This window comes from Streptopelia decaocto (assembly GCF_964273445.1).
Source record: "Streptopelia decaocto genome assembly, chromosome: 6".
NCBI lineage: Eukaryota > Metazoa > Chordata > Aves > Columbiformes > Columbidae > Streptopelia > Streptopelia decaocto.
In genome coordinates this window covers 32,542,584-32,612,162 of record NC_138660.1, presented here as the reverse complement: position 1 = coordinate 32,612,162, position 69,579 = coordinate 32,542,584, and the positions used below count along the sequence as shown (strand labels likewise).

At 50.0% G+C, this 69,579-nt stretch overlaps 3 protein-coding genes across 4 annotated transcripts in view; 2 read left to right on the top strand and 1 right to left on the bottom strand.

The window, feature by feature from the left end:
• COL6A1 (collagen type VI alpha 1 chain) overlaps positions 1-4,248 on the top strand; it is a 24,591-nt gene extending 20,343 nt beyond the window's left edge. The window contains exons 30-34 of the mRNA XM_082056640.1: positions 91-200; positions 486-669; positions 858-1,032; positions 1,432-1,461; positions 2,230-4,248. Of these exons, the coding sequence (XP_081912766.1) occupies positions 91-200; positions 486-669; positions 858-1,032; positions 1,432-1,461; positions 2,230-2,840 (1,110 nt within the window). The 3' untranslated portion in view covers positions 2,841-4,248. The remainder of the gene's footprint in view (positions 1-90; positions 201-485; positions 670-857; positions 1,033-1,431; positions 1,462-2,229) is intronic.
• A 21,377-nt stretch (positions 4,249-25,625) lies between these two features.
• On the top strand, positions 25,626-54,239 carry COL6A2 (collagen type VI alpha 2 chain). Of its 2 annotated transcripts, none has more exons than XM_082056550.1 (28): positions 25,626-25,842; positions 30,173-30,307; positions 31,258-31,856; positions 32,433-32,453; positions 33,164-33,229; positions 33,765-33,818; positions 33,930-33,974; positions 34,160-34,186; positions 34,458-34,484; positions 34,583-34,627; positions 35,866-35,919; positions 36,304-36,366; positions 36,618-36,680; positions 37,729-37,818; positions 38,669-38,731; positions 39,116-39,178; positions 39,315-39,377; positions 39,931-39,993; positions 40,404-40,454; positions 41,399-41,434; positions 41,813-41,875; positions 42,112-42,174; positions 42,466-42,501; positions 42,719-42,764; positions 43,325-43,477; positions 43,732-44,184; positions 44,521-44,559; positions 47,462-48,802. In XM_082056550.1, the coding sequence occupies exons 2-28, from the start codon at positions 30,202-30,204 to the stop codon at positions 47,755-47,757; spliced, it is 2,748 nt and encodes a 915-aa protein (XP_081912676.1). In that variant the 5' UTR covers positions 25,626-25,842; positions 30,173-30,201; the 3' UTR covers positions 47,758-48,802. The 2 variants fall into 2 exon arrangements, with proteins under 2 accessions (XP_081912676.1, XP_081912675.1); XM_082056549.1 differs by lacking the exon at positions 47,462-48,802 and adding an exon at positions 52,668-54,239 and having other exon boundaries at positions 25,637-25,842.
• Positions 54,240-59,521: 5,282 nt separating this feature from the next.
• FTCD (formimidoyltransferase cyclodeaminase) lies at positions 59,522-65,801 on the bottom strand (the record flags this gene model as incomplete). The annotated part of the gene is made up of 14 exons (XM_082055890.1): positions 59,522-59,608; positions 59,799-59,894; positions 60,282-60,420; positions 60,500-60,543; positions 60,985-61,146; positions 61,258-61,387; positions 62,117-62,178; positions 62,838-62,969; positions 63,349-63,486; positions 63,575-63,754; positions 64,005-64,093; positions 64,278-64,406; positions 64,788-64,971; positions 65,748-65,801. The coding sequence occupies 14 exons, from the start codon at positions 65,799-65,801 to the stop codon at positions 59,522-59,524; spliced, it is 1,626 nt and encodes a 541-aa protein (XP_081912016.1).
• Positions 65,802-69,579: the final 3,778 nt, after the last annotated feature.

Below are 69,579 nucleotides of genomic sequence, written 5' to 3'. Positions count from 1 at the left end.
TGTTCGGTATGAAACCATCAGCAGGATTTCTGAGTTCTCCAGGACCCCTGAAGGTATCTTGCCCTAACTGGCTTCTGCTTTTTCCAACAGTTTGAACCTGGGGAGTCCCGTGTGGGCGTTGTGCAGTACAGCCATGACAACACGCAGGAGCTGGTGGCCATGGGAGATGCCAACATAGACAACATTGGTGCACTCAAACAGTGAGTCTGTGGGGTCTTGGCACGTTGTGCAGAGACCTGACCCAGGGACACCTACTCACCTCCCATCCTCTATCTCCAGACCAGCAGCTCCTGCAACTGCAAGGATGCTCAGTGTTCTTTAGTGGGAAGTAGCAGTTGGTGGCATTGTAGGTGGTGCTGAGGCCAAAGCCCCATGCAGGGACGTTATACTGCCTCACAAGCGTGTCAGTGAGATACAGGTTCCCAAGGACTCCTTCAGCATTCCTGAGGCAGGGCTTGTGGGCTAACTGGTGTCTGTGCTTGCAGGGCAGTCAAGAACCTGAAATGGATTGCTGGGGGCACCTACACTGGAGAAGCCTTGCAGTTCACCAGGGACAACCTGCTGCGGAGATTCACCTCTGACAAGCGCGTTGCCATCGTCATCACGGACGGACGCTCTGACACGCTGCGGGACCCTACCCCACTCAGCTCCCTGTGCGACGTCACCCCGGTGAGGGCATCCTGCCTGCAGGGAACCCCCACACAGCAGCTGTGCATCAGAGTAGTGCAGGGTCTCTGGGGGTCTCCATGGCTTTGTTACCCAAGGCTAGGGCAGGGGGGAGACAGGTCACTAGAAGCACTCTCACAAAGTGACAGACATGGATGAACAGACAGTGATGAACCTTAACTTTCTTGTAGGTGGTTTCTCTTGGAATAGGCGACATTTTCCGGAACCCCCCAAATCCAGATCATCTGAATGACATTGCTTGTTTAAGCAGACCTACCAGGCCAGGACTGTCTATTCAAAGGGACAACTATGCTGAGCTCCTGGATGACACCTTCCTGCAGAACATCACCTCTTATGTCTGCCAAGGTGGGTGAGAGGTTGTGGTTGGAGGCAATAAGGAAGGTAGGGAGGATTGCCTCAGCCAAAGGGTGAGGGAGGGGTGCCATTGCCTTCCCACAGTCATGCTCTTAAGGCATTGAGGGAAGAGAACAGCATTCAAGGTATAGTTAAATAAGGGACAAAGACACCTTATGTCTCAGAACACTTTGCACCTGGTGCAGTTCCTCTCCTGCTGCAGGACATCTCTGTCCACAGTATTATTCAAGCATGCACCTCTGTTTTCTGGTGCACATTTATAGCCTTTGCACAGCACCTTGTATGATATGGCTGTGACTCAGGTGAGTGTTTGTCCCTTCTGTGGCAAGGTATAGAAATGGTTTTCCTCGTTCAGATGGTGATGTTATTCTTTCTGATTTTCTTATACAGAGAAGAAATGTCCGGACTACACCTGCCCAAGTGAGTATTGACTCGTCCTGCCACATGAAGGGGTTGTGGGTGCTGTGGTGGAGGAAATAGGAGTTTGTGGGAATGCATAGCTTGGAGACCTCTTGCAACAGGGAGGCTCCTGGGCTGGAGAATGGAGGAAGCCTTGTCAGAAATTTGTAGGGTCTCTCACACATACACCAGCCCAAGGCATCTTGGAGGAGGCCTAGACAGTTTTTTCCCTGGCATCTCAAACCTAGAGAGGAGACTGTGCCAGATTTTAGCCCTCACAGGCTTTAGCTGAGGGACGTAATGAGATCAACTGCTATTTGGTGGTGGAAGCATGAGAAAAATCAGCACCATGGCAGGGATATTTGAGAAAGGTGCTTGAAAAGTGAGTACAGGGGGGAATTTATTGGGGTACACCTCCAAGTCAGAAGTGTGTGCAGCCCTCAGACTCCTCATGGAAAGAAGCCAGCCTTGGGAGACAAAGTGTTTCCCCAGACATGCGAGGGGACAGTGTTGTATTTAAGCAACAAGAGTCACAAGATTACCTAAGCCAGATAAGTACCTGTAATGCAGCCTGTCCTAAACCAAATAAAAGATGGAATGAAAGGGTAAAAGGACAAGTGTAGGACAACACTGGGGTAGGGGAAACCAAGCTAATACCCAGAGACTGGAGATTTCCCAAGTCTGACAAGGCAGGAAGCCAGTGAGACAGCCAGTGACTTCACTGTCTTTCCATGGAGGAGGCAGGAGGAGAAATGCAGAATAACTAGCCCTGGGCCTTTCCCCTTGCAGTCACCTTCACTGGGCTGGCGGACATCACGCTACTGGTGGACAGTTCCACCAGTGTGGGAAGCAAGAACTTTGAGACCACCAAGAAGTTCGTGAAGCGGCTGGCAGAGCGGTTCCTGGAGGCCGGCAAGCCTGCTGACGACTCTGTGCGCGTCTCAGTTGTCCAGTACAGCGGCAGGAACCAGCAGAAGGTGGAAGCTCAGTTCCAGCACAACTACACAGTCATCGCCAAAGCCATCGACAACATGGAGTACATTAACGACGCCACGGATGTCAACGCTGCTCTGCGGTACGTCACGGGCCTGTACCAGCGATCTTCCCGTGCTGGGGCGAAGAAGAGGGTGCTGCTGTTTTCTGATGGCAATTCTCAAGGGATTACAGCGAGGGCCATTGAGAGGGCTGTGCAGGAAGCTCAGCAGGCTGGCATCGAGATCTATGTGCTGGCAGTGGGCAGCCAAGCCAATGAGCCCAACATCCGTGTCCTGGTCACGGGCAAGAGTGCAGATTACGATGTGGTCTACGGGGAGCGTCACCTCTTCCGTGTGCCTGACTATACGTCTCTGCTGCGTGGTGTCTTCTACCAAACTGTCTCCAGGAAGATAGCTGTTGACTGAGTGTCTGGGTGGGTTTCTGCCAAGGCCATGCCTTCTTCTGTCTTGCCTAAAAATGAAAACCAACAAAACAGAAAATTAACAGTATTCTTGACCAATCTGAGGAATTTACATCTGTGCAGATAGCCTGGCTGGGTATAGTTCCCTTCCTTCTCCCCCTGCTTCATCACCTGCATCTCTACTCTGTTAGCCTCAAACTTCCCTCCCTGCCCATGACTGCCTCTCCACCCCCACAGCAGGCAAACACAAGCACACCCAGCAGCAGGCCACCAGAACACCAGTAACAATCTCATCCCACTGGTTTTTGCCAAAAAAGAATCAGAATGAGGAATTGTGTACCACTAAGAACTAGCCTGGTCTCACAAGGCTGATTTTTGCTCGTTTCAGATTTATTGTTTATTGTTCATTTGCTTCTTTCTTTCATACATCATGATGATCCTAACCCAATGCTGTGCTTCAAATGAAAAGTTCAACACTTCAACAAGCTTTGAGAAGGGATCATTGTCATGGCTGGCAAGTTTGGCTCATACCTCTTGTGCCTGGGGAGGGGAGGGCTGGGCTACATTACTCGAGCTTGGTAGAAGCACGTCTGGCCTCCAGTGTCATGGGATGGGGCACTGACTGGGCTGGGGTGGAGGTGGGAGGTGGGTGGCAGAGCATCCCTTAGGGCTGATGCTCCCATTCGGGCAGGGAGGCTGGGCGCTGCTGACCAAATAAAAGATGGACAGCAGCCATTGGGAAGGGAAGAAACCCTAGAAAAAAGTACATAACTGCACTCCTTCACTAAACGGCCTTCATGGCCCTACAGTGAAACCAGGAACCTCATTAATAACCTGATGACTTGTGTTATGGTCCAAGCCCCATTCCAGAAAAATCTCTCTGAGCCCAGTTAGTGGGATTTTTATTTTTTTTTTTAAGTGCCAAGCTGTCTAATTCCTGGTGAGCTCTCTGGGAGTACTGTTTCTATAGGACTATCTAGGAGTTAGGCACCTGGGCACTAGGGGAACCCACTAACTGCACTATATATTGAATTAGGGCCTCATCCACAGCCCAGCAAAGTCAATGGAAAGGCTGTCATTATCTGCCAGGGTCTTTGACTCACACCCTATGGATATACTGACAAAGGTGCTATCACTACATGGGTGATGCAGGCCCTTGGTGTTTACACAGTTGTTTCCAGGACCACACTGAAAATGTGGTTTGTCTGGGTGAGATCTTGTTTTAGTGCTTCCATTGGTGCTCTTGCTATGAATTTATGCGCTTCTGAGAAAGCAACAGTGATTGCCAGGTATTGGCATCCCAATCTCTTTACTTTGTATTCAAAACCCCATTGTACAAGTTAGTTTTATGCCTATGTTTTACTGAATTTGTCCACTTTGGAAATTTGTCAAATAAATTGTTTTCCACAGTCTTGTTGGAAGTTTGTCTGACTTGAATTTCAGGGGCTCCAAATGTTTAAAAAGTCCCTTAGTAAGATAGAGATTGCTGGGATCTGGGAAGACTACAGCAGAACTTCTCACATAAAACTGTAAGGGATAGAAGAAGAGAGATCTATTGCTCTTGCATTGGAAATCTGACTATAACTGAATGCCATGGATTTGAGAAATGCTGTGAATTCTCTTCATCTATTAAATAGTGCATAAAAATTTATGAGAAGGGCACCAAGTTCTGAAAGGATAGGAAATGCTTATGCAGCTTCTGTTTGCCTTCTGGTTGAAAAAGAAAAAAAAAATCCAAACTACATAGGTAGTTACTGGGTTTTTTTTCCAGAAGACCAGGTGTAGCAGGACGGTGATCATGGCAAAGGTGTGGATGGTGATCATGGTGAAAAGGTAAGCTATGTTTACTTTCTGCTTATGTTCAGTATTTCCCCTTAGCACCTCATTTCCCAGGCACGTGGGGGTGCTGCTTTGCAGACAGGGACAGTGGTGAAGGTGTCAAACATCTCACTCAGCTTTGCCAGGCTCAGTGTTCCCCAAATATTTGATTTGCATCCTAAGGGTGCCTGTCTTTGGGGAAGCTCCCAGGCCATACCTATTTGTCCCAGGGACTTGTTGCAGCTTTTCACCATGGGTGCATGCAGTCACTCCCCACACAGATGACCACATCCATGTCCTGTTTCTGGCACAGAGAGAGACACTGCCTTGCTTCCCCCTTGTCTTATGTCCTCCTATTAGTCACGCTCTCTCCTGGCCAAGCACCTCCATGGAGATGCTTGTTGGGTTCCCTGGCTGTCCTGAGGCACTGGGGACACCTCACCCACAGCTGGAAATTCTGAGCAGCATCTCCGGTGAGGCTCTGTGGGTGACTGCACTTTGTATCAAATGTCCCGCTCTCCCCTCCGCAGAAAGTTAGGAAAAAATGCCCTCACGTCTGCCCTAATAAAGGCAGTTATTGTAACAGCTGAAGAAATATTTCTTAATGGTCTGCTCTAGTCCTCAGCATGAATCATCCATGAAGGAAGGGAACATGATAGGGACAAGCCCCTGTGTTACACACCTACTGTTTGGGCTGCCTGGCTGGTGGGATGTGCTGCTGCCAGCAAGGCGGGTGGGAAAAGGGTGTTGACCCCCCTGTGCAACTCCTGCACCTTTCTGGGATTATGTCCCACTCACCTCCCAGCTGGGCCATACCAAATGGAGGGACTTCTGGGCACTTTTCCTCCCCCTAAACACGCCCTTACTTTTTCCCTTTACTGAAAGGGGAAGAAAATCCCAAACCGACAGAAACTGTTGATTTCCAAGCCTCGGTTCTAAAAGTGTTTGTCAGTTTTCCCAAAAAGAAATATCTAAACATTCCCTTTAAATTCCAGCTTGCCCAGAAGAAACACAGTTTTAATTAGAGCCTGGTGAAGAGCTGGCATCCCCAGAAGACAGGGACCAGCAGAGATTTTTCAGCAGATTTTTCAGCTTAATGCCTTGTTTTCAGGCGTGATGCCTTGTCTGTCCCCACGCTTGTGCACTGTCCAGACAGGATTGCGGGAGCCCTTGTCGAGTGTTTGGGCCAAAGTTGGCCCTGATATGCTAGACCCATTTTGTCTTCCATTTCTGGTTGTATTTACTCTCCTCTTTTCAGTCTTGGTTTTTGTGCTTCCATTACACGGAAGGTCAAAAATGCCTCTGCCTGCGGGCCTGCTTTGTTGAACTTCAGATGTTCTCCAGATGTTCAGCGAGGGGGTTTATGTAACAACGGCAGAATTTGGGCCACATTTCTGTTTTTCTCTGACTAAATTCTCCTCATTTGAGGCAGTGCTGATTCACAGCCCTTCATGGGAAGGTGATGGCCACAGAAGAAGGGGATCACTGAGGGCACTTTACCAATGTGGTAGGACTCGTAGAATACATACCCTATGAGCAATGCAAAAAAAACCCCACCAAAACCTAGCAATGCAACAGGCTGGGATAGTACTGTGGGACTGTGATCCAGAGGGACAGAGCAAAAGGTGATGTAAGAGAGGTAAACTGGTGAGAGAGAAATATCCTGCCCAGTTAGCTCCTGTCGATGCTTGGTCCCACCATCCTTGGGAAGGCACAATAGCATCATGATCACCACCTCCGCACCCCTGGGCAGCCCCATTCCCCAGAGACACTGCCCTGGACAACATGGGGCTGCTGGAGACCACAGGGCTGTCCGGGCAGCTCTTTCCCCAGCTTGCAGCCCTGTAGCTCAACCAAATTGCTGTTGGCGTTGCTAGCCCTAGACCTCAAGCTGTATAACAACAAACAGCTGCCCTAGGATGATTTTTGAATTGCATTTTCAAAATTATTTAAGAGCCTTTCCTGCGCCTATGATTTTTCCCGAGGAGCAGAGGTCCCCTGCCTAGCCTCTCCTAGATGTAACAGCAGAATGTTGTTCAAATGCCTCTTGCTATCCTGTGGTTTGGGGTTTGTTTTAACTCTATTGGAACCAAATATGTTTTAGTTTAAGTTTTGCATTGGTTTGTCTAATTGCAAGGATTTCCCCTTAAAAGCAATCATACTGTATAAAGAGAAAGAATCATGATGTAAGCTTGTGGCAAAGAGCAAAGACTGTAACCCATTAAGAAATACAGGCTTGATGCACAGAAGTAATTCTGAGCAAACTCACAACCACAGAGGAAGATCGGTCCTCGCAATACACTTTATTGTCATCATACTTCTCCAGGTAAAGGATTCGAGAAGCTGATTGTAACATTGCACAGGGTGAGGGAACACCACCAAGGCATAGTGCAAGTCTGGGAGACATGTATTCTATATAATAATTTTAGGTTTTGCTAATTCCCTTCCTTATAAGCACCTATATAATAACCAGACAAAATAAGCTGTTGTATCCTGGTTAGGCTGAGAAGATGTTAATTGGACAACCAAGGAATTTTTAGATCTGCAATTAACAGTGTCTTCCTTAGTTGCCTGTGGCTAAGCTCACAGACAGCAAGCGTGCTCTTCCACAACCCTTCCCCTCAAAATTTGTTCTCTCTGTCTGTTGGGAGATTGGGCTGGACTGACAGTGTCTGACTTCCATGCTTTTCTGCAAAAAAGCGTCTGGTCATCCCTGTCAGACATGGAAACTATAGAGATGCTCACAGGAGGACCTTTAGACAATGACACAGCCCTTCCAGCAATGACCGAGAATGTGTGGAGTCACTTATGACCATGAAATATCGCTGCAGCCCTTCCACTTGCCCACTACCTCAGCAGAGCAGCACTCCCAGTCCCGTCCATTTCTGCAGACACCCGCAGGAAATGCTTCTCAGCTTTGTCATCCCTGTGAAAATGTTAGAGGTTTAACATTCAAGCCACTGAACCAAATAGAAGCGCAGCTGGGGTATCTCTTCTTGATGGTAATATATTGCAAGGGAAAATAGAACGAAGTTGCAGAAGCTGGAGGCAATGCAGATGCATGCTGCCCCCCTTACGTCCTGTTTCTGGAGAAAACTTTTAGTACTTTTCCCTTCACTTTTGGTTATGGAACTTTGGTTTTGGTGACTTCGAAGGTCTTGGGAGATAAGCTGTCTCTTGGAATGAGATGGGTTTTCTAGTGGGGAAAAACTATGCAAGAAATTTTGGGGTCTTCTATTTTTACATCATCTGACTTGACTGCACAAAGCATATGGTGGAGCAGCCCTGGAATACCCATGTGCTTAAGCCTCTGTCTAAAAACTTTATTTTTTTCACAATGTTGGCCAAGTAAAAGCTGCTGCCTCATCAAACTTTAGTCACTGAAGCACCGAGAAATAAGGCATGAAGTGGCCTTTAAGCTCATTTTCTACATTAAAGGTATGTTTCACTTCACAGGCTGTTCCCCTCTCAGATGGGCATTTGTTCAGTGTTAAAGAGATCTGAACACAGAGGCTTTATCACATCTACAGATAATCTCTTTTAGTTTAAAACACTGCTGCTATTTACAGTGCTGCAAATAATGCAGCTGGTGCCACTTCTGGAGAACACATCCTAGCGTCCAGCCTAAGTATCTCTTGCTGCCATTAAGCCTGCTACTTGTAATCTCCACCATGGACACAGATTGTGTTCCTCCTTCCCTTAGAGAGTCATTTATCAGCTGAGGTCTGTCATTTGTGTCATCTTCTTTCTCTCAGGACCTGAACACCCAGTTCTTGTTCACAGTGCAGGAAGACTATGGGAGAACGTGAAGGTAAAGCTACGGCAAAAAATCCAGAGGTCTGTTCCCAGCCATGGCACCTATGTGGAGAAGGTCCATGTAGCAGACATGCTCATCACAGCAGCAATCTGGAAAAACCTTTCTGAACTGGTAAGGCGTGTGATGATGGTGGGGGTGCCGTTCCTCCTTGGTTCTGGGTCTGTTTGGGGTTGTTTTCCCGTGTCATTGGAAAATCTGCATGGCCAACCTTTCCCAGTTGGCCCATGGGTTAATTGCACAGCGATTATTTTATTTTGAGACCTCTACCCATCATAAAGGTATTTTAGGGACAGGGTAAAGCCTTTTTGAGCCCCCGTGAAGCAGATTAATAACCCAGACTAGACTTCTGGCAAGAGGACCTTGAGACATTTGTTTTGCATGGTTGTCCTAGAGACTAGGAAGTGGTTAAGGCACAAACTGTCTGTATACAGACAGTTTTGAAACAACTTTTGTGGAAGGCAGCCCCTGGTTTACGTGTGGATCAGTAGAACAGGCTCAGAGTTAGCCATCTTCAGTAACAAGCTTATGCCAGCCAGCAGCAAATCATTTTTGAAACTGAAATTTGAAATCTGACCTGTTATCCTGGAAAATATGGGCACTGGAGAGCAACCAGTCACAGAGGCAAGGCCAGGAGGTGCTTGACAAAAGGAAATAAATAGCATCCTTCTACAGAATCAAGCTGAGAGGAGAGATAGCCTGCCAGACTCTGTGGTACCCGCATCCCTCAGATGTGCACAGTGATGTGCAACAAGTCTGGCTGCTGCTGGAGCACACAGGGATGGTGGAGCCCAGAAACCAAGGATTGAATGCCATCAATGGACTTTTTACTTCCCACATCACTCTATTTCAAAGTGGCTAGCCTGATGTTTCAGCTTTGCGATGACCCTTGTCTCCCAATGCTTCTTCTCCCACCTGCTGGGGCTGTATCCCATGGGGGAAGGACATGGAGCATCACTGGCAGTGGCCCCAAAAGTCTCTGCGAAGAGGAGGAACTTTGTATGAAATGGAACAAAATATACACATCTACAATAGTTTTTATATTGGCACATGAGAACTTCTAAAGCCTCACAGTAATTTTGAGTGTTTAACAGGACTTGTCCTTCCTAAGCACACCAGTTTCCACGCTGACCCCTCAGAGAGATGTGAAATGAAATACCAAGGCAAGCTTATGTGTTTCATAGACTGGCTGGGACAGGCACTGACACTACCTGGGCCTCATCCAGCAGCTCTAGTGGGCAGGCAAAGGCCCCCATCTTACCAAACTGTGTCTTTCAAGCTCTTGAAGATCCTGTCATTTCCTGAGATGATCTCAAGATCAGCCCTACTACTGCTTCATGTTTTCTTTCACTGAGGATGCTCCCTGTTGGCTGCTGGGCCAAAAATCAGTAGAAGCAGGTAGCAGTGTTATTAATCCCTCCTTTCTTTTTGCATGGGGGGGTAGTGGCATTTTGATGTTCTTCCAGCTTTCCAGAAACAAGTTTTTCTTGTGTTAGAACTGGGGGATCAAATCCTACTGGTGTATTAAACCTCAGATGCTGCTGTGAGGCAGGAAGGGAGTTCTGCAACACCACAAATGTGTTTCTTGCAGTCAGACTGAACCAAATCAGACATCAGATGCCCAGCCTCGCATCGTGTGACCTTGTACCACACTGGAGGCATGTCCAGCAGAGACTGGCAAGCCTTAGCAATGGCAGGTCCTTGCCCACAGAGGTCAGCCAGCAGTTTCAAGATCTATCTTGCAATAGACATTGCAGACAAGCAAGGAGCCTGTGGTCCCCTTTGCCTGTGCTGCTACTGCCCTGGTGCTGGCCCGGGACAGCTGATGGGGAGAGGCAGTGGAAGGACAGACTGCAGACAGTGTGGATTTGGAGCACCCCGCTTTGAAAGCAGCATGTTCTACATGGAACAAACCTGGTGTAACATGATACTAAAGATTGCTCCTAAAGTTTTCTTCTGCCCCACCAACCAAATCCCATACCCCTCAACTAGCATTTTTCATGGCTTAAGAGCAAGCAAGCAGGGCAGGAATAAGTGTGCAAGGTTGACAACTAGATCCCATGTTTTTTCACTGCTCCGAAAGCACAGAGAAAAGGCATATCTGTCAGACCCTGGCTGGTGTTTCTTTCCTGGCTCAGTTCTAGAAAGCAGTTCAAACCTTCATAAACATGGATATTAGCTCAAAGTGCTTGTCTATAGCTTCTGAAATCCCTGCAAATCCCTCTCTTGCCCTAAAAGAATCCAAACGCTCAGGAGCCACAAAACATTTGCTCCTTCATCTGCGTTGTGCTAATTTCTACATAAATGGGAAATTCAGCCTGGGGTGTTTCTGAGGGATCTAGATTTATGGTAGTACCTCTGGTGATCTAATTATCCCTGCATATAAAATTAGGTCTTGGTTAATGTGACAGCTAAACACAGTCACACACAGTATTTTGCACGGGACGTGAAGTACCTGAGATTTTTCAAAAGCAGCTTGTAAAACCATCATGTTGCTTTTCTAGGACAAGCCTGTCCTGGATAAAGCTCAGGCCACGAGCGGCAGACTGCAGTTTTTTCTGGCTTCAAGGGCCCTGTGTGGAAGCGTTAGGCACGTACTTAACAAGATGCAGCCGAGGGCGACTGGATGAGTCCCATCTGGAGCTCTACAACTCCTTTGAAAAGCGTGTCAAAAGGGGTCTGGCATGCAAGGGAAATGAGAACACATGGCAGATGACTGCAGTCAAAACCAGCCATCCCAACATCATCCCGGGATGCGACTCCCAGGGCACAGCAGGGTCCTGCTGAAAGTGTCATTTCCTACCTTGCAAAGCAAAGCAGGAGCAGACCAGCCTTGTGTAATTTCCCTCTGCAACATCCCTGGGTCTCGCAGGTCCTGTCCCGTGGGAAGATCCATGCTGGGTGTTGGAAGACCACGTGCTCCCTGTGGTGCAGAGGAGAGCTGCATGCAAAGATGGTGAGATTGCTCTGAGGCCATGTGTGCTTCAAGCCCGTGCAGTCTGGCCAAGGGTCTCAGGGTCCCCACACTTTCCCATCTCAGCTGATGTCTCATTATCTAGCCCACACTGTCCCCTTTGCTATGCAAACTGGCTGCCTTGCCAGCTCATTTGCGAGTGGGTGTGTGCTGGGAATTCAGTGCTATCAAACCCTAATTGAGTGGTCCAATATTTCATAGTCTCCAGGGGACCTGGGATTTCCTGTAAATTCAGGGTCCCTCAGGTTCATGTTGTTGTATTTTTTATGCAGGGCCTGGGAAGTCCCTCGTGCACGTGGCAAGATGTGGCCAAGACATACTCTGTTGGTAGATGCTGCACGACTGAATGGTGAGTCAACCGTGCTGTTCTTCAGGCAGAAAACGCGCATTGCCACATCCCAGGAGCTGTGTTGTCTGTTTGACAACGGGCTACTGTGTGGATGTTCTGATAGACTCAGTCTGGCTGCTAGATGGTTACTACTCAAGTAGGGAAGGCAGAAGGTGTGCTATTTGGGAAGATTTTCTGTACCCTCTTTGGTGAAGGGAAGGGAATTTCCAAGAGAAAGGCAGTTTTGTGTGAGAAACTATAACACAGCAGTGTGTGGCCTGCATAGCAAAGACAGATGTGACCATGTTGTATCTGCCACAGGGTTAAGGAGGCTTTGCACAATTCAAGTGCTTCTGCTTTGAAATCAGAAAAATAATCTTCTGATCAGAAGATACTGAAAGCACTCTGGTTGATAAAGATGTTTGTATCATACTTGTTGCCTATGATGTCTGGTGGGTTATTATGTAAAGAGCTCGAAAAATATTATAGAAGCCGATTTGCTGGCAGGGAGTTTCAAAACAAATAAAGTAGGAGCTTGCCCGAGACCATAACTCAAGGCTGTAGGAGATGTAGGAACTGAACCGTTCTTCCTTGATTCTTTGTGCAAGAGATTCTGTGAAAACCACCTTGAGGACACAGGGGACACAAAGGCAGTGATATGCACAGAAGTCAAGCTCGTGTTCAGACACACTTTGGGCTTAATGTTTTCTCTCCCTCCATTATGCATGGAGCATGGGAACACCATACTGAGACACTTATGTTGACTGAATGCTGTACGTCACTGCCAGGCCAGATGCCTTATTTTATAAGCCTTTTTCGGGAGGGTATTCATTTCCTATAGCTTGAGCTATCTTCAGTGAAGACACTTTAGTCTAAGCTAATATTTTAGGGCCTCTTCATAGCAGGGGTAAGAATTAAACACATCTGGAGTAAAATTAACGTGAGACCTATCAGACAGGTCAGAGCGTGGTGAACTTGTCCATACAAGTCTCATTTCTCTCTACCAGTTAAAAAGGGGTCACGGTAGCTATTTCAGAAGTGTGTCGCTAGTTACTATCCCAAGAGCAGACACTCCCCTTCAGCTCCTGTACAGCGTTATCATGTGTTTGTGTGCAATTTTTCATAAGCTCAGATGGCTGAATCAAGCCTGCGACCACTGCATCTCCAGCTTTTTTACATTCTATTGATTTTGGTAGCCGAATTAGAAGCACGTGTTCACTGCGCAGTTGTGAAATTGGAACTGAAGTACTCTATATAAACACTATTTTCTTATTGCACTTAAATGAGTTGTTGCTTGTTAGCCACTGGAAAGGACATGTATGCTGCAATAGGAAAAATAGATCTATTACTTTGCACCTCTTTTCCAGGAAATTTACATCCAAACATTCCAAAAAGTCCCTTTAATTCTATTAAAACATTTGAAATATAGTCTTATGTGTTAAATAATCATTCAATGAATGACATTTTTTACTGATACTTTAGGAGAAATTCAGTAAGCAAGTGATTTTATTAGAGTATTGTAAGGAACTCACTGCTGAATTGAAAATTATTTTTCTATCTGGATGTTTTTGTTCATTTTCTTTCCCAGCCTGGATGGTTTCTTCCAGAATTAAGCCTATATTATGAAGCAGGGTATCCCTGTGGAGATACTCAAAGCCCAGCTGGACACTCTCCTGCCTGTTCTGCCTGACCCTGCTCGGGCAGGATGATCTGCAGAGGTGCCTGCCAGCCTCAGCCATTCAACTGTGGTTATACTGGTCCCCATTTCACCCCAGGCAATAGAAAATCATCTGCTCTGTTTCCCTGCAGGTCCCTGAGCTAACCACAGTTTCAGAGGAAAACATTCTGCAGTCCCAAAGCATTAGCTGAGGCAGAGGAAAAATAAAGAGGGATCTTCTCCCCTCTTTACTGCATCACCTTGGCTCAGAAGAGACACAGAAAGTGTGGGGTAAGGTTTATAAACTCTGAAATAGTTCCTGACTTCTTATTTCAAGGTAATCCTGCTGGATTTGGGACCCAGAGTCCAGGTTCGGGAACCAGGCACCCTATTGCTCACCAGCTCCCAGTGTCGCCGTGTTTCTGGTCACCAAGCTCTAGCTGGGGGTGGTGGAGGAGCCGCGCAGGGAGCTGCATGGTGGTTGTCTGTGTGAAAGAGCAGCAGCTTGCAGAAAGTACAGTATCTTGTGCTGATGTTGCTGCTTAGTCATACTGCAGAAACTGTAACTTGGCAGCTGATCTTACCCCATCCCTTGCAAATGTTTCCATTTATGGCAGGGATTTTCATTTCCTTTTGCCTCCAATCACTACGCAGATGGAAAGTCTCCGAAAGGGGAGGCCATAGGTTTACATCAGGAGAAACCAGCTGTGTGTATCCATACTTTGCACTGCAAGCATCTGTTGCAGGAGCACACCACCCAGGATGCTCAGGGGATTCATTAGAAACCATTTTGGCCAGAAGCGGGTGCCGTGCCTGTCTGGTGGCAGGAACGCAGATGTCATTGTGGTTGTCAATATTTTCCTTGCCCGGGGTTCCGATAAGCTGTGACATAGAAAGCTGCAGTCATTTCACCTGGTTGTCCCTGCTAGCAGCTGGGTGCTGTGCCTGGTCCCACCAAGGGCTGTGGAGAAGGGGCAGCCACATGAGCAGGCAGTACTGGAGACCCTTGGGGCTGTGTCCATCCTGTTCTCAAAGCCGTAGCTTCTGAATGCTCCTTGCTGGCCTCCAGGAAAAGAGGATCTAGTTAGAGAGAGATAGCATGTGGGATCCAGGTTCCCCCCATGAATTACAGATGTGCAGGTTTACGATGCATTGTGCTCCAGCAAGCCCATGGAAAAAAGCATTCCTGGCTTATGAAGAGCTTTAGAGAAGATAAAGCCTAGTCGTGACTTGAACTGGAAAAGGAATGTGCCTCCTGGAAGCTTATTGCGGCAGCTGGGGCTGAAGCCTCTGGGTGAATGGCATTAGGATGTGGCATGGATTCCATCTTGCCCTTGCACACTGTCTTACTTGCTGGTTCCCCATCCCCTGTTCCATACCCTGCTCACATGGAGCAGCGGGCTGAGAACAGTTGAGGGGAAAAAAAACCCAAATCCCTCACCCAGGGCACTGGATTGGAAAAATAACTGATCTTTCATTTAAGGCCAGATTTCAGCAGGGCACTGAAAATACCATTGCTTTTCGCTCCCACTCCACGTACTTTTGTGGAAATTAAGCGCGTTCCTCAGTGAAACCCAGGCTGACTGGCCAGAGGTGGCTGCAGGAGGAGCGTGGCTCCTCTCCTGCTCCCAGCAAGGCAGGAAGGGTGCAAAGACTGGAGCACTGACCTGGCAGCTCCATCTTCATCAGGTTATGGATAACTTCTCCGCAGCCGAATTGTTTCCTTTCAAACATTTGGCTGTCTTCTGGGTATTCTGTAGAAACATGTGATTTCTGGAAAAACCTTTTAAAAACAGAGCATTGATTTTTTTCCAGCCAAAAAGGCCTAATCTCTGCCAGAGCCGATTACTCTATAATCAAAGCATTCAGTTCCTATGAACTGGGAGCCACCGTGGGAAGAACAAATGTGTTGTTATTGCTGGGCCCTAATGATGAAGTCCTGTCTACAGCTCTTGGATTTCTGACCTATGTTATGACAAAGATTCAAGAAAAGGAGATGGGAGATATTTAAAACCATCACATCATGGCATGTCATCTCTCACTCCATGTCCTGGGGTGCAGAGAGTATGAGCATTATTCCTTTCTCAAGAGCTTGAGTCCTACCCAGTCCTTTCTTTGCCTGGGCAGGGAGAAGAATGGAAGAGAAGCTAAGAGATGTGTAAGACCCCATAGCACCCTCCTCAAATGGGAAGCCAGACCTGGGATGGGTCCTGGTCCAAGCCCAAGCCCCTGACCTGGTGGCCTGGATCTGGGACCTTCACCATGTGCGGGATCCAGAAGTACCAGCTGCAGTGGGGCTGTGCTGTGTGCCAAGCCCCAGAAAATGTGTGCTGCTCCCCTGTGGGGTGCCCAGGGCTCACCCCAGCTGGCAAGGGCTGCTGGCAGGGCTGGAGAGTCCAACTGATGGCCTTAGGGGGTGCAATGAACTGCTAATGGGGGCACTAGTGAGAGCTTCTGGTTGGAGGTCAGCACTGAAGCTGTCCCCAGAACTGGTGCAGGAGCAAACAGAGAAGAGGGAGTGACCCCCCGAGAGGGGGACCCCAATACACAGGACAGGGAAAGGGGGAGATGCTCCTGCAGTGGTTACAGCGGTGCTGGGACACCAAAGCTGATGGGATGCAGCTGGTGGGTCGTGAGAGGAGGCTGCTGGGGCCCATGGTGTCCTGTGTAGTGGAGAAGGTCTTTGGGATGAGCTAGCTGGAGGGATTTGTGGAGCTGTGGATCAATCCTACTGTTCCTGCAGAAATGGTACCCCCATGGACAGACAGCATGCGGAGTCTGTGATGGGTGAGTATTCAAGCAGCTGTTGCTTCTGGGGTGTCAATTATGCATGGGTAAGGGATGAAGCTTATTACAGTGTAAACTCTGTGGAGATTGTCACATATGTGCATTTAAACTTGTGACCTTAATTTTGGTGTCTGTAGAGTTAGAAGTGTTGTTTACTGAGTGTATGGACACAGTGTTATCATGTCCATCTGAACTGTCTGGGGGAAAGACAGAGTTTGTAGCACATGTATGTTAAGTTTGTGATGATGTTAAAAGACTTCGTAGTGAATGTATATTCAAATGACAGCTCTTAAATACATGTTCCCCTGAAATGTGGACTTTGGGCTGTATGAAAGCAGCTCCTGGTTCTGGAAACATGTTTTCTCTGAAAGCAGGACTCTAAGTCAGCATGATGCTATTGAAACTGGGGCTGGTGCTGCTCACGGGTATCTGCAGCTCAGAGGTAGCAAACCTAGGCTGTAATATGTACTGGCACTTCTGCTTCAGGTCTTCTCCAGTGCAATCTGTACCAGCCCCTGCTCTCACTGCTGCTGGCACTGGCAGCAGCTGCAGCCAAAGCAGCAGAGGGGTAAAAGAGACCTGGCACCTCCCGTGCTCCCACACCTCTTCCCAAAGGTTTCAAGGGCAAAGCCCTGGACCAGAGGGAAGCTTGCTGATTGCTCACAAAGTCGAAAAATGAAAGAGGCTTTGCCAAAACTGGCTGCTGCCTGTTGTATCCTGTTGCCAGACGTTGCCAGCACCCCATCCTCCCCCAAGGAGATGTCTATTCACCACTGGCCAAGCTGCGGTCTCTCAATGGGATCCATGTATCCTTGATGAAAGGCCTGGAGAATTCAATCATCCCTGGTTTGGGGTTTTCTATCAAGCCTACTATTACAGCCTTCAATTATCTGGATTCCCCAGAAGGGATGTGGGAGGCTGGTTTCCCCACAGAGTTTCCAGCGGCTCCTGCAAGTCCTTCCTTCCCCATTTCCCTTTTCCAGCACCCTTCCCCCTTTCTCACTGTGTCTGTCTTTGTGCCTCCCAGGGGGTGGGATACACTAAATAGCATCTTGATCACAGATGCACCTTTTTTTTGCGTGTGTGTGTATCTGACAGAGATGTGCTAAGCAGCCAGGACATGGATTCTGCCTTTGCGAGGCAGTGAGGTGTGCAAACAGGAGCAGGATGCTTTTAGGGATGCTCATGTTCACCTGATTTTAAACACAGTTCAGCAGTTAAGCCTTCAAGTTTCTCCTCTGAGCAGACTGGTGAGCCTGCCAGAATCACTACCTCAATATGAAATGAAAATATGGTTTCTGCGCCCAAGAAGATAATTATAAAATTAAAAAAAAAAAAAAAAAGCATGATTTCTTGCCCATTTCTGCTTCTCTCTTTATATTTTTATCTTTGTAGAGGGAAGCTGTCAGAGTCTGGATGGCTGAGATACAGAAGGGAAGGCCAAGAATTGAATGTAACAGAAGAACTGTATGTAAAAAACAGTGAGTGCATGCCTACACTTTCACCTCCCCGCTGTTAATTTTGTTTATCATACACTGAAGCTGGAAAATCTCAAGCCTCTTTGGACTGGAGATAAGCATTCAAGTTCCACTGGCAGTCTTAAGAAAAAGTAGTATAAACACAAGATGTTGTTTATTGTGTGCATGTGATCAAAATTATTTCATTTGCTGTTGGAGGTTGGGCTCACATTAATGCTCAAATGAAGAGCACGGACATTCAGCTATGCTGGTAAGAGGGTATATCACATTCCCGGCAAAAATATTTTAATTTCTGTGTGATTTCTTGGACTGGTTTAAGACACCGTTAAAAAAGAATCCAAGGAAGGATGAAATGTTCCTCTCCTTCTGCACCTCTGTATTGCTAAGCTGCTCTGCAGAGTATGTGCTTGTTTTGTCTCAGAGGAATACAAGTTAATAATTCAGCATATTTTCTCGTTTGAGTGGGGGTTTTGTTGTTTTTGTTTGTTTGGGGGAAGTTTTTTTGTTTTTGTGTGTGTTAGAGTCTTTTGTTTGTTTTGTTTTACTTTGTAGGAGGACCTTCCAAATCAACTCAGACAAGAATCTTTTTCTTAACACTGATTACGTACCCAATTATGTTAGATTTCTTATACGCATAAAACTCTTGTTCGAATTTTTATGACACATCAATTGTAGCAGGTTTGACAGTAGAGAGGAACTTCATTGTCATGTTGTATTTGGCCAGGAGAATACTTCATTACAGAATTATACATTTCTTGGGTGTCAGTCTGTAGCTGCAAATGAAATTAGGGCCTCTAACATTTTGCGTTGGAGCAAAAATTCGAGCATGTGCGTAAGGGAAAGGGAGGTGTCAAGCGTTGTGCCAAAAAGCAGACAAGCAACGCTCGGCTGTACGTGACCCGGGGAGCTCGGCCAAAGAGCTGCACAGGGTTCCCTGGATTCACATCAAATACGTGAAAAGCAGCAGCCATCGAGCTGTGGAAAAGCTCTGCAGCCCAAGGAACAGCAGCTGGGTGGCTGCCCACCACGCTGTCCCAAGAACAGGGCAGCTCCCGCAGGCTCTGCCCTGGCACAGCAAAACAAGTCCTGGGGGAGCTCAGCACAAGAAGTCATTCCAAGGAGGGCTGGAGACGTGCTGGGCTTTAGTCTTGTGGCTTACTGGCTGAGGTGGGTGCAGATTTCAGAGGTCTCTGTTGCTACAGTTCCAAGCCACATCTGTATGTCTGTGGCATACACTGATAGCAAGACTTGAATTAGCTGCAAAATTCTGTTTTTGCAAATTTTTGTGATTGCAATTTTGTGCAAAAGTTTTGCAAATCATTAGTTTAACCTGTGACAAATTTGGCCCCTTATTCAGGTTGTGAAAGGGGCCACAATGGCATCCCTTGCTACAGGACCGCACTCGTCTTGCAGAGAGTTTGGGGGCAATGTTGTCAGTGAATAGCTAGATACGGTTCCTTACCCCTGCAGAAACTCCAGAACATATCACTGTTCAGTCTTATTCACTGTCATTTACCCGTGCAGTGCCTTTTGCCTGTCAGTTCATTGATTCATATGAGCACTGATCAGATCTTCTTCTAGACCCTTGTTGGCCTCCTTACTGCCTGCATCCATAAGGTCCTGTGGCTTAGAGAGGGAGGGATTATATTTCTGTTTATCTGTAGGATAAAATTTTGAAGCCAGGCTCATTTCTCAGCACCCCCCCACCTCCTGAGGCTTTGTGAGGATTAGGACTTTTCAAGAAGCTAAACTTAATGTTTTCTCTTGGTCAGCATCTTTGGTTACAGGTTACAACCCTGAAGTCAAGGATTTTCATTTAGGACCTGGATCACAGATCCCTAAAGCCAGTAAAAAGCCTCTCATTGACTTCAAGGGTTTTTTTCGTATTTCCTTTCTATTTCTTTTTTACTGGTCCCATGGAAATGGGAATTACACATAATCTGTCCCAAGGATTCAGCTACACACAAGAGTTGATGTTGGAAACATTTATTTAAGACCCAAGGGCAAGAAAACTATGTGGTTACAGTGAGACAAAGCTGGGATTAAAGACAAGATTAACATTTCAAATAAATCAGCTCAATTGCTGAGCCCCAATGTCTCCTTGCCAGGCCACCAGAATCCTGAGGGAAGTCACCCCAACCAGGGCCAGCCTCCTCCCAGCCCAGCAGCCCACACTGCTGTAACCCACATTTAGAGAAAAGGTGCTTTTTCCCTATCTGATCCCTTTCAGCCTCCTCTTTTCCCAGGATAAGGCACTAATTAATTCCTTTCCTTTCTATTTATACCCATTAGTCATTGCAAAAGTGTCCCCCAGTAGATTTATGGCTCAATATAATGAGTGTGTCTTGAGGGAATATTGTTCATACACTTAGTTGAAATCTAACAGAGAAAGTCTATATTTTATTTGTAACCTTAGCCAGAGTAGTCATTTCATGGGGAGGGAGTACCTCCAGGCTCCAGCAGTGAAAAAAGCAAATGTTTAGATAGAAGTTCATCAGCAGAAGGAAACTGAAATCTCTTTCTTAGGTCTGTACATGGCGTTAAGGACTATGGGTGGGGCGGGATGTGACTAAGTTCAAAAATGTACATTTTTTGAACCATCACTGGTAAAAGGCTGGGAAGGGGAATGAGGTTTCCTCTATAAACTATGTGGGGTTTTTTTCTCTAAATTTCATGGAAACAACACTGCAAGTTTTTCCTTCTCGTTTCTCTGGTGACAAGAAAATAAAACAAATGCAGCTGGGTCATTCTGCTCTTGCTGTATTTCACCACGAAGCCCCAAAGACACAAACTGTGTGTTTTAACTCTCTCTCTACCCTGGGCTATGAAACTAAAGATTATTTGTCATCTCAAGAAAGATAGCTCAGGATTATCCAGCGAGTACTGTGGACCACGGAGGCATCAGCCGCCTCTCCAAGCTCCTGCCTTGCCAAGGAGCTGGAATGTAATTGCTTCACTATGCAAAGGCTCTTCCCAATGAGTCAACAAATTTTGGGACTCAACCGTCTTGAGTCGCTGCATGGAAAAAATGTGCTGCAAGAGATGAAAGCATCAAAAAAGCAAGGATTGTGAAACCGGCAAAAGGGGAATTATTCTGGGAGAAAGGGTTGCAGACCTTCCTTTCCCCACTCTCTCTGCCCTCTGTCCACCTATTTGTTTTTTTACTTGCTGGGTTCACGTATGATCTTGTGTTTTACTACCTGGCAGCTCTGGGGGCATCCTCCCTTCCCTGGTATTGAGATGCCTGAGCTGGCTCTTTCACCCACAGCACAGTGGTGAGGAGACCCAGAAAGGGTCAGCTGGAAGCCCTGGGCTTTCTCCCTATTGGGAAGGAGCAGCTCCAGAACTGGTTGAGGGAGCTGTAGGAAAGCTGACCCTAGACACAAAACCTGGACTGAGGAACTGAAGGTAAAATATTAACAAGGTCATAAGTATGGCCTCGATTTCAAAAGGACAGACTTCAAAACTACAAACTTCAAAACCCTAAAAGAAATCGGGCAGCAAGAGCAGCTTAGAACAGGAGCCCCAGAGCATCCCTGGCTTTTCTTTAAGCCAGAGTACCCAAACAGGTCTTGGGAAGGGAGATCTTGAGCGAAGGGGAATAAAACTCAGAAGAAGGGTCTCTGCACTAATGAAATCTAAAGGAATGCTTCAGGAGGATTGTTAGAAATGGTGAGGAAGCTGGCTCACAGCTGGCTGTGGGTGTAAAGCTTCAGTGAGGAATGACCTGCAGCTGGGACAGAGAGCCAAGAGAACGTCATTACCTTGATCTCTTGCTAAAAAACCCTCTGCTGTGCAGAGCAGAACCAAAGCAGATCCTTGGCCCACCAACCAAAGCGAGCTGCATCACACCAGTGCCCCACTGGTGGCATTGAGGGTGGCTCCTGCAAGCTCCTCTGGAGTCTGCAGCGTGGGACCAGCTGGAACATGTAGGGGCTGCCACCTCCGTTTCTGGGTGCTCGTTTTCCAGCTGCTCTCTCTGGGATCTTGAGCTCTAGTGAAAAACACAAGGTCACAGATACGGGTCTACGCCTGGCAAGGCTTCAACAATGCCGTAGGTTGGGAAATCCTTGGGGCTGTTTGAAGTTAAGGTCTAGAAACTCCAAACAGTACTTCCGTCTGTGTTAGCAAACAACAATTTACGAGCACGCAATTGCTGTATATAAAAATGGGGTGCTAAGTAAATAAGAACTGCAATAGAATAGGAGACTTAGAAGTTAACACCAGAACATTAAAATAGGAAAAAGCATGCAAAGCTCAAATTGCACTTGTGTGTTCATGATGACTCTCTAAACATCCTGGAGCAGTCGGCTTTAATGGCCTAAATCCCAGGAAATGCTGCTAAAATATGTTATCAAATGAATATTCGCTTTTTTCTTCAGAAAGATTCCCTTTGTCCCCTTTGTGTCTTATTTTACCACTACTCAAGAATGTCAAACGCGGTGGGGGCTGTTGCTCACATACATGACCTGGGTCAATCTAGAAAAATAAATGTGTTTTTTTTCTTCTTTTGTTTCTTTAATAGCTGTCTTCTCTTGGGCACCAGTGAGGATGAGCAAGACCTGTCAGGGATGCCTCAGAGCCCGCTGAGCATGCACCCAATGACCACACAAAGGGTGGTGAGGACCAGAGGCTGGACCAGCACAGGTGATATCGTATTAGAGGTCTGCTGCAGACCCCCTGAGGAAGAAGAGGAGGTAAATGAAGTTTTCTTCAGACATTTGGAGGAATCCTTACAGCCACCACAAGAGGTTTCTGGAATGGTTCAAAGGCAATTTCTTGGTGGAGGTGATGAGTAAACTGACTAGGGGAGGTGATCTTTTGGGACTTGCTACTCAGACACAGGAAAGAACTGGCCAAAAATGAGAAGGCTGGAAGCAGCCTTGTCTGCAGGGACTATGAGACAGTGGTACTTGAGGTGCTGAGAGAAGTCAGCAAGGCAAAGAGCAGAATTACAGCCCTGAATCTCGGAGGAGCAGGGGTTTGCCTGTTTGCAGGGGTGTGGAATACAAATGCATCCTATGAATTGAGTTAGGAAGCAGAATTTCAGAAAATGGCAACTACAAAAGGGTGTAAATATCCAACCTTCTGTTTGCTGTCAGTGAAAATACTGAGATTATCAACTGCCTACTTATAAATATTTGAAAACTGGTATTCATTGTTTTCACTAAGCACTTAAAAATCTTGACCTCATTTTTGGTTCTCTTCATGTCTTTAGGAAACAAGACCCTTGGAGACCACTGTATAGTCTCAGAATCACATGAAAGGTGGAAGCAATTGCAGACAGACGCAAAGAAACTACAGTAGCTGTTTTCCAGAGAACCACAGCAGTCTCATAAAGCTATTTCAGATGTATGTATGTGATTTAAATCTCGGAGACTGAATTTTACTGGGGGCTACAACTCTGATGTAAAAAAAAGGAAAAAAAAAGACCAACTGCACAGTTTACAGAGTAACAACTAAATATACCATAAATCACATGTAAATCTACAAGGGGATGTAAATGATGAAATAGTAGCCATCTATGCAGAGTCATAGGGAGAGCAGAAAATCAAACAGTTTTTTCCCTCTTTCTACACTTCATTTTCCTCCATTTTCTCTCTCTCTATTTTAAATGTGATTAAATGCTAAGTATCTCTTCAGTACATAACGTGTTCTGTGAGCAGTAATAATGGTATGCAGGTCAGATAGACATATAACAAGCACTATGTGTAAAAGAGGATCACTGCACACAGAAAGCAATGTCTTTGCCATCTTGATTCCTCTTAAAAGAAGAAAGAAGATGCTAGATAATTTTTTCTTACTGTCTCAAAACGTTCCTGCCCCATGTTCATTTTACTCTAGAGCTTCATATGTTTTCATCCCACTCACAAGAACAAAAACTCAGTAACAAAGAACTAGCTCAGGCCTTTAATGATGACAGCTATAAAAAAAAAGACTGTAAAAAAGCCCAACAAACCCAGGAAAAAAAAAAAAAAAGCAGCATCTTGTTTTGTGGTTATTTTGTAATTTCTATGTAAACAAGACACACTACCGCTTCAGTCACCCCAACACAAGAAGCAAACTTGCCAGATATGGCCATCTGTGGCAGAGGTGTGAAGACAATATTCCTACAGATGTCATGAAAATGGATGCTGAGGTAGGTGAAAAAGTCCAAGTTAGCCTTTTTTATTGAGGGAAAGGATGCAACAGGGAGCTGTTTTGTAAAATGTATGAGAATCCTCACGAGGACAAGGCATTATGTCATATCAAGCTGCAAGAAGAGGTATTGATTTGACATGAGAAAGTTCAAGAAGCACACATAGAAAGCTAAGAGTCTGTATGTCCTTTGGTGAAGAAACTGCAGTTAAAAGGCAACGTTCACAAGTCTGCAAGGAGGAAGAGAGAGATATCTGGGCCTGTATTCTGTTCTTTGCTACACTTTGGGCACTCTCCTGGAAAGTAGGAGACAGATGTGCTGTTTGTGATGAGGCATCTTGCTGGAGAAACAGCTCTGCAGGGGCACATTCACCTAGAAATAGACATACTGAACATGGATTAGAAGCAGCATTGATGGGTACTCATGGATGCAGCAGAGCTTGGACACAGCAGTGAAGAAGGGAAAAGAAATGGCCGGGTATGTGGTGTGTTTGCTGGATCGATGGAAGCTGACTGCTTTGCTTAGACATCTCATGTACTGTCCTGTAAACCACTGTCACCAGAAGCTGGACTCCTCCTCTTCACTAAAGATGCTCCAGAGGAAAAGCGACCATTCCATTCAGAGCTGCAGGAGTGCCCCTGGAAAGGGGGTCTCCCAACGAATCACTGAGAAATTTCTTGTTTCTCAGGTAAGCTTGTTCTTCAGTGTCCCCTTGCTCCAGAATGAGTCCTGCTTCTGTCACAGGGCTTGGAGGTGAACAGGGAAACAGGCCCAGAAAATTCTAGGCTGTGGCTGTGGTTCCTATAGGTGCTGCTTGAGTATCAGAGAATCATTTATGTTGGAAAAGATCTTAGGATCGTCAAGTCTGACCATAAACCTAACACTGCCAAGTCCACAAGAGTACTCCTGGTGAACATGCTGACACTGAAGCTACTCCAGAAATGCACCATTTGAAGCACTAGCAGCTACACAGAATTGGATTTATTATTTTCACCTGGTAGTTCAGATGTCTTTTGCAAACACAAACAACCTGAGCAACATGTTCCTGTAGATCAGGACTGGTGGGGTTAGCAGCTTGTTCTGAGATCTCTTGAGACAAATCCTTTGCTTATGTCACTACTTGGGAGTCAGTAGAGTGAAATTAGGGTTAAATTGGGTTTTCCCATTGCAATTATCTTGTCTGGAAGCTGTGGTCTGATCCTGGTCCCTTTACACTGCCCATTTTTCACAAAAGTTTGGAGGCAAAGTTATAGTTCAAGGGATAACAGGCCACATTCCTGAAAGTCATTGCTGTTCTCCATATTTTGTTGGGAGGTTTGCCCCAATTTTTCATTTAGCAGAGCTAAAAATTGGCTGTGAGATTTTTTTAAAAAAAAATCAATAGAGAGAGGTTGTACTCAGACTTGGATGATTCTGAGCAAGACTCGGATATTTGTAAAAGCTAAGATGCAAGCTGTTCTTTTTTGAAATGTTCTATTTGTTCCACTCAGGGCACATTACTAGGATGGGAAGAGGAGGAGGACGTGGGGGGAAAGAAAAGAGGAACACTATTTGATAGTATAAATATGTTGGGGCAGCAATGCCAACTACGAAAAGGGGCCGTTCATCATGGAAAAATGAGACTCCTTCCAGCTTGTTTAAAACTAAGATGCCTCCAGCTCCAAAGATGACAACCCAGCCCAGCATCTGCCCTGGGAGGGGAGCGGGTGGGAGGGGACCGTCCCGAGGTGTCTGTGGACCCACAGTGACTCTCCGTGGATGCCCGGAGCTACTACAGAAGAGGCTCTGCCTGGTTTCGAAGGAGGAGGGACATCGAGAGAAGTTCCAGCCTGCGAGGGCACGGAGGGACTGTGCTGGAGACGCCCCTGCTGCTCCTCCCCACACCCCCAGCACCCCCAGCCAGCCGGGGATGCAGGAGCCATCCTGACACCAGCCGCTCCGCAAAGGCGCTTTTTTTCCTGTCATTTCTGGGGCTTTTCTGACGGCAAGTTTTGATGACCTCGTTTTCCAGGTAGGCAGAGTTTTCCTCTCCTTGTACGGCGGTTGTGCAGCTGTTTTACTGAGGGTTCTCCAGCTAGGAATGAAAGAGCCGGGCTCCCAAATCCCAGCCTGTGCCCCTGCGGGCGGCACAGCCGCTGCTAACGGGCTCGCCAGCAAGCTGCTCTTTTCGGGCACGTCGTGTTTAGACGGTGCCTGCTATAAGTGAATACACATTTTTCTGTTGCTTTCAGCTTTTGGGTAGCTTGGGTGTTTTTCTAAGAGTCTATGGGATTTTTGGTACTTTATTTTCCCCAGGTTGAGGATATTGTGAGCTACACACTCCCTTTGGCCAGGGCCGGAGGTCTAGAAAATCCCTCGGCAGTGTTTGGGGGGATCCACCTGTAGAACCAAATTATTCCCTGAGACAACTGAGTTCACCCGCTACAAGGGAGGGAAGGGACAGCAGCAGCAGCACAGTGGTGCTGCTGTGATCTGCCGCTGCACGAAACCTCTTTGATTTTCTGAAATTCGGAAGATACAGATTAGGCTCGCTAACCTGGGATTTGTGTCTCCCAGTTATGCTGAGTTTCATCAGCACAAGCTCCTCTGTTTTGTTGGGGGGGTAACAGCACGTTGCGCTTGCCCCCTCGGGGTAACTAGTTTTTTGGTGGAAGGGGATCTGCAGGATGCTGGAAATGGGGGTTTCTGGCAGGCAGAGCTGAAGTTCCAGGCGGCTGCAGCATCCCCTGCCCTGGGTGGCAGGCGCAGTTCTGTGGCCTGGTGGCTGGGGGAAAGCTGGAGAAGAGCTGGGATCCCCATAGCCCCAGGGAAACCTTCCCCTGGGTGGTGAGTCCCCAGGGACCAAAATGACAGGGCACATCTGGGCAGTGACTACGATGAATACTGAAATTCCCTGAACATGGGAATGTGCAAACCCTGGGTATGCAAACAAGAAAGAAGAGGTGTATTTATAGGAGCTTTCGTTCCAAATGGGACACATTTTTCCCTTCTGGCTTTATTTTCTTTAGCAAACATTTGAGTGGAGTAAAATACTGCCTGCACTAGTGGATGGCACCACAGGTACTGCCCATTGGGCATGGCCATGAAAAAAGTTGGGACTGGTTCCATGTCAGACCAGTAATGCAGTTTCAAACTTTGTTCTGCATAAGGCATAGCTAGCATAATTCTCCTTTCTTGAGAGTAACACAATTTTTGTGGCTTTAAAGGAGCTTGCAGGCAGAGTTAGCTTAGAGAGCAGAGCACCTCAGTTTTTGTGACTTTGGGAACAATTTGCTCAGCTGTAACAGGTGATATTGAAGGAGAAATACACAGAGCACCAGGAGGAACTTTGGAAATAGCAATGTGTGTGACAAAACAGCCATGCCTCTGCCTGACCAGGCACATGAGATGACCTTTCTAGTGCACTAAAAACTAAACCAACTGTAATTTGCACATTTGAAATAGTCATTGCAAGTCATTTGTTTGCCATAATATGTTTAATTCAGTAGCTCAGGGTGGGAAGAGGTACCCACAAGTAGGGAACTCGGGTTATTCTGCAAGACCACCATTTTGCAGGGCTCTCTGTAGATGACACTGTATACTTCTGCAATTATGTGGGTTACAGTCGGGTCACCTGTGGATCTGAGTGTGGCAGCAGCAAAGACGACCATGCATTTTTCTGCTGAGCACCTGGGGCATTAGGCAGGAGCATAGACCCTAACGCAGGGAGGATGGTGCAGAGCAGTGCCCTCAAAATCTGTTCAGAGGACCCAAAAAACACTGCTCAGGATTCCCTGTTGTTGTGTTGTTTGTGTGCATCTCATAGGGAAAGATGAATCACTAAGCAATACCAAGTGAAGGATATTTCAAGAGGAATCCTTGTAAGGCCTCATGCCTACAATATCATGGTCCTGCTCTTGCAGAGAGAGAGAGGTCAAGAACAAACAGGATGGGCAGACACAATTATTCAAATGTAATGAGTCAGCTCCCAATTTGCTCTTTCCATTAGTTTACTGGACTGTCAGTGTTCAAAAATTGTCTTCAACATCCAGAAAACACATTAGTCTGAAAAACACCCTTTTGCTGGTGAAATCTGAGTTTTCCTTTTTAGCGTTTCACAGCAGGAGGTGGAGCTTTAAGGAAAATATCAAAAGTTATGAGATTTGTGAGAGAATCACAGTAGCTGGTAGTGCTCCAAAGATGATAAAATAGGCACTGACACCCACCCCAGCCTTGGAGGCCCATCAGGTGGGGAGAGGGGTCTCTCTGCTATGTGTCCATTCATTGTTAATGACCAGGTGGGATGCTGGTAGAGCAGGAGTGGCTTGAGGCACAGAGATCCCCTCTGAGGGAGACAGAGCGGAATAGAGGAGACTGTGTGCAACAGGACCACAAAGAAGTGAAGTTCATATGATGTTTTCAGCTGTCACTTTTCCGCCTTGCTTTTCTGCTTGTGTACAGGCAAAGGCCATGGTCCTGCATTGACCCAGACTAAAGCCCCGAGGTCTGCGGGCAGGGACGGTCCTGTGCCAGAGCTGGCCCTGATGTCCACACAGTTCCACTGCTGCTCGCAGCTCTGCCTGGAGAGCAGCTCTTCTGCACGGCGCCTTTCCCACCCACGCACACACAGTGGGAGGGAGGGAGGTGGTTAAACTCGGGACTCGGTGATCTGTGAGTCACACACTTGGCCAAAGCCTCCAGTGCTCCCAGCCTCTCCAAAAGCTGATGTCTCCAGCTTCCTCAGCCGTCACGAAAGACTGGCTCCAAAATGGTGCCGTCCGAACGCACAAAGCTGTTGTGTCCTACAACAGAGCAGGATCTCCTGCAGCTCTGCTTTGTGGAGGGCAAACAAGAGGAGGGAGGCCTGTAATAAGACTAGAGGGGGGAAGTTTGGATCTTAACTAAAATACCCCTCTAGCATGGAAATAAGTATTTTATCCTTACGATACCTCTTCTGTTCTCTGTGGTGCCGTGAAAATTGAGCCACAATTAGCTATGCATGGACTTCATGAGGTCACAGTCAGGTCTCTTTGCAAACAGCTGTGCAGCTTCTCTGGGCTGGAGGGGAAAAATGGACCCATGAACTACCTGGTAGGGACATTTGGGTGCTGAGCTGGAGCCATGTGAGATGTCAGAGGGCTTTGCTGAGCTGAGTGTGTGAACCACCTCAAGCTGGTACTCTGGAATATTTCGGATCTCTGTACCTCTTGTTCCCTTCTCCCAGGAGATCTCCAAGAGCACAAGGGCTTCTCCTTTCTCTATCTAAAACTCATCCTGAGCACTGGCTCTGTCGGGCTTGTTAGCATATACAAAAGCCTTAGTAATGATGAAGGCTGTCACTGGTATAAGGATATTGGCATCTCTGACAGGAACCAGCCTTTCCAGCATAAACCAGTTTGTAGAACCCTGTGGTGTGTTGCAGCTTGCAGTGTAAACTGGAATGGGATGTGTCCCACCAGGGAATAGCTGGTCACCATGTGGAGAGAGGTCTCTAGAGAGACGCTGTGGGAGCTGGGCTGTCTGTATTCTTCGAGTAATGCTATTTCTCTTGCAAATAAGGCACCATCTCAGCTGCATTACTGTTAATAACTTGCCCTCCGCCTGCACTGTCAATGCAACCAAATGCATTCTCAGTGTCCATTCAAGCCTTAAATTTCTCCAAGAACTACCCAAAAAAGCCATTTAAGGAAGAAACTCTCTTTGTGGACTAGACTCAGGCCTTCTTTTCCTAACAGAGGTCACACATAACCTTTCTTAGTTTATATTGTGTTGAAAACCAGCCAAAAAGTGTCTATGCTACCACTCTGTCTGTGTGCCATCAAGGGGCCATGTTGGTTAGTGCGATTGTCCTCTAGACATAAAGACGAGCATCACCTTTTCCTTCCTATTCTTTGCCATTGATAAGTGTCACTTTGGTGTTTTTTTTCTGTGAATATACTTTCAAAGCCTGGATTCCCCCGAATGCTTATATATATATTCCCAAGAACTTTTCAGAATACATCTCTAACTCCTCTGCTGCTTAAGTTATGATAACCCTACACAAAATATACTCCCATGTGCAGCTGGACCTCAGAGGCCCAGTGATGGGTTGAATGCTAAAGACGTGCATTTCTTCAAGTGTTCAGACTGACACAGAAGCTAAAGTACTTTTAAATCATTTGTCAATACTCCAACAAAAGAAATATTTTAATTGCTTAGCTTTCAAGTCAATGTAAAAATCTACATTAGTGACACATCGTGGTGTTGAAGGTCATGTTTTCCATACAGCAGGTTTACAAGGAGCATTGCCTGGCTTTATATCTTCCCAGAACAGCTAGGAGGGTGTATATCATGCTTAACCTGTAACTTGTGTTTTCCCACAGGCACCTAAATATCCAGAGGAACTGCTGAGATGTTCCGGGAAGCCTTTTTTTCCACTCTCCTTTGTGTGGCTCTAGTTCCTCTCCATGCTCAGTTTGATGGGGATTCTGGAGATGTCAGTCCTACCTCCTGTACAGGTATTAACCAGATAACTTGTGTGTCCCTCTCCTTTGTAGGCAGCATTTTCACTGAAAGCAATGGCCATGCACAATCATAGAGCCTGCTCACAAAGAACTGACAGTGCCCCGTGACACCTCTCCTGCCCCTTTGCACCCCTGGGGCAGCGATCCGTCTGTAGGGAACACCTTCCTCCACCGAAATTCCCACTTCTGGGTTTGTATTGGAGGGCAGGGAGGTAGAGATGCAAGTGCTGGGGTCTGCCAGTGGTGGCTTCTCCCAGCTGGTGCAGTAATAAATACCCATCAGTCTCCAGAGCTCAGCTCTGTATCTGATGGCAGTGAATAGTCCATTTTGAATTTGACAGTCTCAGGGCTTTTCAGTTGCAGTGTGGAGGAGGTGATTTATGTGTCCAGCCTGACTTTTACAAAAATTAAAAAAAAAAAAAAAAAAAAAAAGAAAATATTTTCAAGATTGACTCAATAGTGAGCAGATCTTAGGCTTTTTGAGTCCTGGACACTGCAGGGTTGTCTGACCTGATCACAGATGTTACTGTCAGAGCTAGGTGGCTAGGTGTGTGTTTTCCAATATTGCACTTGGGTATGATGTTTTTGAAAATGTATATAAATCAGGGAGCAACCAGCAACCTGGCAGGCAGGGCACTCAATTTAGTGCAAGAAAGCAAAAGTCATACCCTTGCTCGCTGTCGTTCAAACCTGTCACTTGGTCCTCAGTTTCCTCACTTCCTCCAAAGCAGTTGGATGTCTTTGTATTAGTAACTCCTGATTAGTAAGAGCTGCAACATCCTTGCAGGAAGCTGAACCTTGAGCTCGTGCTGTGGTTTGCTCTCTTCACAATTCTATGTGCTGTCTTGGCCCAGAAACCCCTCCCAGGTTTCTGAGAGGCAGTGAAGGGGGTGCAGCAGTGCATGAAGTGCTCTGACATGGTCTGAATAATTGTCTCTGTGCAGAAAAGAGGAACTGCCCCATCAATGTGTACTTCATCATTGACACCTCGGAGAGCATTGCTCTGCAGACTGTGCCTATCCAGAGCCTCGTGGACCAAATAAAGCGGTTCATCCCTGTGTTCATTGATAAACTGGAGAGCGAGCTATACCAGAACCAAGTCTACATCACGTGGCAGTTTGGCGGACTTCATTACTCAGATGTGGTGGAAGTTTACAGCCCTTTAACGAGCAGCAAAGACATATACCTCCCTAGGCTGTCTGCCATTAACTACCTTGGCCGGGGCACCTTCACGGACTGCGCTATCTCCAACATGACAGAGCAGATCCAGACCCAGATGGCCACGGGTGTGAACTTTGCGGTGGTCATCACCGATGGCCATGTCACTGGCAGCCCCTGCGGGGGGATGAAGGTTCAGGCTGAAAGGGCACGAGACATGGGGATCAAGCTCTTCGCGGTGGCCCCCAGCGAGAACATCTATGAGCAGGGACTGCGGGAGATCGCCAACCTGCCCCACGAGCTGTACCGCAACAACTATGCCATCACACAGAAAGACACCCTGGAAATCGACGTGAACACTATCGACAAGATAATCCAAGCTATGGTATGGAGCGCTGCCTGAGGTGCAAGGAGCACAATGTGGGGGACAAGAGAAGCAGCACATACATGGATGGGGGGGGTGTTTTCTGAGCAGCCCTGTAGTGGGTTTTGGCAGGGCTCTAGAGAGCACATCTAGCAGAGGAAATGTTCCATTTTGTTTCTGTTCCTTTTCTATGTCCTTTCAGCACTTATGGGCCAAATGGAGTCTCGAGCATCTCTGATTTCTTTGATTAGATTCTTAACCTGGACTCCTTGATTCATGCCTCTCTTCCCTGGCACGTCTGAGCAGGCTGCCACCCTAGTCCTGGCTCTTGCTCAAAGCCAAACCTGTGCCCCAGCCTGACCCTCGTCCAGGGGTGCATGGAAGAGTCTGCAGCACCAAGATGTGCTCATGGTCCTTGAGGCCCCACTTGTGAGACTCTGTTAACTGGGGACTCTGCTGAGGATGTCTTTAAAGCCATGGGACCTTTAGCACCTCCCTTCCCTTTCCATCACACACACCTCCACGGGTGTGACGCTGTTTTTTTCTTGGGACCAACCACCTTAACTGATTCTGTTCATCATGTTTTCTCCTTTGCAGAAACATGAAGCCTACGGAGAGGTGAGTGAGCAGCACCTTTACGGCATTGCCACATAACACAGGTTTTAATTGCTCCACTTAGAGAAGACCAGCTTGTACCCCGAGGTAGCAGGGCAGATTTTGTAGCAAGATGTGTGGGATGGGGCTATGCCCACCTGTGGATCAGTGCAGAGCCTGGGCATCCATCCCCTTACCCAGTTGTTAAAATGGCATACTGGGTTCTTCACTTTCTGCCTCACCCTCACCTACAATTAATTCAGGTCTATTGAATAGATCCATTTTATCACTTTTGAAGCATGTTTTGCAGGTGCTCAGCAAGCTGCAGCTCCTGCCCTGCTGGTATCACATGAACGGGGTTTGGTATCTGTAGGGAGAAGTGTGCAGAGTGATGCTCCAAAGGGCATGCACATCCCCTGATGGCCCCAGAAGAACAAGCCCGCACCATCTTGCCTGACACTTAGCAGTCCTGTTCTTTCAGTTTGGGCCCAGAGCCAAACCATAATGAATGTGCTTGTGGCAAGTTTCTGCTTTTAATTTACGGGCAGCACTTTTCTGCATGTTTGTTGCTGCCTCAACTCTGATCCAGCTGGAGCCGTAGCAGTTTTTAGCACTGTGGTGCTGTGGAAAGGTGTGCAGAGAGCCATGGTGCAGAGCTGAGCTTCAGGTGCACACTGGCCCAGCACGTGGAGCAGCCGGCAGTGCTGACACCTCTTGTTTAATTTGTGTTTCAGTGCTACAAGCTGAGCTGCCTGGAGATTGCAGGTCCACCTGGTCTCAAGGGATACCGAGGGCAAAAGGTGAGTCTCCCTAACCTGTGGGAAGAGAATAATACCCGTGCCTGCCACAGACACCGCAGGATGCCCTAGACCCCACCTCAGCTGCAGCAGGTGGGAAAATAACTCCCCAGCATCTGCCATGGCTTTGGGAGGCTGCCGTGCTGGAACACACAGCCAGCACTGGTGTCTCCTCATGTCCGTGCTGAGGCTGATGCATTGACAGCAGTGCAGAGAGACATCCGAGCATCAGCCGTGCCACCCACAGCTGGCATCTCCAGCACCTGAGCACAACTGGAGTGAGGCAGCAGTTGTCTGTCTGTCTCAAGAGCAGAGCTCTCACGTGTGCAGGGTGTCCTATTCTCCTGCCCCCAGCTCTGTGTGCTCACCTCCCCATACAGCCTTTCCCCAGCTTTCCCAGAGAAAAGCAGGTCCTGTTGCACCAGCATGCTGCCCCAAGCTCTGTAGGAGCAGCTGCAGTGAACCTCCTGCTCCTAGAAATTGCCATTTTCTCACAGCAACAACCCTAGACTTACATATTTTTTTTCTCTTTCCTTAGGGTGCAAAGGGGAACATGGGTGAGCCAGGCTCCCCTGGGCTGAAGGGACGACAGGTAAGTTGTGGAAAGTCCCCCAGCGCTGCAGCCAGCGTTGCTGTCCCTGCCTTGGCTGGGGCCGCATCTCTGCCACGCTCCAGCTAACTCTCCGTGTCTTCTTCCCTTAAGGGTGACCCAGGTATCGAAGGTCCGATTGGATACCCTGGTCCCAAGGTAGGAATCCCATAGCCGGTAATGGAGTTCTTGGCATTCATTAATTTTTGGTAAAGCAGGGGGAGTGCCGCTTTCCCCTCTCACCTGCCTGTTTCCCACTGGAGACCACCAGCGCTTCTTCCCCCTCCACTCCTGCTGATTCCCAGACACTAACACAGGCTTTTTCTTCTTTGCTTTTTGTCTAGGGTGTCCCAGGACTGAAAGGAGAGAAGGTGAGAAAGAAGAGACCACGTGGCAGGTCTGGGTACTTGGAGGGTTGGAAGGACACCTTTCTGTTACAAAAAACGAGAGTTTAGCTGTAATGGGGAGAATAACTACCCTATTTAATATGTAATTGGAGACTTCGGGAGGGATCTCCAGGAGCATCCCAAAGCCTCTCTCATTCAGGCATTGTTCACAGTCTTGTGAAGTGGTGATGTTTTCACTATATAAATGGGTGGGATGTAGGCAGAGATGCTGATTCTTGTCCTCTTCTTCCTCCAGGGCGAGATTGGATCCGATGGACGGAGGGTAAGAAAGGACATTTTCTATCTTGCATGGTGTTCCAACTACCAAAATGTGTGTTGACAGATCGCTGATCCCTCTCTTTTTTTCCCCCTTGATTCCAGGGTGCCCCTGGCTTGGAAGGCAGGAACGGCACTGATGGACAGAAGGTAACAGCACTGGGAGCACCCCATAACGTTGCTCCTGTTGTTTCACTTCTTTATCCCGCCTTGTCCCCACAGGTTGTTCTGTTTATCTCATCCTACACTCCAGCTTTTTGTTCTGACTGAGGTTTCTGTGAACTTATTTGCTCATTATTCTGCATGTCCTGTAGAAATACGTGAGCTAGCTGGAGACGAGTTAATTCAAGTCACAGAAGAGCTATCCCTTCGTCAGCAAGCTCTCCTTAGGAATGAGATTTATAACCTGGGCTGTGCTCATGCTGCGGGAGGTGATGTGGCCATATCAGATCACCTGAGTGTAGATATCTCATCTTGAGTGTTAGTGACCCCTACAGGACATGTACACAGAGTTTTGCAGAAATTAGGTTTTCAAGGCAGTTTGTCACAGAGTCTGAAATTTCACGTCTAAGCCTCTGCTTGTTCTTAACACTAAAGCCCCAAATCCAGGTTCAAGTACCTTGTAACGAAGTCCCTGAAATCCTCTGTTCCCTGTGTGGTGAGCATAGAGGGCCATGCCCTTCCTCAGATCTGCGTGCCCTGCAGAGGTACCGCAGCGGGATAGCCTAGTTTGAGATGATTTCAGCTGGATTTGTCCACTGGCCAGCACACACTGGTTTTGCTCTGCGTTTTCTCATATACCCAGCCAAGTACATCTGTGAGATACTACCAGTTCTTCTTCCCACCCCTCAAACGCCTGCTGAAGCTCTAAAACACTGAAGTCCTTCAGTCCCTGCCACTTTCTAGCTGAGATGAGCTGTCTAAGTGCTGTCAGAAAAGCCATTTTGGGGTGCAGAGCAAGGCAGACAGTGCTCTCACAGCAACCGTCAGGCAGCCGTGGGTCCTGTGAACCTGAGCTGCTCTGATGTACGATGCACAACGAAGGACCAGCACAACCATGGACATGAGTGACCTCCAAATCCAGTCTCAAGGGACGTGTCCATCACTCAGGGCATGTGTGAGGCATGAGCGTTCTTGAATTCCCACCAACACCCACGTTGCTACTCGGGGCTTTTAGACTACTTTCTCCTCCTCCATTTGTCTCTGCACACCACACTCCTGTTTAAGAATATACTTGCTATTTATTCTCTAGCTGATGACAGGTACGTTCGGCAGATGATTTTAAAAATTAAAAACTATTAACAAGAAAAGCTATATTTTCTCTTTGGACACCTGCAGCTTCTCTTTTTCTTTTTTTTTTTTTTTTTTCTTTTGAATGCAATCTCCAGGGCAAGCTGGGGAGAATTGGACCACCAGGCTGCAAGGGAGACCCTGGTGACAAGGTAGGAACACTTTACTCTTTCATTCAGCACATCAGTTGTGTAGCTACCAAATGAGTTGCACGTGTAGAAAAACGGTCAATGAGAGGTTACTGGCCCATTTCCTGACCAATTGCATGACCTGACCCCAGGCCTGGGATTCCCGGAATGGGGACCACAGCTTGATTTTTTTTGTGCCTCCTTTCCATGGGCAAATAGGCTGGGATTCCCCAGCATCCCTCCCCTCCACACAGAGAGGAGGAGCTGCTCCTTTCATCAACACTAGCAACAAGCAAAAACTATTTTTGTCTCTAGAGCAACTTTCTAGGCCAGCTGATATATTCTACAGGGAAAGCGCATATTGTTGCCACTGCAAAATGTGTGGTTCTTTGTCCTTTCTCTCCATAGGGCCCTGATGGCTACCCAGGAGATGCAGGAGACCAAGGCGAAAGAGGAGATGAAGGCATAAAGGTACAAGCACTCTGAACAGCAAGCGGAGTGAGGGCAGAGGCAACCATTGCCTGTATTTGCTCTTAAATGCTTCACTGCTTGTGGACCCCATAAACTCTCTTTGCCTGGGCTCTGGGTCCCATCAGCAGACACAGGAGCTGAGGGATGATCCTGTCTGGCCCTGGTCCTTGGGCTCGTTGTGGTGCACGCCAGCAGTGCACAGCAACATGCTGATGATACAGGCAATAACCATTGCTCTCTGGCTATTTCAGGGCGATCCTGGCCGACCTGGTCGCAGTGGACCCCCGGGACCTCCAGGAGAAAAAGGAAGCCCGGTAGGCTCATGCAGTGTTCGGATGTCTCAAGTGTCTTACTAGGGTCTGTTCCACATGGTGTGGAGCCGGAGTCATATCAGCTGCTGGTCACAGCGCAGCTGCAGCACAGTGATTGCTTGCCAGGGCACGCTGGTTGATGTGTCCTGGTTGATTCTGCAAATTGGTCCACCTGCATGGAGAAAGCACAATCTCCTGGGTGGCCAAGTGAGGTCTTCCACCATGCATGTCCCCACCAGTACAGTGGGAAACGTCATGTGGGCAACAGGAGAGGCGCCTGTGCAACATCTCTGCAGCTGTCCACAGCAAAACAAGAATGGATCTCGAGCATTTGTCCAGAGCAGAGAACAGCAGGCAAAACAGACTTAGGAGGATTTACCTTTCTAGGCAATCCATTGCACCTTCACTGTCTTCCCATCTTCTTCCTGAGTAGAAAGGCCCTGTTTGTCCACAGTCTCAAGACTTGCTCAGTGTTTGTGGCAGTGCCAGCACTTGCAGGCTGTTTCTTTTGCTGTTGTTGTTTGGGTGGGTTTTTTTGTTGTTTTGGTTTTTGTTTTGTTTTGTGGATTTTTATTTGTTTGTGGGTTTTTGTTTGCTTGTTTTGTGGGGTTTTTGTTTGTTTCGCTGTTTTTTTTCCATGTAAGTAGACTTCAACAATTAATTGCTCAGGGATCTAACACTGGCTTTGCTCACTGCACTTGACCTTATAGCCAAAGGGGTTGCTATGCTGATGGCCAGTTACTTCAAAGATAGTGGAGAAGGCTGAAATAGCCCTCTGGCTTTAGTTAGGGCTGGATAGATGCTGCAAGGAAGAGCTGACAAGCCTTTTCACTGGTTGATGGAGGAAAGGTGACACAGCATTACACTGCTTCAAGGCTGGAGCCTGTGCACATAGCTTTGACATATAGGCATGGTGGGTGTGTGGAAACATAAGTTGTGTGCTCATACAGACCTCTGCTCAAGGGTGAAGGGCTTGACACGGGACAAGACGTGTGTGTATGTGTACCTTGACCTCTCTTCCAACAAATTGCACTTCTTTTTCTTTTCCAAGGGTCTTCCAGGCAATCCTGGAGCTCAAGGACCTGCTGGAAGCAAGGGAAGAAAAGGTGAAACAGGACCTCCTGGACCAAAAGGAGAACCTGTAAGTGTCTGAATAGGTCCCTGGACAGTGGGCACACCACAGGAGCCTGATGCAATCTCATGGACAAGCACTGAGAATCTCCCTTATTTTAGCCTGTCTGCCCTTCCTTCGGCCTCCCAAAAGATGTGCAGATGTTGATCTCTTCATCTCCCCCCTATTCACAGAGCAGTGTTTCCTTCATCCTAAGCCTGATGTTAGCCATTTCTCCTGAGAGAAGCATCCTGTATTCCCACATAACCACAAATGCCTCTGTGGATGCCAGGGACCCTTTGGCTGTACTCTAGCAAGTTCTCCACAATGCTGACTCTTGCAGGAGCTCACAGAGTGGAGATCCAGTGGCCATTACGGTAGAGCTCTCTGAAAAGGGCAGCATCATGACATCGGTTGTGCCACACAGATCCAAGTTAATGTGGTAGGGCACTGCAAAATTTGGGGAGTGGTTTGGAGGTGATGTTCCCTAGTAGGATACAGCAACACAGTTCTATCAGCACCAAGAGGCTGGAGCCCAGCTGGCTTGTGTCCTTGTGTGAGATCTAGTGGGGGAAGCAAGGCCAGATGAGCCTGAAGTACAGCAGAGTCTTTAACCCTGAGAGAATGAACCACGAGTGTTAGTGGTCACTGCGGTGACCACCCTCCTGGAAGAATATTCTAGCTGTGGTTTCCCAAAAGGCAAAGGCAAGATCCCCGAAGCAGTGCCAGCATGGGCATCCCTGCTGCCAGGCACATGCTTGTTAAAGGGGCAAGAAGACATCTCTTAGGCCAGGAGGGAGAAGGCAGGGCAACCAGCTGTCACTGTTCAGGTATCATCCATCTTTGCATCCCATTTATGTGACTTTCTGTGTCTGCCAAGGGTCGACGTGGAGATCCAGGGACGAAAGGCAGCAGAGGCACTCCTGGAGCCAAAGGAGAAAGGGTGAGTAAAGCAACTGCCCAGACCAGTGCAAATGAGCCCAAGATGCACAGGACTGGTGTGTGTGAAGTGTCTAACACCAGAGCTGGGCATTGTGGATCCCAGTGGGCTCTGCATGTGTCCTCTGCTCCCACCGTGCCCGCTGCTTGACATGGTGGTAGCAGGCACAGCTTCCTCTTCCAGGGCTTGATCCAGAGAGGGGTGAATGGCAGCAAAGCTCAAGGCTAAGAGACATGTTCAGAGGACATGCTGCCCTGACACTGTTTCAAGACAAGAAACACCAGATCCGAGAACATCAGCATGCCTCCTTGCTCCAAGGAGCACTGCCATGCACACTGACAGCACTGGAGATATCCCTGACCAGGAATATCTTTACTCTCCTCACAGGGAGATCCGGGTCCAGAGGGTCCTCGTGGCCTGGCCGGTGAGGTTGGAAGCAAAGGAGCAAGGGTAAGCACAAAGCAGGGGTTGGTGACAGCCAGGAGGGAAGGAAAGCACTGCCGCCATCCGGAGCAGCGCACCCAGCTTTCCTCTTCATTCACACCTGCCTGCACCTGCCTCTGGATGTTCTTGCTTTGCTTTGCAGGGAGACCAAGGGCTGCCAGGACCCCGAGGCCCTTCAGGTGCTGTTGGAGAGCCAGGCAACACAGTAAGTCATCCTGAGGCATCTGTGTGACCTTGTCCTCCCTCTGCAGTGAGAGCTTGCTCTACTGATGTAAGCTGGCTGCACTGTCCCTCTCAAGGGGGGCCTGCCTGACCTTTTCCCAGGGAGGCTAAAAAAATTAGCCCAATGGCCCCTGACTAACCCTTCCCAGGGCAAAGAGAAATTGCAGGACCCAAGAGTCCTTGCTTCTCCATCACTCCCAGACCCAGGTGTTGCCATGACAACGTGGAAGGGACCATATCAGAGCGGGTCATGGGGTGCAGAAAGATGGGGCTCCCCAAGTGCCCATTTATCCCGAGTCTGTGGTTAGTCCAGCATCCCACTGTGTCAGTAATGCTGTGACATCTATGTGGCTCCACGGGGTGTAGGAACCCAAGTGCTGAAGCGGTCACTGTCACAGTAACCTCATCGGGAGGGGAGGTGGACTTGCACCACCGTCTCAAGAGCTGGTTTCTCCAGCACAGTCCCCTGCACGGCCAGAGAGCCCCAGGGAACATCCTCACCTGCTTCCTCTGCTCTCCCCAACACTGTCCTGCAGGGATCACGTGGGGACCCTGGTGACTTGGGCCCAAGAGGTGATGCTGGACCACCAGGACCAAAGGTAAAGTCACTGAAAGCAGCCTGCATTTGCAAGGGTATTTTTGTGTGCTCTTTCTTGTCTTTTTTTTTTTCCCCCTAAAAAAAAAAGGCAGTTTCCACTGCAAAACTTCAGTGCCTCAGAAACTGAATGGCTCAAGCCTGAGCCTCCCTATGGGGCAGAGATGCAAGTCTTGCTCTGGCCAAGGCAGCTGTGATTACACCCCTTACCCTGCACAGATTCAGGGGCGTCCCTGGCATGACACATCCCCAAGATTCAGCCACTCCTGATGTTTCAGGGCCAGCTGCAGAAGTCCAGCCCCTGATGGTGTCTCACCCCAGGAGGGGATGAAGATGGCTCTGACTGTCGCTGTCATCACCAGGTCAGAAAGGCTGGGTTTGGTTTCTAACGGGTCATTTTTTTTTCTACCAAAGGGTGACAGAGGCAGACCCGGCTTTAGCTACCCTGGACCCAGAGGACCACAGGTACGTATGCCTTGTCCAGTGCAGACGTACATGCTGCGAGGAAACCTGTTTCAGTGGAGGTTGCTGTTGGAGCTGAGCAGCCTGGGAGAAGAGGGAAGGAGGAAGAAAAATGTTAAGGGTCAAATTACAAGCAATGGGGCAAAAAAAGGTAAGGGAATGTAGATTAAAAAGCCCCCTGTCAAGCTGCATGAGTTTGCTAAAAGCACAATTTTATGATGAAATATAAGGATTTGGTCTATAAGCATTAAATTCTGAAAAACAATCTTATTCTCAGAAGTAGGAAGAATAGGAGGGAGGTGGAAGACTATATAGAATTCAACTCACAAAACCAAAACTGAAAGTGTCAGAATTTCATGTAATGAAAGACACTGTCACACTATGTCAGAAAGGAGTAAGTATTAATGTAAGAGGTAAAGACAGATTATATCAACCAAAGTTTTAATCACACATGTATCATAGACAAATCTCAAAATCTGTTGACATAGCCTTCTTGCGGAGTACACATTGTGCTGTGCGATATTTTTCTCCATCCTCAGCTTGATCCTTCAAGCTGAAGAAAGGCTCTTCAAATCACATTTAAGACATGAAGCCATGAATAAGGAAAAGACAGAAGAGTTTAAAAGAGATCAAGACTCACATATAAGAATAACTAATACATTTGAAATCGTAATCTCAGTCATTTACTGCATTAACTGAGCTCTAACTTTCTTTCAAAAACATGAAGCCCGCAAAGGCAGGGAGTTGGGTGGCTGAACACCAGAACTGAACTTGTCCACAGCTCCATCAGCCTCATGGCAGCAGTGCTGGGGACCCCAGCCTCAGTGGGGCTGAAGATACATTTGCTGTTCAGCTTCGTGCTCCTCACTGCAAACTTCAGATATGTGTGTGCATGGTGGGGGCTGGTACCGGCTGGGTGCTGACCTCTCCCTCCTCTCCCTTTGCAGGGTGACAAGGGCGAGAAAGGACAGCCGGGACCCAAGGTGAGTGTGTTTGTTTCCATCAACTGTTTTTCGTACTGACTGAAATGCCGAGCAGTTGCCACCTGAGCAGCTGCGTGGCCAAGGAGCCTGTCCTGCTGGCAACTGTCCTGGCTGTTCCCACAGCAAGGGAGCCTGGGTGGATCTCCTGAGCTCATCTCCTCTTGAAACCATCTGAAATAAGCTTTGCAAAACTTCTTTATTCTTAGTTAATGCCTATGTAAACACTGTTTATTTGCTCTGCGCTGAGCTGCTGATTTGGAGGGTGCTCTCCAGGCCAGGCAGATGTCTGTTTTTGATGGCCTCATAGCAGTAAGTGCCTTTGCCTGAGCACATCCAGATGTGTTCCATGCTGCATCTCTTTCTCGTTCCTTTGATCAGGGAGGAAGAGGTGAACTTGGACCAAAAGGCACGCAAGGGACCAAAGGAGAGAAGGGGGAACCGGTAAGCAGATTCCCCATACTGCCTGCAGGGTCAGTGTCCCCCTCCCACAACTCTGCCAGCTGTGCTGGGTACAGCACTGCTCACTCTCCTGCCTGCCCCATGTCCCCAAGCTCAGCTGTGGCAGGCTGGTGACTGTCCATCATAAAGCTGTGCCTGATGGGGGGGTCAGGAGGAGCCCTCAACAGCAGCGGCTGCATCGCTGAGAAATATTTGACCCTTCTTTGCTTCCTCCCCAGGGTGATCCTGGCCCAGGAGGTGAGCCCGGACCTCGCGGTCCAACTGGTGAACCAGGCCCTGAGGTACAGTACCGCGTCTTTGTGCCTGAGAGCTGCTGCAGCTCCCCCCGCTCCTCCTCACTTCTCCTTGATGCTCTGAAGCCCAGAGGACCCCAGTAGGTCCCCCTGCAGCAGGGCTTGCTTGAGGGGACACCAGCTGCCAGACGAGTCTGCTGGCTCCCAGCGAGGCTTTCCTACCCTTCCCATGGCAGATTTCTGTTAAAAGCCACGTTTTTGGTGGCTCTGACATTCTTGTTCCTAAAAAGAGAACTCATGGGAAAACTGTGCCTGAAATCCCTGTGCTTTTCTTTACAGGGGACCCCTGGCCCACCAGGAGACCCTGGCCTGACTGTAAGTAGCTCTGCTTTGCAACCGTGTCCTCCTGGGGCGATCGTGGCTTTGCCATGCACAGCCTGAGAACAAAACAGGGCATCAGGTCCTGTCACTGCCCCACAGATGTGGCCTGTGGCTTCCCACGGGAGCCAAGGAAAGAGGGGAGGGGGCTGATGAGGGGATGGATGCTGTATATGAGGAGGGAGGCACTCACCCTTCACCCCTTATTTGGCAGGACTGCGACGTGATGACCTACGTGCGAGAGACGTGCGGATGCTGTGGTGAGCAGACCAATGTCTTTCCCCAGGGAAGGGAATGACCACTCGAGCGATGAGAAAAGGGAGTCACCAGAGGCTGCCTCCTTCTTCAGGAGCTCCCTCAAGGGAGCTCTGCCCCATGAGCTGCCCTTTGCACCGAGCCACCATCACGGTGGGCTCCTTGCTGCTCTGCACAGCACTGCACCCTGCAGAGGAGACACCACGGGAAGCCCTTCCCTGGTCATCCCAGTCCCAGCCCACCACTGAGTGTGGTGGTGCCACAAGGGCAGCCTGTCTCACCTCCCAAAATTTAACTCTGCCATCTCAGAAGCAGTGCTGTAGTAGAGAGTTGTGTGGCCCAGGTGATAGGTCAGTGTGCATTACACAGCAAGATTAAAAAGGTTTCTTCCCATATACCTTGACAGAAAAATGCATGTAAAATCCTCCCTATGCTGCTGGCTCCAGGCAGCACCACAAGCCCTGTGGATGCTTGGTGTGATGTTAACTGACTTCTTCTGTCCTAATGGCTCTCCTTCCCACCATCACTGACCTTTGTGTTTTCCTCCTTCCGTCCCTCTCCCCAGACTGTGAGAAGCGCTGTGGTGCCCTGGACATCATGTTCGTCATAGACAGCTCGGAGAGTATTGGCTACACCAACTTCACTCTGGAGAAAAATTTTGTTGTCAACGTGGTCAGCCGGCTGGGCTCCATTGCCAAAGATCCCAAGTCACAGACAGGTCTGGATTCTGTGAGGACTGAGCAGGGCATGGGGAAAAGAAAAGGTTCTTGGATCTTTCCAGATGCCATGCTTTGTCTGTAGCTGTTCTGGTCTGCAATCCATCTGTCCAACATTTTTGCAGGAGTTTCTGCTTTTCCCCCTTCCACCCTTTGTAGGCCAATCAGACAGGTCTTTGCAGATACAAGAGTTTGCTGACTTTCTCTGCTTTCCACTGAGCATGCAAAGCCAAGTAACGTGACACTTCATTGGCAGGTGCCCGTGTTGGGGTGGTGCAGTACAGTCATGAGGGGACATTTGAAGCCATCAAGCTTGATGATGAGCGCATTGACTCGCTGTCAAGCTTCAAGGAAGCAGTGAAGCGCCTGGAGTGGATCGCTGGAGGCACCTGGACGCCGTCTGCCCTTCAGTTTGCCTACAACAAGCTCATCAAGGAAAGCAGGCGAGAGAAAGCCCAAGTGTTTGCTGTGGTGATCACAGACGGGCGCTACGACCCCCGGGATGACGACAAGAACCTAGGGGCTCTGTGCGGTAGAGACGTGGTCGTCAACACCATTGGCATTGGAGACATGTTTGATCAGCCAGAACAGAGTGAGACCCTGGTCTCCATTGCCTGCAATGAACCCCAGCGAGTCCAGAAGATGAGGCTCTTCTCAGACCTGGTGGCAGAGGAATTCATTGACAAGATGGAGGACGTGCTCTGCCCAGGTCTGTACCTGTCCTCTACACAGTTCTTACTGGAACTGGAGTTTTCACCCCCAGGGTTTGGGGTGGAGGGCACATATGGTGTGTTGCAACCATTGCAGAGACGTGTCCCACCAGGTTGGCCCATAGCTCATAAGTTGAGTCATTCAAGGTGGGGGCTGTCCTTTTCTGTAGCCCTGGATGAACAGTCCTTCCTCAGACACATGCTGGCCTTTTGGGGCAGTCCTTTGGAGTCCTTTTCCCCTTGTGAAGAGTCCTTACCCTGCCAGCCTGAGTGTGCAAGCTGTGGAGGGGGCCGGCAGCACATCACTCAGTTTTCCTTGTTTCTTTTCCTTCTAGATCCACAGATCGTCTGCCCTGAGCTGCCCTGTCAGACAGGTAAACATCATAATTAGCTTCATGCCTTCTGCACCAAGTGGTAGGTCCAGGGGAGGGTGCACAAGACTTGGGATTGGGAGGGGGGTATGCAAACCTGTTCATTCCTTCTGGATAGCAGGATTTTGGAAAATAGCATTACTTTGCATGAGAAGAGGCTCTGGGTTTTCATCTTCTGCTCTTTTCCTGTCTCTCTAAGCTCTCTGTGCAGGTACGCGTGCATCGTGTTTGTGCACCAGCACGGCTCAGCCCTGGTAATTCTCCCTGTCCCAATTTCTGGGAGCAACCAGATTTTGACCTCCAGACTTGGCAATTCATTTCTCACTTGCTCCATATCTCTATTGTACACCAAGTCAAAACCTCCTTGCTAAACTCTCCCATCCGCACTGGACAGGATGCTCCTTGGGAGTGACAAGGGCATAGCAGGTAGTAGGGACTGTTTGGAAAATGACAGAGTAGTGGACCAAAAGCTTTGGCTTCTCTAATGCTGGCTGTATTTAATTAACAATTAACTCAGGGTGTTGGATTAAAGGAAAAAGGCTGTAAGGATCCCGTGATATAAAGGAGACTGCTGCTGCTCGCTGCAGGTAGCTTTACTTGATTACATTTTGCTCGTTAAGGGGCAGATCTGCAATGTGAATTCCTAGAGATCCTGTCTGAGCCTCTGTGCCTATTTAAATACAATAGATGCACTATTTGCTGATATACACAAAGCTTACAGGGGACAAAGTTTTGCCAATTCTTGCAATTTTTGTCTCTACTTTTCCCGTGAATGTTTTTGTGAAAGTCCCCAGCTTCAACTCAGCGTTATACAGAATCTCAGATTTCATTTTCAAAGAAGTCACTTCATTTCCATACAAAGCAAAGGAATCTGAAGACAGAAAAACTATAATTATTCTCATATAAAGTTTTTCACTAGTATTTTGCGTATTTGCACCTGCCCATGCATAGAGCACAAAGTCCAACCATGTTGCTGAGCTATCCACATAGGCTCCTCTGCAGTGTCCTCTGAGGAATTTTGTCCTGCCGATCCATGCAAAAGGAGGTGACTTCACCATGCCACACTGGTGACTGCTAAGGTGTCTTCAAAGCTTTTGGTCTTTGCAGCCTCTCCGTTCTTGAGGAACACTGCAGGAGAAAGACTGACCCAAGCAGTGGCACACTCATGCTCTCCTGGGCTTGAGTCATCAAAGCCCTCCAAAGCAAGGCGAAGTTGGTGTTCCTTTCCCTGCTGTATACTTGGGTGTTTCTGTCCTGATGCAAGGTGAGAACTGGTGCCTGACAGTCCTGGGGACCAGGACAGAAATGGCTTTAGGAGGCATCTGAGAGGGTCCCCTCATGGGTGAATCCCTCAAGCCATGCCATAGGCAGGCCAGGTCAAGTGCAGACCCTACACTTGCGCTCCAGAGGACATGGGAGGTGTAGTGACGTGGCTGGATAGGTGCGGACCTCCTGTGAAAGTGCCAGTACGCCCATCTCAGCATGGGCAAAAGTTGTCCTGGTGCACAAGAATCTGTTCTAGGCATGGTAGATTAAATTTTAAGTGATACTCAGGGATTCAGGGCCCTTTTGGCAAAGGGCCTTCCACCCAATGCACTGGATGGTCCATGATGTGTTGCTGTCATCATTTAGAAGGATTTGCAATGACCTGGTGGCAACGGAACATGTTGGATGGAGTGTAACATAAGGCATGTGGGAGAGCCTGAGGCTTCTCTGCTCAGTGCCCAGCTTCCTCTGGTTCTCTGAGTACAGCTCAAGGGTTGTGCTGATTCACATGCAAACCCTTTGGATGAAGACGGTGCCCTTCGCCGGGTGTCTGAGCGAGCTTCGGGCACATCCAACACATGTGTCCAGTTGTGGACAGGCCAGACAGGTTCAGGTCAGGGAGGCAGCTACACCCAGCCCTGCTCTTGGCCCCATGGCTGTCAGAGTTGCAGTCCTGGCACTTTTAAGGAGCAGATCAATTGCTCATGCCACGTACCCCAGCTCCAGCTTGGGTATTGTCAGCAGGGCACAGAGAGGGAGAGGTATTACACATACCCCAGATTCCTCTCTGCTGCCATGCAGAGCCAGGCACATCACTGCTTCAGGTACACATCGGCAGCTGAAAGCCTCGGGAAATCCACATTTTTGTGGTTTGGGGGCAGAGCCTTGTCTCCTTGTTACTACCCATTGATTACTGGGGTGCTGACTGGATGCTAGAGTGTTAAATGGATTAAATGCTGAGCAAATAGGAACTGACCACTTGCTTCAACAGAAACCGCATGATGCTCTGTGACAGTCTTTCTAACCCATGCAAAAGGCTTTGCTTTGAGCTTTGGGATGTTATTTGAATTGAAGTTCAGCACAGCCAGGTGGAGACAGAGGCTCTTGGAGTCCTGAGTAGCCCGTACACTGCACAGGAGCATTGCACGCTGCAGGGCATTGACTCTAGCCAAAACACAGCAGGCTGAGCGCCAGGCAAGGAGTTCACATAATGCTGTCCCTTAGATGCTGTACAGCATCATGTGTATGGTTTGCACGTAGTGGAGTTCAAAGCTATGTGGTGGCTGAATCCCGTACGCAGGAAAGAAGCTGGACCCCGTGGCCATCCCTTCCTGAGCGCTGCTCTTTCTCCATCGTGCCCTTGCTGGATGAGTGGGAAGGAACTGGGCAGTTAAGGTTTTACATCATTTCCTGAGGTCTCTTGGTTAATGTGCCATTGATTTTGGTGTGGATCCCATGGTTCCTCAGGCATAAATGTGGCAGAAAGTTTTAAAATCTGGCTTTGGTCTTTACTTTTCTGTCCCTCGTTAGCTCTGCTCTTCTCTGGCGCAGTGCACACAGGAAAGCCAGGTAGCATTCAGAGAGAGACACAGCCATTGCTAGCAAGCCCTGAAAATATTCTTTTGACGCTCACTTGCAGATGACAGGAACCCTGGGAACGTAAATCCACTTATTTTCCGCCCCATGGAAGAGGGAGTCAACATAGATTTCCCCAGCACCATACATTCGATCGCCCAGTTCCTAAACTCCACGCGGGAAACCCAGGACCCCAGCATGTACACCCAGCTGGTGGCCACCTTGGCCTTTACCGCCGAAAAAGCCAAGTTTGCCACTGGAAATGAGCGTCAAGAGTGGATGGACTTGTTCATTGACACCTTCAAAATGGTGCACAGCGAGATTGTGGGGGACCCAGAAACCGTGCTAGGGCTTTGCTGACATCTCCGTTAGAGATCGCATGAAGTGGGTGGAGGCAGAGGTTGAGCGGAGGTTGTAATTGTCTTTCCTGGAGTGCTTGTTTGGCAGAGGGGACAGGTACATTGGTAGATGCTTTTAGTTTAGGAGAAACACAGGTAGTGAAATGGCTTGGTTGAGGTCAGCTGGTGATGTGACACAAGGGACAATCCTCTTTGGCTTGGCTGGCTGGTGAGCATGGCAGCTTTCTCCAGCGTGTCTCCTACATGTATATTTGCTGACCGCTTCTGAAGCATCTTTTGCATCCTCTCGCTGGGTTACCGTGGGGGTTCGCTTCATGCAAACCACTTGTGTGCCAAGACTGGCAAAGCAAGGTGCATCTCCTCTTTCCATAGTGAGTGTCCCTGTACAATCATTTAATGGGCAGCTGGGAATTTTGAGGGGAAAGAGCTAACAGTATGGGAGAGGGGGCAAGCCTGGCTTTCCATTGAGAGCACTAAAACCTGGGCAGTGCTTCTCTCAGAAGCTGTATGAGCTCTCTCTGCCTTTTTCTCTGCTTGTACCTTTGTGTTTCTTCTGTCTTAATGAGCAACATGTACCTGTTCATATCCAAGATGTAGAGTTTATGTAGGACCAGGCAGTCCAAAGCAAAAATCCTTGACTGCACAGTCAAACCTCTGTGATACATTACATGAGCTATTTAAAAGCAAGTATTTAAACTTGTAGTATAACCCATTCAATCCATGCCCAGTGCTAGTTTGGTTCAGAGAGACCACAGACCGACCACTTGTACTGCGGGTACGTACGTTTAGAGAAGGAGTGATATTTCCATGAGCTCAGTTGCCCCTGGTTTTCACAGAAGGTTGGGCAGGTGGCTGTCGTTCCTGCCTCCAGAAAAACTACTGCCCTCTCAAGCTGTGAGAAAAGAAAACAGCATTTTGTGTGCAGACACAAGAGTAGAAGTGTTTACTGCCAGCAAGTGAATTTTGCAGCCTCTCTAACTGACATGGTATTATCACAATAAAGTATACTGAGCAAATGTCATATTTAATGGGCAGAAGGGAGATGTACGGTCTTCAAAAATGTGGTCAGGAGGTAATGTTTCCAGGGGTGCAAAGTGGAGCCAGTTGCCAAGCTCAGGCACAGGAGCTGGAGCTTCTTGCAGTGTTTTCAGCATCTGGGGCTTGCCAGCTGACAAGGCTAGAAGGCATCTGGTGACAGGTACGCAGGGGAGGTGTTTGTGTCGCTCAGCACATGAGCGGGTCTGACATCCTGCACAAAAGCAGTCTTTCTCCCAAGGTTTCAGCACATTTTGCTCCCAGTCTATAGGGACAGGGAGCCCAGAAAACTCTGCTGTTGGAATATAATGAAGGGAAAATTGTTCAGAGAGCTTTAAATGGTGTGCTCAGAGTTTTAGGTGCAGGCGAAAGGATGAGGTGTCTGAGTCCAGATGCTAGTGTCTGGTTGTAATCCACATATTCCAGATAGTCTGTGCCAAGCCCCCTACTCTGTTTTCATTTTTACCCCAAAAGTAGCAGGTGTCTGAACTCAGAGTAGTTAAGCAGCTCCAGCCATGATGCTAGAGGAAAAGCCCCAAAGAAACACTGATCTGGAGGGAACATCTCAGGGCTGGGACATCTTGCTGAACAAGATGAGGATTCAGCAAGTCTTCAGCAGAGGGGGTTTAGACCTCATCACGCAGTGGCTGTTTATTTCATTTCCTTTGGAAATATTTCCTAGCAAAGCAGTGCAAAATTGAAAGTTTTTGACCTCTCAAAAACCTTCCGCTTGTTATGGGGGATGGGGAGAGGGGGAAAGGAGAGATAAAAAGTCTCTTTGCCTGAGCAGTGTTTGCGTTGGCCCTTGTTAGACAGAGGCAAGTAAGTGTAGTGGTGTTTTGCTAACCCCTCTGATAAAACCAGATTTCATCACAGCAGCAGTTCTTCCAGTGAAGCTCTTGGGCAAGGGAAGGACACAGATCAGGGGTTGGGGAAAGGACAGACACCACCTCTACAAAGAAATAGGAGGGGTTGTGAAAGGGCTGGGAAGTCAGTCCCCATCTGTCACTTTCACCTCCACTGTCAACACTGTGAAACAAGGGAGGAAATACAAGTTACCCAGGTTTAAGAAGCAGCAGGAACATGATGTGAATGGGTGGGGTCACTCTGCACAAGCCCATAACTAGATGCATTGCTAATGGCAAGAAAATCCATGGTATTTCTGCTTTTTGTGCTGTTAGATGTCCTCAGCTGTGTCCTAGCACACGGTATGCAGTACAGGGAGCTGCAGGCCTCCCTGCCTTGCTGTGAGCTGCGTGAGATGGACAAGTGCTCCAGTTAAAAGCATGATGTGAAGATTTTAGTTGGCCTAATTTGTGGTGGTGCCTCTCAGAGCTGATCTCCTACTTAAGGACGAGAATCTTGTTCCTTGCTGCAGAAAAGGGCGCTCAAGCCCTCGGCCTCCCAGAAACAAGCAGCAATCAAAGCGTGACACTGAGAGGGACAAACCCGAGGTTTTGCTGTGCTGCCCTGCAGCAGTTACTTTTCTGTGGGTTGAGTCCTATGTAAAGGCATCTTATCACACAGCACAAAGGCAGCCCTCTCCTGAGCAGCAAGTGGTGTGTCTCCAGGGAGTGCTCCTGCAGTAGAGGCCGCCTGGAGAGCCACACGTACGTGATGCTCTCGCTAAAGCTCCATGGAACGATGCTGCTCTCAGCTGTGGTCTGCTTAACTAGGAGCTCTCAAGGCTTGCTTTGGATCATGTGGGTGGCAGGTGGATCTTGTTTGTCATCTCAAGAAACATGATTACAACTTGACAAGCATTGGGAGAGGCGGACTGGTAACACTTCTCCAACACGATATGCCCCCCTCACCCGCACTCGCTCGCTTCCACCTGCTTTTGCAGACCCCTATATAGATTTTGGGATGTGTGGTTGCAAGGAACATGCCTTCCTTTCCTCTTCCACAACTGCACAGAGCAGGTGAGGACCGGGGGTGTAGCTGCTGCCATGGCAAAGTACCCTTGTGGCAGCAGCACCTGCACACCAGGAACTGCAGCATCCATGTACCTTTAAACAACATTTCTCAAAGAAGGCTGGGCAGAGGTGAGTACATACTGTTAATGCTTCAAAGGAGTGGAGTATCACAGTTAAATTTTTAAATGCTATATTCAAAAAACTCATGGGCAAAAAAGCATTGCTTGGAAATTAGTTTCTGCTGCAGTCAGAACTGGCATTGCAGAGTCCTGTTGTTCACTGTAAGACAGTGTACAGTAAGCACCATTCAAGGCTTGTCATCATTGTAGATATGTTTTACAGTGTGGGCTAAGGAGAATTGTCGGTCTACAAGGTCAGGAAACATGATACAGAAAAAAACATGGACTTTTGCAAAGTCTAACAAGTTAGGTTAAATCACAAGTACCAGCAGAAGTTCCTGCATCAGCTTTGACTGTTTTGTCATTGATGGAAGTGGTGACAAATAGTCTGCGAGCTCAACAGTACCACCATCAGAGCTCCTGCTAGACTGTCTTGTGCCACTGGATTCACGTTGGACACTGTCTCTGTAGTCTCAAGAGTGCATGTATCTATTTTGCTTAAAATATAACTTTGCCATTTCCCAAGTGTTGACTACACACATAGTATTAATGTACTAAATGGTGATCCATTTGTTGCTCCCCTCATACAAGGAATTACGCCGGTTCAGCACCCCACCATGCTGAACCCAGGTCTGACAGCATTCAGCACTGAGGAAGCAATTTGCCAAGTTGGATTTGCTCATAGCACAGAAATTCAACTGCTGTCTCAAAAGTTACCCCTCATTTCCAGAGATGGATGCTGGGGCTGCTCCAGAATCTTTTATTCCTTGCCAGTCATGCAGCACAACATGACATCAGCTCCAGGTCTTCACCCTTTCAAGATTCAATCTTAGAGCCACAGAATTGCTTGACAGTGATGAGGCCACTGCCCTGCTGCCAACTCAGGGGGTGGCCAGCTGCAGAGTGTACATCACAAATCAATACTGCTGTTGCAATCATATTCCTGACCAGTGCTTTCAGCAGAGAAGGAAACTCGAAGAAGAAGAAGAAGAAGAAAATTCAACAGTGCAATAATGGAAGTGTTTTTTAGAGAAGCAGTGCACACAGAGGAACACCAAATGTCATTCACATAACTACTGCAAAGGAACAGCGTAATGGTCCCTAACTAACAGCTATCTCCAAAGAATGTTCTTTAATGTCTCTTTCTTTTTCTGAGTTCATTTACTGTATATATTCATATGCCCCCTTTGTGGACATGTGCTGTTCTGAGTGACTGAAGAACAATGTCCCACTGTGTTTCCCTCAAATATTAGTCTGTTATATATTACAAAAGCTGCTTTACTACATACAGGTGCATCAAAAAGGATAGTCTTGTTTGCCAGCCATATGACCCAATCTTTGTAAACTCTTCAGGAATTAGTGACTGCTGCTGATTAAACTAATCTGGGTGAGAGGTATGAAAACAGCTTTCGTCCTACAAATCTGGGTGTGAAGAATAACTTTGAAAGTAAACCACTCTCTAGAAGTAACCAAGAGGTTTGTAGACACTGCCTGCTATTAATCTCTGGATAGTCCTGTTACAGATAAGAGCTGGGCACTGCTGTTAGAAGGGGGATGTAACTCTGGGACTGAAATGCACAGACCGGTCTAATCTCATGGAGGTCTGTCATAGGCCCCAGAATTAATATTCATTAAGACCTAGTGCCTAGGAGCTGAGGGCATCATAAGCAAACCACGCACATTACCAGCTGCAAAGGCAGGCTTTGGCAGCAGAGTGGGGCTGGTCCTTCTTTGGACAAAGATGCACAGAGGCAACTCTGGCCCAGACTGCCTGAGTCAAGCTCAAGCCTTATCCTGTAGGCTATCTCATGCTCCCAACTCTTGTCTTCTTTCTCCTGCAGAGCTTGCAGTGGCCCAGTGCACACAGCGCCCTGTTGATGTCGTCTTCTTGCTCGATGGCTCTGAAAGGATCGGGGAGCAGAATTTCCACAAGGCCCACCGCTTTGTGGAGGAGGTGGCCCGACAGCTCACGCTGGCCAGAAGCGACACGGACAACATGAATGCCCGAATTGCGCTTCTGCAGTACGGCAGTGAGAGGGACCAGAACGTGGTCTTCCCATTGACGTACAACCTGACGGAAATCTCGGACGCCCTGGCACAGATCAAGTACCTGGACTCATCGTCCAACATCGGGTCAGCCATCATACACGCCATCAACAACATCGTGCTCAGCCCAGGAAATGGGCAGCGGCTCGCCCGGCGCAACGCTGAGCTCTCCTTTGTCTTCATCACTGATGGCATCACGGGAAGCAAGAACCTCGAGGAGGCCATCAACTCCATGAAGAAGCAAGATGTCATGCCCACAGTAGTGGCTCTTGGGAGTGATGTAGACATGGATGTCCTGCTAAAGCTTGGCCTCGGGGACCGGGCAGCTATCTTCCGGGAGAAGGACTATGACAGCCTCTCCCAGCCCAGCTTCTTTGACAGGTTCATTAGGTGGATATGTTAAATGGAGTGCACATGTCCTCTTCTCACCAGTATACACACCCTTGATATTACCCATTTCATTTTCTTCCTTCTGTATGGTTGCTAGCATCTCTGAGCTGGCCCAGAACAAGCTGCCTTCTGGGTGCTCCTTTCTAGCCAAAATCCAGAGCTCTTTTTGGATTTTCATGATGAAAAGTCATGTATCTTACATTTATGGTGCTAATTAAAACCAAAATCAAAGCAGGATACAGAGCCATACGACGTACTTCTGTAAAGCTTTACGTGCACTAAGCCATGCCTTGAATACGTGCTGTAAGCCTAGGAGGGCTTGTCAGACAAGAGAGAAACCTTTCCAGTGTAGTAGGACAAATGATCATCTCTAGTTTTCAAACACTCTCAATAACCCTCAGCATCCTGTGAGGAGCTTTATGGTTGTGACATCCCCCAGTCCTTCGCAAACCCTTTTCCAGATTGTCTCATCCTTTCTTTTCTCTCAGCACTTTTTGCTCTGAGAATCAATTGAGTTTATGACACAACACATGCGGCTTGAAATGGTCAGCGGTTTGCCTTCATTATGCATGGCATGCTCCTCTTTTTCCAGGAGTAATGGGATAGTGAGAGGTTTTGCCGCCTTCTACAGTTGTCTGCATGTGCTCCTTTTGGGCTTTTTGTCTATCCTAAATTTCATAGATCTTCTTCAAGATCTTAATTTTCCTGTGGGCCATATCTCCCTTGCTTCCTTCTGCCATTTTGATCTTCATCACAACCTGTTCATTTATTACTGCACCCAAAATGCTGGCTGAGAGGGTCAGCATGCCTCCCAGCATCTCACAAAATACTGGGCAGCCTCTGGAGCTGCCTCCCTGTCATCCCAATGTGCTCAAAGCAACCATGGTGCCTTCTTCCCACCGGTATCTGCTGAGCGATGCCTAGATTTGGACTTGAATTGTGCAGTCTGCAAAAATAAACAAACTCTTTTCACCCTATTTTGAAGAAGCCTCTTTATTCTGTAGTTTGTCTCTTTTTTTTCAAATTATTTTTAATGAGCAGCTGATTCTCCTGGTGCTAAGCTGATAAGCCCAGATAAGTTTGTGTTCTGCCTCTCTTCACAAATGCTGGAGCACAAGGCCAGGGGTCCCTGCAGCACTGAGGTCACAGGGCACTACTGAGGACCTGAGGGACCACAAGATGCTTATGGGGCTTCTCCAGCTCTCACCCCTGGCCCCGGTACCCCCACAGTGCCCATTCAGACCATGATCACTCAGCACAACAGAGACTGTGTCTTCATTCTTCACCTGCTTCATCTTCTTCACCTGTTCACGGGTGGGAAGAGCTCAGGTGCCCCTCTTTGAGGGGACTGCACCTTTCCCCATCATGAAGATGGAATTGTACCTGAGTCTGGCTTACCCAAGCTTTCTTCAGCCCACTCTGGCATCCAAGGATGATGGAGCAGGGGAACCCTCCAAGGATGGGAATGTTTCTGTAAGTTCATGTGCATGGTGGTGGAGGTGGGATGGGGAGGAGAGGCTGGGCAGGACCTGGGTTGTCCATAGGAGACCCCAGAAACAGGTGCAGAGGAGCTGCAGTGAAGAGCATGGTGGTGGGGACCTGTGGCCACATGTGCTGCAGCGTCACTGCCACATGTTCTTCTCCCAGGTAGCAAGTGATAGGACAAGAAGAAATGTCCTCAGATTGTGCCAGGGGAGGTTTAGATTGGATATTAGGAAAAAATTCTTCATGGAAAGGGTTGTCAGGCATTGGAACAGGCTGCCCAGGGTAGCAGTGGAGTCACCATCCCTGGAGGGATTTAAAAGGCGTTTAGACAAGGCTCTTAGGGATGTGGTTTATTGCTAGAGTTAGGTTATGGTTGGACTCGATGATCCTGAGGGTCTCTTCCAACTGAAGTGATGCTATGATTCCATTCTATGTTCCCTCCTTTGATAAGGAAAGCTGATGGGTAGTTTTGAGGGCCACAGGACAAAGCACAACTGCATCCAGAGAGGAGCCACTGGAGTGAAACCGCGCTGCCCCAGCATGCACAGAACAAGGCTGTGCTGGTGGCAAATCTGGGTAAGATGGGCTGTGCCACCTCTTCTGGAGATTCCCACTGCCACAGTGAGCTGCTCGTGTTTGTGCCACTGGGTCCAGCAGCCAGTCACACCGGCTGGCATCAAAGCCTTCATGATAACAGGGCTGGGAAGGGGCCTTTTGAGCCATGACAAAACAAAATTAAACAGCAAAAGCAGTCTAGTGTTAAAATGGCTGTGGTTAAAGCACTGCCAAGCTCTTTACCTTTCCCAGCGTGCCACAGTTCTATGGCCCAGGGGCTTCAGGAGAGCTCGCTACTTTTTCTTGCTAATTATTACTGTAGGAAACAATTCTTTTGCAAATATAATAGGCTCAGGCAGGATCTCTCAGCAAAGCATATTGTAATAACGATTTTGCAAAACCTAAAGGCAGGCACACCTAATAGGGCAAAAAGCCCCTGCTTATATCTCCCCAAAATCCTGGCCGCAATTTCCCTCCCCTGTTCCCCATTGGTTGGGTACTTCAGGGTTTACAGACTATCCCAATGCACACAATACCCTTCCCCTTATCAATCTATTGAAGATATGGATTCCTGGTACTTTGAGTACACTTCCCCCTAAATTAACGTATCAATATACAGGTATCGGTGTGTATACAGGTGTCAGTACATATTCTGGGAAGAGACTGTGTATTACATTAAGAAATTCATAGTCCGATGTGTCTCAGTCCTTCCCCCCTGCTGGGGTCAGGCACCAGGTCCTCAGCTATGTAAAAACAACAGTTCTTCGCTAAATGTTCCTTACATTACCCTGGCATGGAGGATGCCAAGGTGTACAGCTCAGCAAGGGAAAGCTATGGCATTCCCCAGCCAGCCCCTCCTCTACAACTGGGAAAGTTCACATGAAATTTAAGGACTTCTATGGGTGATGTGATCCACGTTAGAAGCCAGCATCATTGCACAGGAAAAAAAACACACAGACACCAGCTGACTGCAAACTAGCACATGATATTCCTTGTGCGGCTACCTGCAGCCTCAGGGATGGACTTCAGCAGGCTCTTCCAAATGACAGAGGAGAGAATTTACAGGCTAAAACCAAGAAAATCACTCAGCAGGTAAAACGCTGCTCTAAGAGGAAGGGGAAAGGAGAGGAGCAACATGCAGGTGTTTCCTGTGGGGCGTCCAGTTTCATGTCTCATCACTTCACCGCTGTGCAGGTGGGAGATGTCATCTTCAGTCTGAGTCAGAACTGCTGCTGGAGCTGCTGCTGGAGTGCTGGAGGAGACAACACAACTTTAAGGTAGTACAGAAACAACCATCTTTCACACCATTTCTGATGCATGTTAGTGATCCTGGGGTGGGTGCGCGTTCCCAGTGCCCAGGTGGGGGCAGGTTGAGCCTGCAGCAGCGGTGGCTGCAGACCCACCTCTCCCAAGGTACCTTTGCACCCCAGCAAAAGGGGTGCCCTCAGGTTTGCAGGCTGGCTGGATTGCCAGCTGGCAATTAGCGGGTAATTAATCCCCAGGGGTCATGCGGAGGGTAAGCCTGTATGAGAGTCAGCGCAGCACGACAACTGCAGACAGCAAACCCTGGCCGGGACACATTGACTTGAACGTAAAACAGCTGCTAATAACATCACCGCAATGTTTGTTGCAATGCTGTTACAAACCACGGTTTAGAGTTTGGAGCCATTATTTTTCTGCTTGGAGAATATAATTATGAGCATATCGTGGGAGGGCTGCTTTTTTTTTTTTTTAAATTAATATTTTACAAGCTTATCCTGGCCAGTTAAGCAAACTTCAGAAGGGTCCTGCTCCCTCCCAGCGAGGGCAAACATCAAGGCAGATCATCACACAGCCATTACAAGTGAGAGGAGCTGACGGTTTGCTCTGTTTGGGAAATGCTCCTACCAAAACTGTGGTTTTGTTTAGCAGCTCCTCACTCAGACCTTCTCTTGGAGGACACCTGTCCCTGGAATGGCGCTTTCTGCAGCATCAACTCTTGGCACAGGAAATCACTTTTCCCTTTTTTGTTTTTTTCTGTGGAGGGGTTCTTTGGTTATCTGTTCTGCTGTTTTGTTTGTTTTTTAGGCGGGAGCTGAACTGCTCCTCTGCTGCAGGGCACGGAGCCTGTGTCCTTTACAGAGGTGTGACTTGCTCTTGGGTGAGTAGGACAAAGTCCTGGGATTTAACACGCCACCTGGTGCACCCTGGGCTGTGTCACTGGTGCAAATGGCTTCAAGAATTTCAGGGGTCATGCTTCAAAAGGCTCGCTTGAAATGACTCATGCTTGCCTGTTTGTTAACCAAACAGGAGTCTAACAAAAGCCACTGGGGTGCTGGCAGTCTGCTCTGCAGGGTGGCTGAGGGGACCCCCAGCTGCCCAGGTGGGATGCTGTGGCATGTTAGAGGGGGTCTGGAGGACCGCAGCAGAGATTTGGAAGGGTCCGCTGCAGCCTTGTTCTTACCTTGCCTCCATGGTGCTGCTTCTTGTGTTTCTTCTTGTGCTTCTTGTGGTGCTTCTCGTGGTGCTTCTCATGGCAGCCAGGGGGGCATGGTGAGCACCCCGGTGGTCCTGGATGGGGGTGCCCATGGGAGTGATGCCCATGATGGTGGTGGCCTGGGGAGTGATGCCCCGGCGGTGGGGGCCCATGTGGGTGATGCCCCGGCGGGGGGGGCCCATGTGGGTGATGCCCCGGCGGGCAGGGGCCAGGCGGGTGATGCCCCGGCGGGCAGGGGCCAGGTGGAGAGGGGCCACAGGGATAGCCACCTGGGTGTCCTGGGGGACAGGTTCCAGGGGCGCTAGGTGGCACGGGAGGGTAGCCAGGGCAGGGACCTGCTGGAGCGCTGGGACAAGGGCATCCTGGAGCAGCAGGTGGGCAAATTTGGACTTGTGGTGGTGGCACCCCTCCGGGTGCACCTAGGAAGAAGAGGGAACTGTTAGGGAGCAGAGCAGAGCTCTCCTCGGACAACGCAATGCAGGGACCTGGTGTACCTGCCCACCCTCCCAGTCTATCCCCTCCTCAAAAACGATGCCCCACTCCCCTTTAGTACGCAGGGCATCCCCCCCAGGTGCCCGAGGCAGTTGCCTCTCTCCAAGCCCCAATGGCTGCGTGGTACCCGCAGCCCTACCTGGCCCCACGGCTCCTCACCTGAGTTGGGGTTCCACATCCCTGCTCACTGTCCTTGGCACGGCTCTCTCAGGGTGGCAGGCACCCATTAAATAGAGCCCGGCCCCGGGTGAGGAGGGGTGCAGCGGGCAGGGGTGACACTGCCAAGAGGTGGAACCAGCCGCACCGCTCCCAGCACCGTCACCATGGGCACACGGGAAACGTCAACACACCGCTCCCAGCTGGTACAAAGGTCCCACAGGGCTGATAAAAACAGGGAATGAAGGGTGGTGATTTTCCCCTCCGGGTGTCAGGTGATGAGGTGAGTCAGGCGTCCCCTCTGTGAACCCAGCATGGGGCAGGGTGCCAGGGGGCTGCCCTCCCGCAGGCACTGCTGTGGGACAGCGGGGCTCAGCATCCAGCTAATGGCTCCCTGTGGCAGTGCTCAGGGTGCTGCCGTGGTATGTGGGTGGAGAAGGCAATATCTGTCATCAAACCTGTTCAACAGTGACAGGAGGTAGGGCTGGATGCCCTGATGCTCAGATCTTCCTCTTGGGGGGGGTCTATGAGGAGGAGACAGAGGTTCTCCTGTCCCATCTCTATCTTCCCGCTAACACCCCAGTGCTGCTCTGTGTTTGGCAGCACTCCCTTCCCAGTCCAGTGAGCAATATGCCAGGCTGGTCTTGTCATGCAGCATCAAAAAGGCACCTTGCAGAAAGGGACTGTGCCAGGTCTTGCCCCAGCCCTGTGGGCAGGGAGGTGTCCCGGGGAGTTTTCTGGGCACAGAAACATACAGGGGTGTGCAGGGCCAGGAGGTGCACATGCACTGGGGTCTTCTCCTGGGCAGTGCCATGGGGTCCCTGATGTCCTCTCTGTTGGGACCCGTATGACCCAAGCACTGCCAGCCCAGCCAGCTCCTCTGCTCCAAGGATTTGGGGATGGAGACTGGGGTCCGAGCCCAAGACAGCAAAAATCACCCTTGGCAGGGAAAGGCCAGCAGGGGACATGATGCCAGGATCTGCCTGAGCAGAGCAGCTCTCCCAAGGTGGATACCAAAGTAGCCCAGGCAGGGTTCAGTGTGTTTCCCAGCTGTATTTGCTGCTGCAGAGCAGCTGGGCCGTTCCTGAGCCCCTCTCAGGCCACCCGCTTCTCCAGCAGTGCCAGCACGAGCGCCAAGCCTTGCTTTGCCTCCTCCAGCAGCCCTGAGATCTTCTGTGACATCTGCATAGAGAGGGAGAAGGTGCATCTTTTGCCACTCAACAGGACAGAAGAGCCATCCACCAACCACCCCACACATCCCACTGGTGGCAAAGGGAGTGGATGTCTGGGCACGAGGAGTCACAGAGGCTTCATCTCTGTCCCATTTCATCGTCATCACCATGTCCAGGGCATACACACGGCCCCTGCTTACCGCAAGCTTGAACTTCTCATCCTTTATGTCTTTTAGGTTGATCATGACGTTGAAGTAAGCTCCGAACACAGCCGCTTCCAGCATTTTGGCTCCCACCTAGGACAAGAGGCTTGCAAGAAGCTCTCCTGCTGAACTAGAGCATCAGCACATGGGTCCTGCAGCAGGGCAGAACCTCACACTGCAGGACTCCCACTCCCTGTGACCCAGCGGCATGCAACGCTTTACAACACGGTGCTTTCAGAATGTGGCTCCAGCAGTGGGAACTGCCGCACAGGTGGGAATTGCTGGTAGAGGTCTACTCTCCTGCAAGGGTTGCAAGCTGCCAAAAGCTAGTGAGTGGAAACCACTGGCCAATTTGGGAAGCGCGGCTGGAGAGGTGCATCCCAGAAGCCAGGGTACGATGGGACACCTTGCAGGGACTAGCGGTGAGCCTGGCAGCCTGCAAAGCCGCAGCTGCGGCAGCGCCTGAGCTCAGGGCTGTACCTGGATGTCAGATTTGCAGGCCATGTTGCAGTGGCGTGCCAGGTCCTTCAGAGCAGGCCAGAGCCCGCTCACCTTCTCTGCCAGGGCACAGGGCACCCTCACAGCTGTCTTCAGCCCCTGTTGCATGGCAGCCGTGCGTCTGAGGGTGAGACAGCCCCAGAGTGAGCACAGGGTGGCCATGGTCCCCCAGGCTGCACGTCACCACCAGCCTAGCTCACCTCTCCTGCTCTTCAGGGGTGCCCTTTGGCAGCTTCATAGCTTCCTGTAGGCAAAGAAAACCAGATTTTATAGAACCATGAAGTAGTTTGGGTCGGAAGGGACCTTCGAAAGTCATCTAGTCCTATCCCCCTGCAATGAGCAAGGACATGCTCAGCTAGATCATGTTGCTGAGAACCCTGTCCAACCTGACCTTGAATGTTTCCAGGGATGGGGCATCAACCTATGCCAGTGTTTTACTGCCCTCAAATTTGCTGCCATTTGCACCAAGACCCCACATACCTTGCACCAGGGGCCAGGGCAGACCACATAGTTCCCATGCTCTTGCAAACCTCCATTAGGTGACAATGTCCCTTTCCCTGGCCCTGGCTTGGACCAGGGCCGCAGACCTGTTCCTAAGGATGCTGGGGCACAGCAATGCCAGCCCCCTCCCAGCTGGAAAAGCCCCCACTTCCCCACAAGATGTCTGCCACCAGTGGGACCTCACCATGTAGCTGCTGAAGGCACGGGAGTCAGCATCCACCATCGCCACCAACTCGTCCATGGCCTGGTGGAAGGAGGGGATCAGCTTCCTCATGATGGGGTCCAGCTCCTCAAACTGCCGCTTCCCATAGCTCATCAGCCCCACCATGCAGCCCAGCGCTGCTCCCTGCGATGAGGGCACAGAGGTAAATCCTCCAGCAGGACCCGGAGCCCCTTGGGGGACCACAGAGGACCCCCCTAGGCAGGCAGGGACCCCATCCTGGTGTGGGGCACATACCAGGGCAGCCGCGGCTGCAGACACAGAGCCTCCTCCCGGTGCTGCTGATCTTCCACCAACTGCTCGCACAAAGGCGCCCAGCGGCTTGGCCACCAGCCCCCCGTCCGCCTCTCCTGCCTGCACCAGGTACCTGCGGCACAGCGGCCTCATGGATCAGAGCCCCCCAGGTGCAAGGACATCCACCACCACTTCTCACCCGGCACTGCCCTCACCAACAGGTTTTCATCCATCCCTTGGCTCTGCAGCTGGTTGGGAAGGGGGCTAGCCCAAAAAACCCAGCAGGAGGGTGAGGGAGAGGACAAGGAGCCCGATGGGGACAGATGGGGAGCAGGTGTCCCGGTGGTGTGGGGGCTTGCTCTGCATTAGACAGGGTGGGACCATGCAAATGGCATTTGGTGGGACAGAAACACGCCTGCAGCCATGTCCCTGGGGAACAACAAGGACTTAAAGCACATGTCCTGATTGAGGTTTCCTCTTCCCCTGCAGACGTGCATTTTACACTAAGTGCTGCAGCACAGAGTCTGTACTTGGAGGTCAACATGTAAGCCAGAGAAATTTGGGCTAAGGAGGGGCTGGAGGATTTAACACATGCATGTTCAACTTTGGCTACAAAACCTGTCCCTGCTGCCTGCTCAAGTGACCTGGAGCCCCCCCACCCCATGTTCACAACCATCAGCATTTGAGAACAGGGTCCACCCTGTGCCTGCCCAGCACCCAGCAGAGATGTCCCCTGGGTGTGAAGAGGAGATGGGTGCAGGCATGACTCCCGAAACAAGCTGAGTGCAAGATGTAGGCAGTAGGATCCCTCCATCCCGGCAGGGATGGGCACCATGAGGAGAAGCAGGATGGGGGTCCCTACTCGATGATGCGCTCCCGGGGGTGAAACGGAGACAGGGAGTCCAGGCCCAGCCGGCTGACCACCTGCAAAGTTCAGCACCGCCACGTCAGCCCATCGCAGTAAGTTCTGTTGCATCCTCATTCCCTGCTGTTAATTAACCATGGGTGATCCCACCCTAAGACACTGCTGCTAGGGCCACCACCCAGGGTAAGAACAACCTGTGTCACCAGCCCATCCCAGACCTAGGGTCGGTGTGTGGCCGCCTACACACGACTGGAAACTGGATAAATAATTAGCTTGTTCTTATCTAGCCTGTTCCCCATAGGGTAGAAAAGCCCCTCCCTCCTGCAGCTGAAAAGCAGAGTCTGTCTCCTTGTTTCCAGCTTATGCTGGTCCTGGGGCACTTTCCCATGAAGCCACTCGCTGCCCTTGAGTTCTGGTGAGATCTCTTTCCCTTCCTGACCTCCATGCAGGCAAGCGGGCAGCTGCTGCCCATGCTCTGGGAGGGGTGTCTGCTCCCTGAGCATCTCGGCATCCTCAGGACAACAAAGCAACTCGTCCCACTAGCTGTGCCCTCACAGCTTGCCAAGCACCATCCCTGGAGATAAGTGTCACACCGGGGGGCTTATGTGGTCCCAAATCTCTGCTCAGTGCCACTCTGGGAGGCTGGCAGGGGAAGGGGGCAGGGGGCTCTGTCTTTCTCACCCCACCCTTATCTTGGTACCAGGAGGAGCCACATTACCAGCCTGATCTTCTGTTCCTCCTCCAGGATGAAGAGTTTTTCCTTCTTGATGTAAAACTCAGCTGTGTCCAGCACGGCCTTCTTGGGGACAAGCCCCACCAGCTGGGACCCAACCACAGGGAGGTTCAGTGCCTGCAAAGGACATCAGAAACATAGAATAATTTTTGTTGGAAAAGACCTTTTGGATCATGGAGTTCAAATATTAACCTAACATATGAGTGTCCCCAAAGCCATCTATTCTGTACCACTATCACCCCAGCCTGCTGGTCCTCATCCCTTTCTAGGACCTGGGGAGCTTATGGAAAAGCCTTCACTGGAAGAGCTGGGGGCTAGCAGCAAGTTCTTGTGCTTTTGGGGTTTTTGTGCCATTCAGCACACTGCCCAGTTTGGCTGAGCTGAGAGTGAGATAAAGCAGAGCCTGACCCAGAGAGGGGAAGAAAAGCTTGGAGGGAGACATCCTCTGGGAAGCCACCATTGAAACAACCATGGCAGGTTGCCCCATGCCACCCACCTCTGCATCTCGGCAGACCTCCTCATAGACGACGTGGAGCGGTGTGGTCTCAAAGTCCAGCAGGTTCGTTGAAACCTGGGCTATATTCTCTTCTTCCAAATACCAGCCGATGCCTTGCACTCTCTTCAGTCGCCCAGGCTGCTGAGAACTGCCACGGTCAACGCATGGCCTGGGAGACACCTGGACAAGCAGGTCTGCTCCCAGCGCACTGGCAGCATGGGGGTACCTGGTCAGCACCACGACCCTGCTCGCGGATGTTGAGGGCAATGCGGTGAGCCTGCTCCTTGGTGCACAGCAGGTTGACGTTGTATGCGATAAGGAAGGTCCGGGCACCCGTCACTGTGGCCCCCCACCGGGGCACAAAGGTTGAGGGCCCAAAATCAGGAGCCCACTCTGGTTTGGCAAGCTGGGGAGAAGGGAGAGCATGTGGGCTGGCACTGCCAAAGCAGCATGAGCCACCCTCCTGGTGATGGCCTCTCCCTCCCCAGCCAGCATCTTCCACAACCCCCTCCATGTTCAGCAGCACCCAAAGCGTTTCATCAGCTCTTCTCAGTGTGAGCGGACTATGCCAGCTCCTGGCACCCTTCCCAAAGCTGGGGAGGTCTGGCTTGGCTCTGCCTGGCCCCTGCCACCCAGCTGGGCGCTGCCAGGCTCACCTTCTCAGGGAGAGCCTCGTACTCCCCAGCACGGATGGTGGGCAGAGCTTTCCTGCTCTCCTCCCGCGCTGCCTCTCCATACAGGTAAACTGCAAGACAGGGCCAGGGGTGAGCACCACCAGGCAGGGGCTGGCAGTGCCTTGTCTAGCAGGGTCTGGTTTGCCCATTTTCAAGCAAACCCCATTCAGTTAACCTTCTGCAAAAGGTGCACAACTGCAACTGGAAGTGTGTGGAGTGGGACAGGAGGGGCAGAGGTTCCTGGCCCGCACTCACCAGGCACCCCCAGCTCGGCTGCCAAGCGCTGCCCAAAGTTGTTGGCGCAGGTGACACATTCCTCCATGCTGACATTCATCACCGGCACGAAGGGGCAGACATCCAGGGCCCCCATGCGGGGATGTTCACCTGGTAATGGGGCAGATATGAGGATGGGAACTGGGAACAGCAAGCAGACAAGGAGGAAGGACAGCCCTTTTCCAGCCTCTTTTGCAGGCTGGGCACTGCTGCACAAGGAAAGTTGTTTTTGCAGCAGTGACATCTACTCCAGCCCAGGGATATGAGGGATTCAGCCTTTCTGGATTAGAAGGGCGAGCACAAGAGCTTTGCACGGTCCCACCACCACCCATGCCAGCAGGGCTGCTTGCTGCGGGTGCAGTGACATGCCGTGCTTGGCCACTGGCAGCTGATTTTAGGTCTAGCTATGCAAAGCTCACCCACAGCCAACCACACAGGGCAGTTGAGGGATACTCTGTGCCAGACAAACTCCTGCGCTGCCCCCAAGCTCACCCGTGTGCCGGCTCATGTCAATGAGCTGCCCAGCCGCACGGGCTGCACTCAGAGCCGCTTCAACGACAGCCTCGGGGGACCCCACGAAGGTGTAGACGGTGCGGTTGGTGGAGGCGCCAGCGTCCACATCCAGCAGCACGCAGCCCGGTGTCCGGGAGATGGCCTGTCCCAGCGCATCGATCACCTGGCAGGCAGCGGAGGGGGCAATGAGGCTGAGCCAGCAGGATGCTGCCACAACCCCAGCTCTGCAAGGTAGGGGACAACTTTTCTCAGTTTTACCCTTCCCACCGGCAGTGGGTTGGGGGATGACCCCGTGGTCGGTGTGGATGCAGCCCTATGCTGCAGAGAATGCAGGATCCAAAGGCACAAGCACCCCATTCCTACACAGGGGGTTTGTGACACCCCTGGCTCCCAGTGAACCCCAGATCCGCTGTGGTGGGGAAGAGATGTCCAGCTGCAGCTGCACATCAGAGAGCTCCAGAACAAATAGCTTCAGAACAGATTGGGCTCTGCAAAGCCTGTTCCCTGGGGGAAGCAATGGTTTTATGGCAATTTCAGGTTTGCTGCACCCCTCTGGCCCCAGCAGGGCCAAAGTTCAACCTGGGACTGATGCCCAGCACAGATTCCATTAACCTGGCTGGCATGTTTTGGCACAACCACTGCAAGTGATATTTCTCTAAGGGGGTATGCCAGACCGCCCCAAGACGAGCCCTGGTGCTACAGGAACCTGCAGGCAGTTGGGAGGGGGAAGGCTGAGCCCCCACTTCTCACCAGGGTGCCAGAAGGGAGCAGGGGCTGCCTTGCAGAATTTTCAGCATTAGCCAGGCAGGTAAAGGTACAAAGCGCTTTAAAGGAGGCAAGGCAGAATCTGGCAGCAGATGCTGCCTGCATAGCTGCTTCGCTGGGGCAGTCCAGCCATCTGCACCCTGGCATCACCCACCCCTCCACGCAGTCCCTCACCTCCTTGTTATTTCCCTCCGAGAAGTTGGGAACGCACTCCACCAGCTTGGCCATGGTCCCTGGGTCTGTGTGCACCCTGCAGCCCTGTGCTCAGCTCCTTGCACACCGTGGGTTGCCTGCCCTGTCCTATCCAACTGCGGAGCTAAAACCTCCCAGCACACAACCTACTGCCTCTTCCCTGAGCCAGGGTTTCTCATTAACTGCATCGATCTGTGGTCAGAAGACAGAAAGGGTCTTGGGTAAACAATGTGGTACTGGCCATTCAGTGCCTGGAGCAGATCCAGTGCCTGGAGCAGATCTGGGCACAAGGGTGCCTCATGCTTCCCAGGGCCAGCCTTCAACACTAATTACTCACCAGTGTTAATTAATTGCTAGGAGAAAGTGATGCCACATGATGAAAAGCATCTGCTGTACCCAGCATCGTACTGTGGCTCCTGGATGGGAGAGCCTGCTCAGCGACAGGACCCCCAGCATGGGTACGAGGAAAGCAGGTAAAATCTCTCGCTGTGAGCAGGATTCGAACCTGCGCAGGGAAACCCTATTGGATTTCGAGTCCAACGCCTTCACCCCTCGGCCATCACAGCCTCAGCCCAAACCACCTGGGGGGACACCTGCCCCCAACCCCAGGCACCCCCTGATATCCCTTGGGTGCCCTGTTGTTCTGAGAAGTGGGAAAGTCTTTGGGGTGGCCGGTGCATCCCCACACACCCCTCAGCCCCGCTCTGCTCCCCAGGGGCTGGCGACAGGACCCATTCCCAAAAAGTGGCGCCCACAGCAGTGGGGTCCCTGGGCAGCGCTGCCCCCCAGCACCCCAGTGCCCGGCACAGGCTGGGGGTGCCCAGGCAGCTGTGCACCCCGGCTCGTTGGTCTAGGGGTATGATTCTCGCTTAGGGTGCGAGAGGTCCCGGGTTCAACTCCCGGACGAGCCCTCCTTTTGGGGATCCGCTGCCAGCCACAACCAATATGGGGACAGAGCGTGGACAGGGTGACATACCCTGCAGACATGGTGATGGCACCAGCTTGTCTGCCACCCTGGCACAGCTTCAGGCAGCCCCTCACCCAGGGTCTGGGTGCACAAGACCATGCCCCCAGTCTGCTCCAGAGCCACCCTCACCCCATCCTGGCTCCTTTGGCAGCCTGGGGCACCTGAGGGACACCAAGCACCTGCAAACCCCCAAACCCCAGGGTCAGTAGCTTCATGCGGCTGGGGAAAGAAGCAGCAACAGGGATTTTCTGGGAGTGATAAGAAAGTCAGGTAAGAGGGGGACATTGGCTTTGGGGGATGTCCCAGGGAGGAAGAAGATGGGCAGATGTTGCTGCAAAGCACCAGCCATTTCAACCACTTAAAGGACCAGGGAGATGGTTTTGAGGAGGAAAACTCCCAGAGATAGTGGGAACTGAAAATGCTGGGCACAAACACCCTGCTGTCAGTTCCAGCTGCTGACTCCATGGACCCAGGATGGCAAGAGGGACGTCCCTGTCCCCAGAGTGTGCCAAGGCATACAGACAGCCTCAGCTGCCTTCCCAAACTTCCAAAAGTGTGTGAGGCACAGAGACTGGGGGTGCAAGGGGGTGCAGCACCACGGCTCGTTGGTCTAGGGGTATGATTCTCGCTTTGGGTGCGAGAGGTCCCGGGTTCAAATCCCGGACGAGCCCTCCTTTTGGGGACCCACTTTCTCCAGTGGCATGTGGGACCATGGCAGAACCAGAGCGTGATGAGGGCAGCAGTGCCCAGCACTGGGGTCAGTGTCCCATCCGGGCTGGGCACATCCCCGTGGGCAGATGAACCCCCAAGAGCTGACAGGGAGGTACCGCAGGGTGTGTGGGCGGGGGCACAGATGGAGGAAACGGTGGGTGGGAAAGGGCAGCTGAAGACAGGGCTGGGAACTGCAGAGCACCGTGTGCCTCAAGGGTCTGTTTCTGGGGTCAGGGCCCTGGGGACAGTGCAGGGTGAGTGGTGGGCAGTGGGACAGAGATGCAGGGTGACGTCACTTGCTCAGGGTCCTCAACACTGCCCATGCAGCGGGGATGTAGCTTAGCGGGAGAGCGCTTGCTTTGCATGTAAGAGGCCCTGGGTTCAACCCCCAGCATCTCCATAGCCTTTTACCTCCCCAGAGCCCCCTCCCTGCCGGCTGCAAAGCTGGCAGAGCCCCCCGGTCCCACCGAAAAGTCCTGGCCTGTCCATGCCTGTGGGCATGGCTGGCCCGGGGCTAATTTGCAGCACCTGCAAACTGTGGAGAAATGCCAGGGGGCTCAGAACAAATCTTGGTGTTGGTAGGAGCTGCTGAGGCCACGTGTACCCCCACCCTGTGCGAAGCAGCATCACCCCATCTGTGCCTGGTCTCCACAGCAGCTGTGGCTGGCAGTGGATCCCCAAAAAGAGGGCTCGTCCGGGAGTTGAACCCGGGACCTCTCGCACCCTAAGCGAGAATCATACCCCTAGACCAACGAGCCAGGGTGCACAGCTGTGACCTGGTGCAGATCCTGTCCCCCATGGCCCTGGGCACCACACAAGCCAACCTATGCCCAGTACTGGAGGGGGGCAGCTGCCCCAGGCTTCTGTCCTGTCCCTCCATGAGGATGTGGCATGGGGTGGTGTGTGGGAGCCACTCAGAATCCCAATAAAATGTTACTTTCTCACCTCTCCAGAGTTGCAAAACCTGGAGAACCTTGGAGGAGCCAGTGCCCCTCCTGTTCCAGGGCCATCACAGCTCCTGGAAGGGCATTGCAGGGCTCCCTGTGCACCCCTGGTTCCCTTTGCCCTGACACTCCAACATCTGACCTCATCCTCCTGACTGCCCCGTTGTCCTGGGAAGCGGGACAGTCTGTGGGGTGACCGGTGCATCCCCACACACCCCTGAGCCCTGCTCTGCTCCCCAGGGGCTGGTGACAGAGCCCGTCCCCAAAAAGTGGTGCCCACAGCAGCGGGGTCCCTGGGCAGCGCTGCCCCCCAGCACCCCAGTGCCCGGCACAGGCTGGGGGTGCCCGGGCAGCTGTGCACCCCGGCTCGTTGGTCTAGGGGTATGATTCTCGCTTAGGGTGCGAGAGGTCCCGGGTTCAACTCCCGGACGAGCCCTCCTTTTGGGGACCCACCACCGGGAACAGCCCATGTGGGGACAGGGCATGCACAGGGTGACACCCTGGCACAGGGGGACAGGTGGCCTTAACTCCTGAGCCACATCCCCTCTGCTGGGATAGTTCTGCCCCTGCTGGGGGCGAGCTGCTGCCCTGTGGGCAGAGACTCGGCTCAACGGCGGCCTGGGCTCATCCCTTCGTGGCTGGGGCTGTTGGGGCAGTGGGGGACAGGAGAGTGGGGTCCTGCTGTGACCCCTTCCCCTCTGGACAGCTCTGCCGGGAGCAGAACCAGATAGCTGGGAAAATAAAGTGCCCCTGACATTTCCGAGGGAGCAATGAGGGTGAGATCAGCTTGGGGATGTCCCATTCAGCAAGAAAGGTGATGTTTCTTACTCAGCACCAGCCTTTTCAGTCATTTTTACCACCCTGTAGCCCTGTTGAATTTTCAGGGTGCAAAAATCATGGAGATGCTGGGGGTTGAACCCAGGGCCTCTTACATGCGAAGCAAGCGCTCTCCCGCTGAGCTACATCCCCTTGCACCAGTACCACCTCCCTCTTGGCTCTTGGGGGTCCATCCCATCCGTGGGGATGTGCCCAGCCAGGATGCGGCATTGACTGCACTGTGCCAGGTCACTGCTGCCTCATCATCCCTGTGTCCATGCCACAGCCCCACCAGGGAAGATGGGTGTCCAAAAGGAGGGCTCGTCCGGGAGTTGAACCCGGGACCTCTCGCACCCGAAGCGAGAATCATACCCCT

Bases quoted from the DNA above. Each gene is read 5' to 3' on its own strand.
- COL6A2 (XM_082056549.1), top strand. From the start codon at position 30,202: ATGTTCCGGGAAGCCTTTTTTTCCACTCTCCTTTGTGTGGCTCTAGTT. The intron at 30,308-31,257 runs GTATTAACCAGA...GTCTCTGTGCAG, and splicing joins CAGTCCTACCTCCTGTACAG to AAAAGAGGAACTGCCCCATC. The intron at 32,454-33,163 runs GTGAGTGAGCAG...TTTGTGTTTCAG, and splicing joins AACATGAAGCCTACGGAGAG to TGCTACAAGCTGAGCTGCCT.